At 46.0% G+C, this 69649-nt stretch overlaps 2 protein-coding genes across 4 annotated transcripts; one reads left to right on the forward strand and one right to left on the reverse strand.

The window, feature by feature from the left end:
• Window positions 1-39063: 39063 nt before the first annotated feature.
• Window positions 39064-48562, forward strand: LOC142775585 (uncharacterized). Of its 3 annotated transcripts, none has more exons than XR_012886801.1 (4): window positions 39064-40773; window positions 41625-41779; window positions 41863-42309; window positions 43200-48562. XR_012886801.1 is itself a non-coding variant. In XM_075877050.1 (3 exons), exons 2-3 carry the CDS (start codon window positions 42040-42042, stop codon window positions 43317-43319), a joined length of 390 nt encoding a protein of 129 aa, XP_075733165.1. In that variant the 5' UTR covers window positions 39068-40773; window positions 41625-42039; the 3' UTR covers window positions 43320-48562. The 3 variants fall into 3 exon arrangements, 1 of the variants encoding a protein (XP_075733165.1); XR_012886800.1 differs by having other exon boundaries at window positions 39068-40773; window positions 41625-42309; window positions 43200-43401; window positions 44698-48562; XM_075877050.1 differs by having other exon boundaries at window positions 39068-40773; window positions 41625-42309.
• Window positions 48428-58202, reverse strand: LOC119175908 (uncharacterized). Its single transcript, XM_075877049.1, has 2 exons — window positions 57982-58202; window positions 48428-57419 (listed from the first exon to the last, which is right to left on the reverse strand). Exon 2 carries the CDS (start codon window positions 56449-56451, stop codon window positions 55891-55893), a length of 561 nt encoding a protein of 186 aa, XP_075733164.1. The 5' UTR covers window positions 56452-57419; window positions 57982-58202; the 3' UTR covers window positions 48428-55890.
• Between the last annotated feature and the right edge of the window lie 11447 nt (window positions 58203-69649).

Raw genomic sequence — 69649 nt, forward strand, 5'->3', positions numbered from 1 at the left:
GATCGATACAAAGAATTTGGCACGAAAACCCATAATCATTCAAGTGATTAATGATTTGGAGGCTGATGATGAGGAGCTCTGTGACGCATGGGACCTCATCAGTCAAAGAAAGAGACAGCAGAAAGAGGAGGAAGAGAGGCGTGAGCGCGAAAGAGAGGAGCGTCGCTTAGAATGCGAACGTGACGCAGAAAGACAGGCGCACGAGATCGAGATCCGCAAACGAGAACTTGAGTTGAGGGAAAGGTTGGGCAGTGGTCCCCAGCGAGTGGTACCTTACCCCAACAAGGAGGCAGAGTTCAAGATGTCCCGGTACATCTAGCCATACGTGGTATCAGGGAATATTGGTCAGTACCTGGTAAATTTCGAACGGATGAGCGAGAAAATGTCATTCGAGCAAGACACTTGGTCACAAAGGCTACTCACGGTTCTGCCCTGCGAGGCAGCGGAGGTTGTTGCGCGACTCAGCAAGGAGGATACAGACAACTATGAAAAGGTCAAGGCTTGCCTTCTAAGAAAGTATAGACTTTGCGCAGATGCTTTTAGACAAAGATTTCGAGGCGCTAAAAAGTCTAAGAGCGATAGCTATCCTGACTTTTTGTACAAAATGAGAGCAAATTTGACAGAATGGCTAAAGAGCACCGAGTCATACAGTGACAGGAACGCTGTAGTGGAGAGGATTCTATTAGAACAGTTTTTGAACTGTCTCCCAGAGCAGGATAAAAACTGGTTACTTGACCGGGGTGATATAAGTTCTGCGACGAAAGCGGCTGAACTTGTCGAAGAGTACGCATCACGCAGATATTATAGCAGCAACCTGGGAGCCGATAGAACCTCTAATTCCAAATCAAACTTGAATAAAGGTTATAGGAATCATTTTTCGAGTTTTCGAAATGAGAAAAGGAAAAGAAAGGTCCCGTCTGGCAAATTTCAAAAGAAGGAGGATAGTGAACCAAGTGAGGAGGGGCAAAACGTGGGACAAGCGAAGAATGCTTTTAAAGTTAAGAAGCCGTTCACTTGCTTCAAATGCAATGAGACTGGTCACATAGCAGCGAACTGCCAAACAGAAAAGATGGCGTTTTTATATACCAGTGACTGCGAAGAAAACATGAGCTCATTGGAGCCTTACATGCATGACCTGGTTGTGAATGGAAAGCCATGTAAAGTGCTGCGTGACTCGGCGGCAACAATAGATGTTGTCCACTCGTCGTAAGTGTCCCCCCCAACCAAGTGACTTTGAAAGATGAAAAAGGAAGAAAAAGCGCAGTCCCGTTACTGCCTCTCTTAAACGAGGGCACCTCCACAGTTAAGCGCAGGGAAGGGGGGGATGCGAATTAAAGAGACAGAAGAGAAGAGGTAAGAGTAGAGTGGTGAAAAGCATTCGATCACTAGTATCGCGCACGCGCGTAAGAAACAAACGCGGGAAGCGAGATATACAGAAAGGCCCGCCGAGAAGCCAGGGGTGTGGAGATGTGCCCGTCAAGGGTAAAGGGAGAGAATAGAAAGAGAGAGAGAGAGAGAAAAAAGAAACCACTGGACAAGTGGAAAGAAGGTAGGGCGCTCCCGAACTGATAGTGAAGGGGAGAGAGTGTCCGCTGCAAAGGCTGAATGCACCCACGTAGAATAGGAAGGAAAAAAAAAGATAAGGAAAAATCAAGAAGGAAGGAAAAAAAAAGTCGTCAGGCAGCTCCGAGCAGCCCCCGTAAGCAAGAACACGTGGAACTCGGAGTAGGAAGAAGGCGTGGTGCACAGCGCGATGTAGCAGTAAGGGGAAGAAAAGAAAAAAAACGAGCGGAGTAAGTAAGATACGCGCAAAGAGGGTATGCCACACGCAGTTGACTGGGACTTACCACCAAGAAGGCCAGCGGCACAGTGATGTCCACGATTTATAACGGACGGGAGCCGGCTTCTTGATAACCAGGTGAGTCCTCCAGGTTGATGCCAAACTATTGGGCACGAGCCTCGACGGTGAAGAGGGCCCAAGAAGCGACATTGCGATCATAGCAATCTGGTAGGGCCCTGAGCGCCACTCGAAGTGCTGTAGCAAGGGCGGTGAGGAGCTCGTTCCTTTTTTGGATCTCAGGTTGCTGCGAGGTTGCAGTAGCGGGCTCCGTCGTCGTGCTTCTGTTGACGGTGACGGGAACCGGCGGTTGCGAAAAAGCGCGCGGTGTCTGCATCACTGTCGAGCGCTTTTCGACGACAGTAGGAGCCGGCTGAGCTGTGGCCGAGAGCGGGGCAGTCGTCGTGGTGGTGGGGACGACGGGCGCACTCGTTGCAGGATAAGGGGCAGCCTCCGAGGTCGTGTCGCCGGTACCGGCGAGCGCATCCCGGAAGGAGCGACCCTTGATGATGGAGGCGTTGCTGCCAGGGGTCCTAGCATGCTGCAGGGCTTGGCGGCGAGTCAAGGTGCCATCAGTTGAGGCCATGATGACCGCGGCTTTGCCATGGAGTTGCCAGGCTGGACAGCGGGGCTCGGTTGCAGAGTCTTTCCCGCTGCAGTTTAGGCAACGGGGGTGTGCTGCACACGATCCTGGGGCGTGCTTGAGGCCGCAGCGCAGGCACCGTTCGTCCCGATAGCAGGTGGCGGTTGCGTGCCCGAAGCGGCCGCAACGGGAGCATTGCCGAGGCCGGGGCTGACGGGGTCGAACTGGGCGCCTTTGCCTATAGAGCAGGATATCCGGTTGGACGGTAGTCCCAGCGAAGGTGAGGGTGAGGCAGTTGCCTCTGCGTTCGCCGGACACGATGGGCACAGGTGAATCAAGGTTGTCGGCGAGGTCCTCGAAGGGGATCATTGGGTCCACTTCAAAAACCATGCCAACACAAGTGTTCAGGTCGAATTTTTGGCTCGAATCTTGGTTGCACAGATCGTTCCGACCTGGAGCAGGGCAGTCAGATCGGTGGTGGGGTAGCTGTCCACAGCAACAAGGTTGCGCCGGAAATTCACTCGCACTCGCTGGGTCGCTGGGAAACCCGAAAGGAAGGCGGCGATCGCATCCCTCGAAGCAGCCAGGAAGTTAGCCTTCTTCCCTACTGGCCGAAAGATGATGGTGGTCGCACATCCAATCGGAGGAAGGTCGCCAACAACATGGTGACCGTCAGAACACGGGAGCGTGCTTGGGGGCACGCCGCTCTCACTGGAGGCGGACGCCGTTTGCTCGGCGGCCGCAGCAACAGTTCAAGATAATTTTCGAGAAAGCTACGAAACTCGCGGAAGGTAGGCCTCTAATCATATTAGGGGACTTCAACGCTGCTCATGAACTCTGGGGATATACTGCGGCAAACCCCAAAGGCAGAAATCTATGGCATCATGCTGACGAGCAAGACCTGGTATTGATTACGGATAAAGGGTATCCCACAAGAATCGGCAATTTTGTCTGTAGAAACACCTGTTACGACCGGCCCTAGGGAACCAAGCAAGAAGAGTTTGGGGGAGAACCGGTTCTTGACCGACGGGGTCGTCCACCGCCACCTCCCCATTCAGGCTCCTCCTCTCGCCGGGAGAACTCCGGAATCTGCTGTGCGTTCGTGACCATGTTTGGTAACATTTTAGGGCGCCGTGACCATATACGGACATCGTGTTAGGTTGTGCCACTCCATGTGTTGTGAGAGGTGTTTCCCCCTCCCTCGTGGCCGAGGTGCCGGGGGCACCGTATTGGCAGACGATGCGGATAAGGCGCCCAGTGTCAACAACGTGGCGCTATAAAATGCCGAAGACGTTTTGTATCACTCTCACTCTTCTCTCTTTGGATCAGTTGATCACTTCTCCACATGTAAATAAATCTCTGTCGTTTGTTCGGGCGCTTCTTTCTCGCTGAATTGTTGGACGATGGATCCTGCGACGGGGCCAGCTACCGAAAACGAGACCGGCAGGACCCGGAGTCCCAACAACTGGATGGCAGCGGTGGGATGCCGATAACCCCGAAAGCGACCACTGGACGGAGTGAGCCCGAAGTTCAACAACGGGACGACAGGAGAAGGAGGACACGAGCTCATCGACTTCCAAAGGGAATCGAACGGCACTTCTGAGAGGCACGACGCCGGAGACATGACTGCGAACTGGGTGAGTGCCGGCTTTCTTTGTTAAATTTTACCAGGCATTTACTCTATGTGTTAAGTAAAAGCTGGAAGAGAGGGGCTGTCTTGGTCATTGGGTTAACAGGTAACTTGCGTCAGGCAGAAATTGTGTAATAGCTTGGTTAAGCTCTTTCAAGGTTAACAAGGCCAAGGTCAAGGCTAACAGTGGCAGGGCAGGATTCCGTATAAGAGCTTTTTGAAGCTTTATTTGTAGACTAAGTTAACGGAAAACTTGAGGCAAGGCAGGAACCTAGAGCTGTCGTTGCCGTCAAGGTTAATTAGTTGCAGGACAAGAATCTTTGTGGAACAGAGACTGCGGTACTGGAGGCAGCCATGAATCTGAAATCCCTGCGAAAGTCCATGTTGTTGCTACTTGCAAGGGAGTTGAATCTGGAGGTGTCGGACTCTCAAAGAAAGCCAGAGCTGATAGAGGCGATTCTCGCATTGGGGGGCGGAGCATGACGAGCTGTCAGAATGTGTCGAGGAGATTCAGGAGAGGCAAGCGGCAGAGGCCGAAAGAAAGGCGGCCGCGGCCGAGGCCGCAGAAGCCGAGGCAGATAAGATGCGAAAGCACGAGCTTGAAATGAAGCGCCTCGAGCTAGAGATTAGCCATAATAGTAGAGCAGTAGGCAGCGAGGCATCTGGTACAGCAGAGCGGGTCAGGTTCAAAATGACGGACCTAATGAGATCGTACAAGCTAGGGGAGGACATTGGGCTGTTCCTCGTCAACTTTGAGAGAACTTGTGAAAGGCAAGGTTTCAGCCAGGATACATGGCCTCAACGCTTGTTGTCCCTACTTCCGGGGGAGGCCTCAGAAGTAATCGCGCGCCTCACGAAAGAGGAGGCTGACGAGTACAGTGAGGTAAAGTCGAGCCTTCTCAAGAAATACAGGTTGTCACCGGAAGGTTTCAGACAAAAATTTTGCAACGCCGTAAAAGAGAACAATGATTCATACCCGGAGTTTGCTTACAAGTTAATGGCCAACATGGGGGAGTGGCTGAAAGAGGCAAAGGCGAATGGGAATCACGACAAGGTGCTCGAGTGTATCGGTCTGGAACAATTCTACCAAAGGTTACCAGAAAAGGTGAGGTTCTGGGTGCAGGATAGACCGGACGTGAACACCGTAACGACAGCCGCAGAGCTCGCTGAAGAATTCGTTACGCGCCGCGCCCTCGGGGCAAGCAGCGAGCCAAAAAAGGAAAAATTCCTACGACCGAATAAGGCGCCGTTTAGAAAACAACCGACAAGTCTCGCACAAAAGGGTGAGGAAAACAAGGCATCTAACCATGAGGCGTAGGCAGAGGCAAGCAAAAGGAAATTTGAGGCAAAAAAACCGGCGGCTTGTTTCAATTGCCAAGAAACAGGGCACTTCGCGAAACATTGCTCGAAAGAAAAGGTGGCCTTTTTATCTATAAATGAAGCCGACGAGAACATGAAGTTGTTAGAGCCCTATATGTACGACCTTACCGTGAACGGCAAGCAGTGTCGGGTTCTTAGAGACTCCGCAGCCACTATGGACGTAGTTCATCCGTCCTTTGTTCAGCCCGGACAGTATTCAGGAGACTGTGCCTGGATTAGACAAGCCGTAGAAGCAAACAGTCAGTGCCTTCCCGTAGCTAAAGTTGTCCTTAAAGGCGCATTTGGAACGTTGGAAACGGAAGCCACGGTATCGCCATATCTACCCCCTCATTATCCTTACTTATTTTCAAATAAATCAGATCAAATGCTGAAGGAGAAAGGTCTAACATTGGGAGAAGGCATAGTGCAGGCACTGACTAGATCGAAGGCACGTGCGCTGGCTGCGAGGGCAACATTCACTGAGGCAAACAAGCCTCAAATCGACAACGGGCCTGGTTGCGAGTTGTACACCACGGTAACAAATCGACTTGTGCGAGAACAGGCTGCAGAAGCCGTAGTCGCGGAGGCAACCATTTCTAAAGGCGACGTTGAACCTCCTCCCGAATTGGAAGGGGTCAATTACGCCTCGTTCACCGAGCAAATAAAAAATGCCATTGCTCCCAAGCCGATTCCTGGTAGTACAGAGGATAGCACAGAGGGTGACACATTCCAGGTACTAGGAAATACAAAAGAGTTGTGTGTCATGCCAACTTCGGATAATTTCAGTCGGCGGCTGCAGGTGAGCCCCGCTTCATTAATAACCGAACAAAAGGGGGACCCGACGCTTAAGCAATTCCAGGACAGTTAGAAAGAGGGAATCGCCAAACGAAATGTGAGATTCCAAGAGAGGAGCGGCATACTCTATCGAAAATATCTAGATAGGCGAGGAGTAGAGTTTGACCCTGCAGGTAGTCGTACCTCAGGCGTATCGTCAGGATTTGCTTATTTTGGTGCATGGAGAATCATGGTCAGGCCACTTAGGCGTAAAGAAGACGAAAAATTGTCTTTTACAGGAATACTACTGGCCTGGATGCTTTAAAGATGTAGAGAGGTTTGTAAAATCTTGCGATGTGTGTCAGCGAGTGGGTAAGCCGGGAGATAAGGCGAAATTTCCAATGAAGCTGGTACCCGTAATCACTGAGCCCTTTCGTCGGTTGGTAATTGACACAGTAGGTCCTTTGCCCAAGACATCTTCAGGCTACCGTCACATCCTGACCTTAATCTGCCCAGCTACTAAATTTCCAGAGGCGGTCCCGCTAAAAGAGCTAAGTTCCGTCGAAGTAGTGAACGCACTTCTGTCCGTGTTTGCCCGGGTAGGCTTTCCTGCCGAGATACAATCAAACCAGGGCACCATTTTCACGAGTGCTTTAACTACAACCTTTCTAGAGCGGTGTGGCGTGAAATTATTGCATAGTTCAGTCTACCATCCGCAGTCGAACTCGATAGAAAAGCTTCACTTCGTGATGAAGCGAGTGTTAAGAGCCTTATGTTTTGAACGAAAAACTGACTGGGAAATGTGCTTACCTGCAACGATGTTTGCACTAAGAACTGCAGCACATGAGACAACAGGGTTTACGCCAGCGGAACTTGTTTACGGCCGCAGACTGCGGTCTCCTCTTCGTATGCTGAGAGAGTCGTGGGAAGGTCAGGGTGATTATCCTGTAGTAGTGGAATATGTCCTCACTTTATTGGATCGTCTAACAAAAGCCCAAGAACTGACCGAGAGTGCGATGACCAAAGCACAGCAGAAGGCTAAGCTTTACTACGATCGGACAGCTAAAGCACGACACTTTGCTGTAGGAGACAGGGTCATGTTGTTGAGGCCCTCCCAAAAGAATAAGCTTGAAGTGCAATGGGTCGGCCCGGCCGAGATTACTCGAAGATTGTCTGACACCAACTATGTGGTAAAATTACCAGGAGGTCATAAGGCACACCAGGTGTATCATAGCAACTTACTCAAACCCTACAAAGAGAGGGAAGCCATCGTGAACATGACTTTAAATGTTCCGGAAGAGGTTCCGGCAGAAATCCCTGAATTAGCTCCCGAATCGGACGAAGTCCCGATCGAGAAAAGAGTTGAGGATTTAGTATCAAAGTCACAACTGACAACGAAGCAGAAGCAGGAATTGCGTGGTCTTTTGACCGAGTTTCAGGACAGATTTGTAAGCGAGCCAGGCCGGACATCCGTCCTCACTCATGACATAGAGCTTACCTCGTCGGAACCGGTAAGATCTAAGACGTATCGGGTGTCACCTCGCCGGCTTGAGCTAATAAAAGCAGAGGTTAACAGGATGCTGGAATTGGGCGTGATTGAGCCGTGTGAAAGTGATTACACTTCCCCGTTAATTCTTGTGGAGGTACCCGGCAAAGATCCGCGTCCTTGCGTAGACTATCGTAAGTTAAACCTCATAACCAAGGATCAGACATACCCAATTCCCCACATTGAGGAACGCGTCGAGAGGGTAAGCAGCGCGCAATTTATCTCAACGCTAGACCTAGTGAGAGGTTACTGGCAGGTGCCGCTCACCGAGAGGGCGAGCCGGTATGCTGCATTTATTTCACCATTGGGGACATTCCTCCCTAAAGTGTTGAGTTTCGGCCTAAAAACGCGCCTTACTGTTTTTCAAACTTAATGGATAAGGTTTTTCGGGGTCAAGAGGACTTCGCATTGCCTTACTTGGACGACGTCGCCGTGTTTTCCTCGTTCTGGCCAGAACACTTGGCGCATTTGAGAGCAGTACTGACACGCCTACGCGAAGCAGGTTTAACGGTAAAGGCGCCCAAGTGTCAGCTAGCACAAGCAGAGGTACTCTATCTCGGGCATGTTATCGGTCGAGGGCATCGCCGTCCCTCTGAAATGAAAGTGGCAGCTATCCGAGACTTTCCCCAGCCCCGAACGAAAACCGATATTCGGGCTTTTCTTGGAATAGCTGGTTACTATCGTAAGTACATCCCTAGATATTCCGACATTGCCAGCACTCTTACTGACGCGTTGCGCAAGACCGAGCCCCAAATGGTCGACTGGGATGAGGAGAAAGAAAAGGCTTTCCGCGTTTTGAAAGCGGCCTTGTCGAGCCAACCTTTGCTTAGTTCAGCGGACTACTCGAGGCCTTTCTTAGTCCAATGCGACGCTAGTGATAGAGGCATGGGGGCAGTTCTTAGTCAAAGGGATGAGGGGGATCAAGAGCATCCCGTCCTCTATGTTAGCCGGAAACTCACCCTTCGCGAGCAGGTTTACAGCGCTAGCGAAAAGGAATGTGCGTGCTTGGTTTGGGCAGTCCAGAAACTGGCTTGTTATATTGCCGGAAGCAAGTTCATTGTGGAAGTGGACCACTGTCCTCTCACCTGGCTACAGACCATGACCTCTAAGAACGGCCGCCTGCTGCGTTGGAGCCTCGTTTTGCAACAATATACGTTTGAAATACGCTACAAAAAGGGTGTACTCCATGGCAACGCTGATGGCTTAAGTCGATGCCCCTGACGCGAGAGGATGTCTCGAGAACTCTGGCATTTTTTTTCCTGACCTAGACAAGAGCTAGTGATTGTTTTTTTACTCTCATAGGTGTACTTGTTTGAAAACGTTGAAGACACGGCTATCCAGGGTTTCGGGTTCGGTGTGCTTCCAGTGTTGTTGTTTTGTGTCACCTTAAAGTGTGAGTAACATTTTGAATAAATTGTGTATTTCCTTTAATATCAGTTAAAAGGGAAAATTGCCTGGTGGAGTTTGGCGGAATGGTCCGGCGCTCACCGGCTGAGTAGTTGTGTTTTCATGTGCGTATGGGATGTCTGTTGAGCCCACAATGAAGCAGGTGTTGCCCTCTACTTCATCAAAGATGGTCGTCACCAAACCGACTGCCGGCGCTGATCTCTCCGGACAGTGGCTGCAAACCTCAGCCCATCGAGATCTTCACCCCCCCGCGCGAGAGACTGTTACGATCGGCCCTAGGGAACCAAGCAAGAAGAGTTTGGGGGAGAACCGGTTCTTGACCGACGGGGTCGTCCACCCCCACCTCCCCATTCAGGCTCCTCCTCTCGCCGGGAGAACTCCGGAATCTGCTGTGCGTTCGTGACCATGTTTGGTAACATTTTAGGGCGCCGTGACCATATATGGACATCGTGTTAGGTTGTGCCACTCCATGTGTTGTGAGAGGTGTTTCCCCCTCCCTCGTGGCCGAGGTGCCGGGGACACCGTATTGGCTGACGATGCGGACAAGGCGCCCAGTGTCAACAACGTGGCGCTATAAAATGCCGAAGACGTTTTGTATCACTCTCACTCTTCTCTCTTTGGATCAGTTGATCACTTCTCCATATGTAAATAAATCTCTGTCGTTTGTTCGGGCGCTTCTTTCTCGCTGAATTGTTGGACGATGGATCCTGCGATGGGGCCAGCTACCGAAAACGAGACCGGCAGGACCCGGAGTTCCAACACACCACACCCGACCTAACCTTTCTCAAGAACATAGAGCATCCCATATGGACCAATACCGGTCATAACTTCGGCAGTGATCCCTATGTTCTCGAGGTTTCGCTGGAGGTCGAGAAAGGCCGCACTCGAGAATTTGATGCTGTTGATTGGGATGTCTTTCGCAGAATTAGAACGCAAAGCGAACCAAATGCTACCAAACCAAGCGTCAAAGAGTGGTGCGAATCAATCAGGAATGATATCAAATCGGCCTCCAGAAAGCTTCTCACTGACGCTAACGTCGAGGCCATGGAATCTAAACTAGCCCACTTAATTGAAGCAAAGCAGGCTGTTACAAGCTGCCACTCTAGCGTCGCCAGCGCGAAGTCGGCGACGGGAATGACAGCAGGTTAGTTCGTTCCGTACGCAAGCAGATACAGTGAAGAGATCAGAGACGTGAGAAAACGAAACAAACTTTACTCTAGTGATATTGCAGTACACGGGATCTAATACAACACTTCAATACAACTAACAAAATACATCAACATTTGATACAACTAAAAATACATATAAAAAACCATAAATCAGCTTACGCGAGAGAACTATTACAAACTACACAAACTAACAACAATAGACTACGGAGTAGAAAGTGCGAAGATATAAACAGGTGAAGGCATACGTGTGATGACCGGCAGCGTTGCGTCCCCGATGATCGGATGCGAGAAGTCGAAGAGAGTTCTGGCACGACTGCGATGTCGGCGGTGTTGCTACGCTGGTGGCTCTGGGAGGCTAGTGCTTGCAGGTGACTTCGGGCAGGTTGAGCTAACTCGAGGCGAAGTCCCGATGTCTACGTTGCAGACGTTAATATCGCGTCACAACTAGATGAACGGCTAAGTTTAGGTGGCCAGCCGATACAAAGCCACACTAAAAACTTCTAGAAGAGATGATTGTTGATCTGTTTCTACACCATGTTGGTCAGCGACTAGTCTGCCTAGCAGGGCAAAATCCGGCGCTTAAATCCCCCTCGTGTCTCCTCGCTCTCATCCTTCGGGACAAGAGACCTCTACATGGGTCCAATCATGCGCGTTTTATTGATGAAAACTCCACCCCAAAAATATATTGACCCCACCCCTTTTTAATTAGGAGAGGGCCCTCAACTAGCGAGAGTGACAACCTCTTGGGGTGTTGTCATACGGCTTGGCCACCAGAGGTTTTCCCATGGTTTTCCCCGTGGGAGCTGTGACGTCACCGCAAACACGGACTGAACCCCGCTCCTTTAGAGATTTGTGCGCTCGTTTCTCAAACCCACGCATAAAGGGCATTCCCGAGTGAAGTCCCAGAAGGATTATCGACACGAGGACTGGGCGGCGCCTTGTTGTCTGCAGACCGTGTGACAGCGTACGGTGGAGATAATCGGCGGACTCCCTTAAGATCTGTGGCATGGGGGAGCAGCAGAACACCTTTTGTTGGTTCGGGGAATGCGACCTTTGCGGCAAGCGCCTGTGCCGTGTCCAGTATGTCTCTCCGTCAGACTCCGTGGCTCCATAGCTCATTACTGCGTTCTGCGCGGATGGCCGCCCGCGGCGGTGAATGACAAAGAAGCGGCGGCTACGGAGAATTTCGCGAGAGACACCGAGCTGCGTGGAGACGTTGAGACTTGGTCTGGACATCGGCTCACCAAGTACCGGAAGCATCGAGACCATTGTTCGCCCGTAATTAAAGTGTCTTCAGACGGCGCGCCCATCACTCTCCCTGAAGCTTGAGTTTATACATTTTACTTGCTCGGCTTTGTTCAAGAGAGGGTTTTCTACTGGTGTAGGCCGCGGGGGCGGCCGCCGAAGAGGATGCACTCGGACTGAGAAGAAAAGATATGCCGCGTGGAGTGGCGGACTGGTTTGGTGTCCCGGTAGGGCGGAGTCGGGTCCTAGAAAAAGGGGACTACGAGACGAGCTTGGAAGGGTCAGAGATACGATGTGAAGAGTCGGAGAGAGACGGAGCGTTGAGATCGAGATGGTAGAAAGACGGAACGGAAAAGGAAGATAACAGAGTCGAAGAGATAGTGATGACGAGCGATGAGATGATGACTAGGGCAAAGACGGTACGATGAGGAATGAAAGTTGGGGATAGGAGGCGAGTGAATGCAGCATTCTGAGAGGCACGACGAAGGCGACGATGACGAAGACGACGATGGCGCCGACGAATCGGACAATGACACCAGGAAGAAGCCCTGAACCCCAACTCGAACAGCCAGCTCCGAGGCCCCGTCAACATGGACAGTGTGTGAGACGAACTTCATCTCCCTTACTTAAATGAGCTTTGCGAGTAGGGATGCGGCAAATTGGGACATTGCGCGGTTTTGTTAATTAATGACTTTATCATCTCTGTCGTCGCGTGTTTGCTTTATATATGCATAACCTTGTGTTGTTAGAGTTACTTCCTTTATGTGCCTGCCCTGTGTCAAATGTCGCGAGTGTTTAATTCATGTGTTATAATTTTGTGTAGTGGTTGATGTTCGCGGTTCTACGATGTTTGCAGTTAGTATTAAATTAAATGAACCAGTAAACAGAAACAGGTCATAGCGTCTCTTACTTCCCGGCCCCAGCACGAATCCCTGTATGTGGAAAGTGATTGAGACACGTAGCCAAGAGGGAACCGGATAAAAAGGGTTGAGTGTTCTTCCCTCTCTTTGGCGATCGGTGGCATAGTGGGGGACGTCTCAGAACGGTCAGACTGTTTAGCTCTCAGCGGGTGCGTCCCGTAGTCTAATCTTTGTTCGGGGTACATCGCGGCCTTCCACGACCCTGCTGACGCCGCCGCAGTTACAAAGGATCAAACGTCAGCGGCGACGTTCGAAAAAGAGCACCCCATTCTGCACTTCTCGGCTCTCTTTCATGGGCCCGCCGTTCCCATGGTCAGTGGGCGAGTACGGCGCCCGTTAATTGCCGTGACGCGGGGTCACCAAAATTGGCCGTTCGTGACATTGCCCCCCACTTTCAGAATGTTATTCATAACATTTGCTCACACGGAGGGGAATTTTTCGACAACAAAGAACAAAACACCACCAACAAGGGAGACATGAGGACTGTCCCTCTCATACACAACATAAATAGACGGAGTGCATCAAAGTAACAACAAAAGGGAAAAAAGAATTGTTAGAGTACCAGCTTCAGTTACACGCAACAATATCAATGCGCCATACAAACAAGAAAAAGAAATAGCCGTGTATGGCAGCCATCAGTACAGAATACACTGCACGAATGTATACTACGAAACAAAACGGAACAGGTGCGCTCCTCTACTGTAGTGAAATCCTTCAATGTGCATTACAACATGTAAAAACAACCAATGCACCAAGCAAAAAGAAAATAACTCAAAATACACTTCTTGTACAATGAAATATGCACATACAAACAGAAAACCAACGACGAAAGGAAAAAAAATAACATGCTCATAGACCTCGAGAACTATATCCGGCTCAAGTAATCGGCTCCCACGTTTTCGCTACCCTTAATATGCGTAATGGTGAACTGGTACTCTTGGAGTAGTAACTTCATCGAAGTACTCGAGCGTTCAGCTGTTTTGCCTGTTGGATATAACTCAGAGGCTGGTGGTTTGTCTGGACACAAAAATGTACTCCATATAAGTACATGGAGAATTTCTGAATTCCCCATACCAACGCGAGACATTCGCGTTCGATGGTACTAGAGGAAGCCTCCCGTGGAAGCAGCTTTAGGCTGGCATAAGCTGTGGGGTGGAGCCTGACTTCGTGGGCCTGCATGAGCACGGCTCCGAGACTTGTGTCCGATGCGTCCGTTCGAAGTACGAATGGTTGGTGCAAATTTGGTAGCCGTAGTATCGGCTCCGTAGAGACATGTTGTTTGAGACTTCGAAAAGCTTCCTCGTGGGCTGCTATCCCTCTCCTCGTATCTTTTCAGTAAGTTGGCATGGAAGATTTTTCTGCCACCAGCCGTGTCTATGACGTAGTCGGCTTCACCTTTCTTTTCCCGGACTTCAAAAGGGCCCTTCCATTGCAGCAGCAGCTTGTTCGTCTCGGTGGGAAGTAAAATCAGTACCTTGTTTCCGGGGTTGAAACTCCGCTCCTTCGCCTTTCGATTGTACAGCTTCGGGTACCGTGCTCCGGCTTTTTCCAACTCCTCGTGTGCCAGGCGGCACGTTTCCTCCAAACGGTTCCGAAGGTCGAAGACATGCTGGTACATCGTCTTAGCTTCTTCAGTCAAGTCGGCGTTCGTCCACAGCTCATTCAGTATTGCTAAGGGTACCCTCACATGGCGGCCGTAGAGAAGCTCGAAGGGTGAAAACCCCATACTGGCCTGCGGAACCTCCCTATAGGCAAAGAGGAGAGGTGCCAGGTAGCGGTCCCAATCTCCCGGTTTTTCTGCGCACATGCGCTTCAACATTAATTTTAAGGTGCCGCTGAATTTTTCCACCAAGCCATTCGCCATGGGGTGATATGGGGTGGTGTGGAGCTGGCGCACGGAAAGGAGCCGCGCTACTTCCTTCATCAGGTCCGATGTGAAGTTCGTGCCACGGTCGCTCAGTACCTCGCGGGGGACGCCAAATCGGGAGAACATCTCGACCAGGGCTTCGGCCACTCACTCAGTTTCGATACTCGGGAGCGCCACTGCGTCTGGATACCGGGTGGCATATCTTATATATATCTTATATATATCTTTTTATTCATCAAGCGTGAACATGGAAAAATGCATGAGTACAGATTCACTGGGAGGTCCCAAGGTAAGAACCGCAGGCGGGACCTCCCATGATGAAAAAAAAGTAATCATCAAGCAACACTGAAATACATTGTCAGCAAATAAACACAGCATAAACACAGCATAAAAAGAGAAAGATGAAAAAACAAAAGAAAACAAAAAAAACCATTAGAATAATAAGCAGGAACACTAAAAAACAAGGAATACATCGTCAATCTATTTAAAAAAATCCATTAAAGTCAAAATGTATCGGTTCCCATGCTTTGAGGGCGGGTGAATCGGTCCCACTATATTGATCGCCACTCGCTTGAACGGGGTGTCGATTATGGGTGCCCTCCCCAGTGGAACATGTGGTACACGGCCCTTTGGTACGGTGCGCTGGCAAATGTCACATGAGGCGACGAACCTTTTTACGTCAGCTGTGATGCCTGGCCAAAAGAACTCCTTCGAGATCCGGTCCTTGGTTTTCTGCGTGCCCAAGTGTCCTGCCATTATACCATCGTGGGCTGTTTTAAGCACAGCTTCTCGGTGGCAGTGCGGAACGACTAATTGGCGTACAAGCCGTCCGTTGGCCTCTGTGTACTGTCGGTACAGCAGTCCCTGTTCTTGTTTAAACTCGACGCTTCCCTTCTCATTTCGGCATGTTTGCTTCCTGCCGATCTTCTCAAAACACTGTTTGAGTGTCGCATCTCTCCTCTGTTCGCAGCCATAGTTAACTCCCGGCAATCCCGCCGTGGTCCCAGGCGTACGAAGCTTGGCAAATTTTTCCGGCTGTGCATGTGCTTGGGAACGGGTGATAGCTGCTGCTACAGGCTCTTTCCTTAACTCCTTTGTCGAGACAGGTTTTTCAGTCTCCTTTCTGGGATCATTAGGAGGTCTTACGCCATCGATATTGCCCAGAATGAGGTCATACAGTGGATCTTGCAGGCATAGTGCTGTCAGATTGCCAGTAAAGTAGGGGGTGTCAACCTCAATCCGTGCTTCGGGCAGCATCCTCGATGTTCCGTCAACCAAGTAGACGAGTCTGCTTGTACCTGTCGGCTCGTCTTCCTTTACCAACTTCCTCCGCACGATTACTGTGTTGCACCCCGTATCCCGCAACACTGATACGTCTGTGCCTCGGAGGGTCCCTGTGGCCACTGGTAGGTTCTCGGCCAGATTTTTCGGCGGTGTCACCCTTACGGCGTTGACGACGGGGACTTTTTCGCCATTCCTAAGCTCGATATACCCGTCGCTTATGGGATCCTCACGCGTTTCCCTTGGTGCGTAGAGGCAGGATGCCTGGAGTGAGTTATTTGCTCCTGACCGGCAGTCCTTTGCCCTACCTTTTTTCCCACACTTGAAGCAGACGATGGCTACATTAGCGGCAGGTCTGTTGCGACACAAGTGCGGCGGGTGATTCCCACGATTGCAAATATAGCACCGTGGTAGTGGTGAGTGGCTGTTGCCTCCTTTCTCGTATTTCTCCTTCTACTCCGTTATGGGACCATCTTTCTTTGTTTTCGCTAGGCTTGATCCACCCTGAGCTTCCAAAAACTGGTCTGCCAGCTCAAGAATGTCTCCCAGGGATTCCGCGCTCCTTTCTTTCAAATATAACGCCAGGTTCGAACCACATCCATGCAAAAACCTCTCTCTAATCAACAATGCGCGGATGGACTCGAATTCTGTCTCAGTTTTGGACAGCTCAACCCATCTATCGAAGTAATGTCTTAAGCGAGCCGCGTACTGTGTTGCTGTTTCACCCCCTACTGGCCTCTCCTTATTAAACTTGTCTCGGAACCCATCCGCCGTGAAGCAAAAGCGCTTCAGGAGGGCAGTTTTAACCTTGGTGTAGTCCGCTGCATCTGTAGGTGGTAGCCTGCCATAAACACATAGCGCCTCTCCTGTAAGACATGTCGAAAGCGCCGTCGCCCATTGGCTTTCAGGCCACTTTTGCGCTCTGGCGATGCTGTCAAACCGGCGTATAAACGCATCTAAGTCGTCCCTTCCTTCGTCAAAGGTGACGAGTAGTCTACCTGCGTGTATTCTCAAACTCGGCTCCTCCCCAGCATCGCCGTGCTAACTGCTGGATCGGCTCACCCTGCTACTCTCACTGAGGCGAATCTTTAATTGTAGTAACTGCACTTCCCGTTCTCCGGCTTCCCTTGCCGCTTCCCTTGCCGCTTCTCGTTCTTTCTCCCTTTCTTTGCGTTCTCTCTCCTTTTCTTTGCACTCTCTCTCCTTTTCTTCGTGTTCTCTCTTCTTTTCTTCGCGTTCTCTCTCCCTTTCTTTTTCCTTTTCCTCCCGGGCCAGTGCCCGCTCTTCTCTGGCTAACGCCTGCGCCTGTTCCTGCTGATCCTTAACCCATTGTCTCAGTTCGGCGCCCTCGAGGCCTAACTGTTTACCGTGCGCGATCCACTTATCAAAATCCATACACTCCATACTGCAAACTGTCACTATAATGCCACTATAAAAGCAGCGCAATCATATGCACGATGCAACCGCTTCAACTGTGCGGCTCTATCACCACGCTGTCCACACGGTTCTCGTTCACCCCTCACTGTCTTACTCTTGTACGGGACGTCCTGTCGCGGACGCCAGTTTTGTTACAAGCTGCCACTCTAGCGTCGCCAGCGCGAAGTCGGCGACGGGAATGACAGCAGGTTAGTTCGTTCCGTACGCAAGCAGATACAGTGAAGAGATCAGAGACGTGAGAAAACGAAACAAACTTTACTCTAGTGATATTGCAGTACACGGGATCTAATACAACACTTCAATACTACTAACAAAATACATCAACACTTGATACAACTAAAAATACATATAAAAACAATAAATCAGCTTACGCGAGAGAACTATTACAAACTACACAAACTAACAACAATAGACTACGGAGGAGAAAGTTCGGAGATATAAACAGGTGAAGGCATACGTGTGATGACCGGCAGCGTTGCGTCCCCGACGATCGGATGCGAGAAGTCGAAGAGAGTTCTGGCACGACTGCGATGTCGGTGGTGTTGCTACGCTGGTGGCTCCGGGAGGCTAGTGCTTGCAGGTGACTTCGGGCAGGTTGAGCTAACTCGAGGCGAAGTCCCGATGTCTACGTTGCAGACGTTAATATCGCGTCACAACTAGACGAACGGCTAAGTTTAGGTGGCCAGCCGATACAGAGCCACACTAAAAACTTCTGGAAGAGATGCTTGTTGATCTGTTTCTACACCACGTTGGTCGCGACTAGCCTGCCTAGCAGGGCAAAATCCAGCACCTAAATCCCCTTCGTGTCGCCTCGCTCTCTTCCTTGGGGAGAAGAGACCTCTACATGGGTCCAGTCATGCACGTTTCATTGATGGAAACTCCGCCCCAAAAAATATATTGACCCCACCCCCTTTTTAATTAGGAGAGGGCCCTCAACTAGCGAGAGTTACAACCTGTTGGGGTGTTGTCATACGGCTTGGCCACCAGAGGTTTTCCCACGGTTTTCCCCGTGAGAACGGTCAGAGTGTTTGGCTCTCAGCCGGTGCGTCCCGTAGTCTAATCCTTGTTCGGGGTACATCGCGGCCTTCCACGACCCTGCAGACGCCGCCGCAGTTACAAAGGATCAAACGTCGGCGGCGACGTTCGAAGAAGAGCACCCCATTCTGCACTTCTCGGCTCTCTTTCATGCGCCCGCCATTCCCACGGTCAGTGGGGGAGTACGGCGCCCGTTAATTGCCGTGACGCGGGGTCACCGAAATTGGCCGTCCATGACACAGGCCATTACTAAAAAATGGCGGACTCAACGACTGAATCGTAAACTAAGAAAGAAAATAGCAGAACTGAATAAACAAATCTAACTGCACTGCACCAACCTATTAAGCAGCAGTGGGATGAATTTTGTGAAACGATCGATGGGCAGATCAGCAACGGCAAAGCATGGAAACTTATTAAGCACCTCCTAGACGAGCAAGGCACCAGGTCCAACCAGAGACACTGTCTTGCCCGGGCCATACACACAGCCCTTAAAAATCATGACATTGAAACAGTTACTAAACAACTCATAGACAAATACCTACCAGTCGCTAATGAGGCACAACAATTTCCACGATCGGAATACCGGGAAGCCCCTCAGCCGGAACTGGATCGACCCTTCACTTTATCTGAAATCAGAAGGGTGTTGAGTGAGTTAAACAGAAAGTCTGCCCCTGGCCCAGATGGCGTCACCAACAAGTCACTCGGGAATCTCGACGAGCCCTCTATTGAATCACTGACTGATTTTATTAACGAAGCATGGAATTCGGGTGAAGTTCCAGATGAATGGAAACTTTCTCAAGTCATACTAATACCGAAACCGGGTAAACCTCCAAGTCTGGAGAACTTGCGACCAATATCGCTAACATCATGCGTAGAAAAAGTTGCCGAGCATGCAATCCTCAACAGGCTTAAGGATTTCTTGGAGGACAACATATACACCTACAATATGTTAGGCTTCAGATCCTCACTATCTACTCAGGATCCTATTAAGCAGATTAAACACGACATTCTAGACGGATACTCTAGAGATACCAAAGCTATCCTCGGACTAGACATGGAGAAAGCATTCGACAACTTTAGGCACAAATACATCCTTCAAACAATAGAGGAAATTGGACTTGGATCGAAAATGTATAATTACATAAAACTTTCTTAGGGGCACGTACGGCGAGGTTAAGGGTAGGAGACACCAACTCAGACGTGGTTCAAATCGGTGATCGTGGAACCCCTCAAGGCTCGGTGATCTCTCCCGTCCTCTTCAACTTGTGCATGATCGGCCTGTCCAGGAAACTGAGCAATATCAGCAATATTCACCACACCATCTATGCTGATGACCTTACTATATGGTGTGCTGGTGGTAGTGAAGGACAGGTACAAGATGCACTCACAGAAGCGGTGCAGACAGTGGAGGAATACTTGAGGCCCACTGGTCTCAGGTGCTCCCCACAGAAATCGGAGTTACTACTTTACAGAAAAGAGAAGGGGGGGGGGGGGGAGACCTAAGGGCTGGAAGCCACTATCCGAAAGGGAAATACATATATTGACCGAAAACGGGGTAAATATACCCAGAGTTGACACGATGAGGGTACTGGGCTTTTTTATAGATGCAAATGGCACGAATCACATGGCGCTCAAGAAAATTATCTTCAAGACAGGGAATGCATACCGGATGAACAGACGACTTGCAGGGAGACAAAAAGGCATGAAAGAGGACAATCTTATAAGGTTGATCAACTCTTTCGTGCTATGTCATATTTCATATGCAGCTTCTATGTATAACTGGACACAAACCCAACTAAAAAAGCTCGACGCAGTGATCAAGAAAGTCATCAAGAGTGCACTGGGTCACCCGCTTCGCACCAGCACTCAAAAATTGCTCAAGTTAGGGGTACACAACACGACTAGAGAAATTGCGGAGGCTCAAGAAAGGTCACAAATAGCAAGACTCTCTACCACTAGTACGGGGAGATCGATCCTTGATAGAATCATGATCAACCCTGTAATAGACCAGGAGACGTACACCAAGATACCACAGGACTTTGCTGAGAGCATCGTCGTTGCCCCGTTGCCAAGAAATATGCACCCAACCTTCAACGTCACCAGAAGGGTAGCCCGGGCTAAGGCTTTATTAAAGAAGTTGGATAAAGGAGGCAGCGGGCTTGCTTTGTCGACTCAGCCTCATATAAAGACCGAAATAAGTTCGCCGCGGTAGTAGTTGACCACCAGGGCACGTGTACCAACTGCGCCACAGTTTACACTTCCAAACCGGAAGTCGCTGAACAGGTTGCGATCGCGTTGGCCCTGACGGATGATCGATACACCGAGATATACAGTGACTCAAAACCAGTCATCAGAGCCTTCAGCAGGGGCAGGATCACACCACAAGCAGTTCGAATTATTAATAGTAAACAGGCCATTGATACACAATACATATATTGGTTCCCAGCGCACCTTGGATCACTCGATGACATTCCCATGAATCCAAATGAATCGGCCAACAGCGTTGCCCGCGAACTTACGGACCGGGACGCTTTTACACGTGGCTTTGATTCTGGTGGATTCGAAAATCTACAACGGGATACGCCCATGGAATACAATGAAATTACTAAACATTACTACCTGGGGAGGAGAGAGTTTGCACCCCCTCACAGTAGACTAAACAGAGCACAAGCGGTCACACTTAGACAATTACAGACACAGTCTTATTACTCACCGGCACAGGTGAAAAAATGGTATGATATAAAAGATATGGATGTTGTTTGCAAGGCATGTAAAAAAGAAGTATGCACGCTTGATCATATGCTCTGGGAATGTGGGTCGCTTGGCCGTGGCATTTCCCGGGAACGGTTTACAGGAATGATAAAGTCTCACGACCATATCCCCCAAGTCCTGGCTGTCCAGTACGCCCATCACAGGGCTAGGAGGCTTGACCTCCCAGTCCCAACGTGGGATTAGCCAGGCATGTGGCTACACCCTGTACAGGACGTATAAATAAAGTTGTTTCCGTCTATCCATCCATCCGCAGTAGTTGAATGAGACGAGTAGGAGGTGTTACTGCCAGGGGGGTATCCCTCGCAGATAGCCACGGCCGTGGCAGGAGACGAGCAAGATCCGGTGTACGCCTTCCCTTTGCTCGAAGCCGGGGAGACAGCAGCAGTGTGATTGCTGCTGACTTTCTGCGGCTGGGTTTTTTTTTTTTTTTTTTTTTTGAGCACGCTGGCTTGGCTTGGGCCTGCTGCTGCTGCTGTGTTGGCACCGAAGATGATGCCGAGGCTGCCAGAACGGCATCCTGCTACGTTGATTTTTTTTTTCGGGTGCCTCGCTGAGGCGCCATATGTAGCCCTTAAAAGGGCTGTGCGCGAAGAGCGCGGAGCGAAGTTCGGGGTGAGGACGGGAGCGCAAAAACACACGTCCTTCTTGCTTGAAATTTCATCCCCGAGTAAGTGTCGCCATCTGACTACACAGGACAATGCTCGTGGATCCGCCAAGTGGTGGGAGAGCAGAGAGTATGCTTGCCCGTTGCAGCTGTGGAAATCGAGGGCCCTTTCGGTAAATTAACAACTGAGGCTGCAGTTTCAGGAAAGCTCCCTAAATCTTATCCGTACTTGTTCTCAAACAAGTCGAATATGTTATTGCGAGAGAAGGGCATTCTTTTCGATGACAGGGTAGTAAAAGCGTTAACCCATTCAAAGACACGAAAATTGGCAACTCACTTAACGTCTAAGAAAAATGCTATAGAGGAAGTGCGTGATACAAAAGTAGTGAAAACGAAGGAAAGCAGTTCAGACAACCGTGATAGCAAGACACTTGAGATCCGTCACTCAGAGAAGGAATCTCGCGAGTATACGTTACTTCCGCCAGCATCGGACAGGTTAACTTTACTTCTGAATGGGAACAAGGGTAGCTTGGCTACTGAGCAGTTAGAGGAGGATACCGCCATTCAGGAAATCAGAGAGCATGTCGAGAGCGAGGCCTTGGCCGGTCTGGAGGTAGAGACCGTTTCAAAAGACGGTACTTGCGAGGATGAGGCGGGTGCCAGCAGCCCTATTGGGCTCAGTGCTGCATCACGTAACTCACAAAACTAAAATGACTCAAATATGCATCTCCAATGCAACACTGAGTAACAATATTTAACATGCCCGGGCAACAGTTTACTCAAACCAACCGTGAACCCTCTCCTCGTGGTGTTTTAATCGCACACGATGGGGTCGCGGTCCCGGCGGTTTTCGAGCACGCCAGAGGCTGCACAACGCACAAACACTACGCGGTGTCCTGCTGTCATACCTCATTCGGCTCTTCTGCCGGCTCCACTTAGGAATGTGCAATGGACGCCAGAAGCAGGGGGAAGCCTGTGGCATTTTCTCTTTGTGTTCACCCCCCCCCCCCCCCCTACGTGGTGTTTAGCCACACTACCCTTTCGACTTTCAGGCACTGCGCCGTGCTCCCGACTGGGTTGCAGAAATCAGGTGCCTTTTCTCATCTTCTAACCACTACCACCACCACCTTTCGACTTTGATCCTTCAGGCAAGTCAAAGTGGAAAGGGAAAGTGGAGTTGCGGTAACGCACCTTGTTTCCCCCCTCTACACCTGGCTCGCCGCTTGTGCCTCCATGAATGCCACCATTGGCGTTTCTTGAAACGGATTAACGGCCTACCCTCTCTTATTTCTTGCGACTGAGTGGGACCTATCCTAGGCTTACGCAGTGACGAACGCTTCCGCTTCTTCTTCCCTTTTCTGCGATGTTTGCGAACCACCTTGATGGTATCGCTGCACTGCTGAAGCATGGCGTTATTACTCTCACCAGCCACTGCGCTAACCATGCCTACATTTGACGATGTTGAAGCGTCCTTTCGAGGCATGAGGATGGTTTCCAGCTCCTTAAAATTTTTCAAAAGGAAAACCGCCGAACTAAAGGCTGAAAAATGAAGTTCGTGTAATCATGAGTGCAAAAATTTGCATAAGGCAAAAACCGAAAAAATGTGTGATTTTTCTAGTTTGTTTTCAAAGGTTTAGTGTAATATCGTTTGCCTTCGCTGTCATGGGGATGTGGCGTGAATGAGGATTTGAGAAAGATGTTAGCATAAACCGAATGATTTTGTCAAATGATTAAGTTTGGCGCGACATTGTGGAGTTTTCGTTGTGCGCATTGAGAATTGAGAGTCGTTGAGGCAAGGTTTTAGCATAAAGTCTATGCAATTGCTGTTGAGGTGTTTTTACCTAGGATTATTTTTGTGTTGTACACGGTGTGTTACAACGTAATGCAAGAATGTTAGACAAACTGTGAAAGATTAAGCGTTTGGTTAGTAGTGCCGTGCATTTTGCAGCGCTGTAAGAATGAAAATAATTGAAAACGCTCAGAAGATCTCAGTGTTTTTTTTAAATCAAAGGCGTTAGCAAAGGCAGGTAACTAACCAAACAAACCTGCTAGAAGGCAGTGTTTGTTACTTTTTTGTTGTTGTCTTCTTTGAATAATGAATGTTCGAGTGATCATGAGCAGATCATCAAGCTTTCTCTAACCGTTGAGGTAGATCGTTAGGTCACAGCTTAGGTTAAGCTTTCGGGAGGCTGGTGAGCTTCATGTCTCAGTAGTAGACGGTTATTGGCGGCCGTAGACGAAGACGGACGTTAGGACAATTGTAGCGCTCGCTGAATTCGAGTTTATTTATCGTTCGCGTACTTGACCGATGCTCTCCGCAGGACAAAATTGATGAAAGTAGTCAGTGATTAAAAGAAGGAGGCAGTCTTCTTAAGTGAAGAGGTAATACTGATCGTCATCCAGTTTTGAGAGCTTCTGTTTACTACCGAGAATTAACGGTTCAGTGTTATGCGAGAGATCGAGGCCTAGGTGCACGCCGTTCTATGTCGGGACGACAGTGGCAACGAGTATGATGCGCTCTACTTGAGCCAGAATTTGGGCTCTCGTGAGATAACGTACTGCGCTTCAGGAAATGGAGTGCGTTTGCACATTGTAGGCCATTCATCAGTTGCAGTGTTATCTCGGAGGTGCTAAATTTAAAGTATATAGAGACAGACCATTGTCCCCTTGGCTGCAAACCGTGACATCGAAGAACAGTCGCCTTGTGATGTGGAGCTTGATTCTCCAAAAATATCATTTTGACATTAGGTATAAGGGCGAATTGAAGGGAAACGCTGAAGCGCTCAGCCGTTCTTTCTAAGTCATTCTGCGGTGCCCTTGATGTATGAAAATTGATATTTTAGTTTTTTTCGTGCAACTTATTATGTAAAATATGTAAAGTAGCACGTCTGGTTTCTCAGCGCAAGTGAGTCCTGAGTGTTCGGAATCTTAGCTTTTTGTTAAAGCTAGTAATGAAAATTGGTCTGCCATCCTTCTTTTGGCTTGGTTTGTTCGAAGGGTGCCGAGTGCTTGCTTGTGCATGTGGTCGAGTTTCAGAGGCGCTGTCAGTTTTCGGCAATTGCCCAGACCATCCGACAAACAAGGCGAGTTCCTGGCATTCAACTACGGACCCTTTCGTCGTCCCTTCGAGCAGCAGTGGTGACTGCTACTCTCCGTTACTCATCTGGTGAGGGGGAAGCTGTTATGACCGTAGTCCGTAGGCGCCATGCTGTCGCTGAGAAACGTAGCCGGGCAGCGCTCCCACACCCGGAACCCCAGTTTCTCGGATCCAGCCGCGGGGAGTGACAAAGGGATTAGAAGATGGTGCGAGAGCCAATGTCCCTACAAGCAATTCTTCGGGCCAGCTTGTTTAGCGAGACGGCGAAGCAGACTGATCGCACAGGTCGTGTCTCCACGATTCAAGTGTCTACTCCTTGGCTACCCTTCCAAGAAAAGACGGAAGAAGCAACCTAACCGCCAAATTGCCCCGGGAGAGAACCCCATTTCCCCACTTCTCAGAGAATTGAGTTGAGAGAGGCAATAACTATTCGGCGGACTGTGCGTTACTGACTGATGCCCTGTGGGTGGTGTTTTGTGTGTGTGATTGGTGTTCCACTCAAGAAGGAGGAGCCCGAGAGGGCTTAAAACGGCGCCGCAGAGTGCTGGACGTCGCCCTGAACCATGTAACGGTTCAACCACCACGTTCGTGGTTTGTGAACTCCTAGCCTCAAGCTGTAAATAATTGTAGATAGTGCCATAAACCTGTTTGTTTGTTTGTTTTTTTGTATCCCCATCTTGTGAGCGTTCGTTTCCTCAATCCGAAGCTACACCACGCTACCACAAAAGACCGAACAGACCCCGGTCCGCAACAACTCGTGATCAGCGCTGGGATTCGGAGCGACTACTGAGGTGAACAGTGCCGAGATTCGCAACAACTGGTGGCAGCGGTGGGATCCGAAGCGACAACGCTTCGAACAGCGCGGGGATCCACAACAGCAGGGCTGATTCAATCAAGATTTAAAGTCTTGCTTTCTTGGTTTATTTAGAACAATAGTGAAATTTGTCCGAAAAATATGGCTAAAGGCAAACATGGCCGAACTAGGCTGCTCCACCCATACTGCAGTAGCAGCAGACAAACTACATTTACAAACATAAAATCAAACATGGAAATCAATTACTGTACTTGTTTTACACAGATGAAAGTAATGAGGGATTTGGATGATCATTCTAAGCCGATTTCTGTAAATGTGGACGAAAGCTGGGGGGCTCCCAGTTTGAATTAACCGTTGTTATATTGTCATGTTCAAATTATTTAAGTTTTCCTCTATTGAAATACATAAGGCTGTGCAGAGACCAGGGCGCCAGTTTTAATTAACCAAGTTTGAATGAATGAGCTTTTACTGTACTATGTCCCAGACCAAATTTCAGTGACATAGCATGCTGGGAGAACTAGATGTGGCATCAGGCACAGTCCTTTGCCAAACTTTGTTTACAGATGCCGGCTGGGCATCCTGTTTCACCATCTTCCTTAAAAAATTATTTGAATGGTTATGTATTTCTTGCAATGTTTATATTAAAATACCACTGGCGTAAGCAGCCAGCACCACCTAAAAAGCAGCCCAAGAACACTGCAAGAGAGGTGAATGACGATATCCTTCATCATGGACCCTGCAAATGCATCTGTCATAGATGCCTGCTATATACTCGTACAACAGGTGAATCGTAACATTGGGCCTGAGCAGCCACTAAATTCATCTTACTGCTAATGAGTTCACAAGGAATCACCGATTCAGGCACTTGTGTTTTGTGTTCACTGTGAAACCATATTTAAATGTGTTTGAGATTACATTCACCACTAATAAATGGTATGAGATTCCTATGTGTAATATTAAAAGCTCAACATACGATAGCTATAGCACGAGAACAAAACGAAGACAAAGAGACAAGAAGGACATGAGCGCTCATGTCCATCTTGTCGTTTTGTCGTCTTTCTGTTCTCGCGCTATAACCATCATCATGTCATACCAACTAGCCCAAACTGCTACACTCAACATACAGTCTGAATATCTTAAAATAAAAAAACCAAAGCAAATTTTTGCATTGTAATTTTATTGGCATTTCAGGAACAACATAGCCAAATGACTAAAGCACGTACCACTTCTGGATGGAAATTGCGTGTTCAAGAATGGTTGCAAAATGTAAAAGGAAGATATTGGCATTCTCCTTGTACCATCAGCTGTCCAAACATCTGCAAGTTGCAAAGGTAAACACACTGTCATGTAAACAGAGCCATGTGGATGCACGGATACAAGTTAGTTCGGCTGTTGTAGAAAGGACCAAAAACATTTTGGTTCGCATGCACCAACAACAGAAATGAAGGCCAAAGATCAGTTCCACCAGTTTAAGCAAGTTCCTAAGAGGCTGCATGTCAGCATTTAGTCTGTTTTACTCGATCATAATTGCTTATTCCTTTGCTCTATTTTTGTGAGCATTTACCTTCCAGGAAATCATAATCTAAACAGATTGTAATACTCTGGTGTTCTAGCACTATCAAAAAATGAAGAATTAGGCGGGTAACTAGTGAGGGCAGGGTTCTAGCTTGTCTAGCTTTAGCTCTAGCTGTCTACGGTTCCCTGCTCAAAAAACAAAAATGGCCTAGTTGGTACCTTGCATATGTGCTTGTAATAGTTGCAATAACCTTTAAAAAGGCCATCCTTCCAGCTTTCGCTGTGACAGCCTGCTGGGTGTTCCACAGAGGCATCCCAATTTTTTGTTACAGTGGAGCGGAGCTCCTCCAGCGGAAAGTTCTGCAAAACGGGTATGTGCCAAGCAGCTCTCAGCATAGCTTCGCATAGACTAAGGGTGGGAAAGGTAAGCGAGAGTGAAGAGTGATCTTAGGAGGAATAGAGGGCATAAAGCATAGCATGGTCTATCATAGTATTGGGGGCGAAAAGTTACGGAGTCACCCCCTAATGAATGCACCTCGTTCGTGTACTTGGTAGGAAAGCGTCCGCACATTCTTCATAATTTCGACTATCAGTGCTTAATAAAAACATCACGTGGAAGTCCTGATGGTCATTTCTATGAATAATTTCAAATGAAAGAAGTTTTTACAGCCAAAATATTAATTTTGGGGGAAAAAAAGCAGAAAGTTATTTACAGGCACTTTCTGTTTACAGATATTGTACAGAGTGTGCACATTGCGCGCAATTGCTGCTAGAGAATACTATTCCCGAACAAGGTCATTTCATAAAATGCCAGCAATCCCTGAAAAGTGCGCTCTTACACTGGTTTGCCTCAACTAAGAGATGGAGTGGCGCAGCATAAATAAGCATCTATAACTGTATACACACAGAGCTGTTTTTGCATAGATATTGTCAAAGCTTTTTGGAAATATATTTTTGGTTACAGTGCAAAAAAAAAACGAAAGCGTAAGACAGAAGGGGCACAAACAAGTGCTGTAGGTGTCCCCCATCACCAGTTTGTACTCTTTCTGTCTTCCGTCTTCATCTTTCTTTCACTGTAATTAAAAATTCATCCGTACCAACTAGCCGAACTTTCAATACTACTGTAATACACTTGTTAGAAATAATTTCCCTGAAAAATTTAAACAAACTGGAACCTTCTTGTACCCGCTTTTGGCAAGATTCTCTTTTGGATGGGAATACATACGGCTCCATAGAAAGCAAATGAGGTTGGGATGGGATAATCAATTTGAATTTGGAAGTGAATATCAACCTATAATTTTGGGGACGATAAGAAAGTAGGAAACATATGGGCCAGCTTATGCTAGAAAGGCATCAGGAGTCAGCCAGCAGGCTTTGGGACGCGTCTCATTGAGCGCTTTCTGCTTCGCACTGAACATCGCAGCCCCACGCAGATGCAGAGATCATCCTCATGGAAGCATTGACTGCAACCACATGTTGTAGCCACAAGTCGATAAAAAAATTCAAGCCCACTCACGGCTTTACCTGAGCCTGGGTGAGCCAACTCATGAGTCTGTTAGTGTAAAACGAGCTTTTTAGTTCTGGTATCAATGCTCTCTGCCGCAGAATCTCTTATAATTGAGGCTTTGTGATATGCTTTTTGGTCTTGCACGTATACATACGAGTTAACAGTGATTTAAATATGAAACTGACGAGATATATTTTTGCCAAGAGCTCCTAGTGAAATAGTTTGTGGTGAAAGGTCCCGGCACCTTTCCTCTAACTCATGCCTCTGATCAATAAATATTGAGGTGGCGCATGAATGCTAATGCGTAATGTGTGTGAATATACTTGGAGTCCTAAGCAAACATAATACTGAAGTTCAGTTGATAGAACCATAGGCCAGCGATAAAAGGTGGAGCTCACTCAGACTCGGCAATACTTTTCTCAACAAGACTCGCTCGAACTTATACTCGCCTAAATATTACTCAGCCGGTCTGTCTAGGCAAGTTGACTCTTGAGTGCGTTCTTCAACTTACGGTTGTAGCCAGTGTTAAGTTTCAGAATCCAGCCTTCACTCATACCCTTGCCACACAGCCTTCCTCTTAAAAGAGATTTGCCCTCACACACGAGACGGAGAGCGATCTCTTGTCTAGAAGTAGTCTTTTTTGGAAACAGGGCTTGTTGCTCTCTTTCATGACCATAATAGAGTAGCTGCAAACCAGTAGGCAACACCAGTTATGAACTTATGAATAAATTAGCAAATTTTTATTATTCTGTTGCCTAGGCTTATAAAAAATATCTTGAAGGCGTAAAGAACCCTTTATATGGTATTTCCTCGTGAACTCTTTAAGCAGGTCGAATGCATCGGGTATATTACATGAAGATGCAGAGCACATCATATGCTCGGTTCAAGAAACGTGGCATTGCCCCAGTAAGCAACGCCGGTAACCAAAGAGACCTGGATGCATGCAAAAAGCAACAGTTTTTGGCAAGAATTGGCATATTAAGCATATCGCTCATTTGGCTGTTTTTTTTTTTCAGCTAGACATGCAGGCTAGTGTGGTGAAATATGAAAATGAGCACGATTGCTTTCATTTCATACTGATTATCTACTTATTTTTTGGCAGCAGTTGTATGGTATTGTGGTTACTTTTAAAATGTGGTGCTCAGCCCTTTCTGGTTTGATTTGATTTCTGCCACAAATACTGCTATAATAAATAGTAGCTCAATTCACAGCTCATTTTTGACAACCTGCCATTGTTTTATGAAATTTGCATTTATTGTTGTCTGTTAAATATATTTCGTAAGGAATATTGACATTTGTGAGATGCTTTGACGACGCTCTGAACTCCAAGTAATGTATGGCAAATTTAATATCTACTCCTAAAACATCAATAGCTGCTCTAAGCTAGCATTATTTTCTGCTCCCAAAATGCTTATGGCTGCTCCAAAGCGGTACTTTTCTTGCTCCAAAGTATGCTACAGAAAGTGAAAAGGCGATTCCATCACTGCACTTCGTGCAACTGTTTAAATCTCATAATAATTAAAACAATTTATTTCAGCAAAGAAAATCAGAAAATTATCAGTATACTTGGTACCTTTCTTTTGTGTGGTAGCAGGCATGCACTTCATTTCTGTAGTTTCCACAATCCTGTCAAGTTACTGAGCATAGATGTGTTACCCAGTAGCTACAGATAGTAGCTAGTAGTACCTGTAACACAGTAGCTACAACAGCCTAGAGAATATGACGCTGCACCTTCAGAAGTGCTTGGAACTGTTTTTTTTTTTTTTTAAGATTTGTTGAGCTTGGAGACATAAGAGCACATTGACCCTTTGTGTGACTTATTTATTTATTTTATTTATTTATTTATTGTACCCTCAGGGCTTTACAGCATTGCAGAGGGGAGCGGGCACTGACGAACAATGTTAAAGAAAAGAATACATAGACAAGACACTAGAACATTATTAAACACTGGAAGCAACTATTATCAACTGCAACTATGTTATACAGCCAGTAGATTATACAAGAAAACTAACAACGAAATCAAACATTTACATTTCCAACACCAAGTATGTTGTCAAGTGATGTTTTAAAACTGCAAGGCGAGGTGATGGATGCAACTGATTGTGGGAGGTAGTTCCGATCCTTGCAAGTTTTAGGTAGGAATGAGTGGGAATATGTTGATGTCTTGAAGCGAGGAACAGCAACTTTCTGCGCATGGTCAGTACGAGTTGAAATGTATGACGGTGGGGTTATTAAAAGTGAACGCAGAAGGGAGTTGTTGTAAATTTAGTGGAAGAGTACGAGATGGGATATCTTACGGCGTGTAGCGAGTAAAGAAATGTTAATAATTGATTTCATGTTACTTACACTAGCGGTACGGCGATAATCTGATAATATAAATCTAACAGCGCAATTCTGAATGCTCTCAAGTTCATTAAATAAAGTGATATTACCAGGGTCCCATATCGATGACGCGTACTCCAAATGCGGACGAACGTACGTAATGTAAAGAAGCTTTTTTAAATCAACAGGGGCCATGTAAAAGTTTCTTCACATGAATCCTAGAACCCGGTTTGCCTTACCTGTGACAGAGTTGATATGATGTTTCCAAGATAAGTTTTTTGTAATATGGACACCAAGGTATTTATAAGAGGGTACGGGATCGAGTACGGTGCTGTTAAGGAAATAATTTGGACATGCGGTAGTATTACGTGATATTCACATAGACTTGCACTTCGAAACATTTAATTCCATTTGCCATAATTTATACCAGTTAAGCACGTTAGTCAAATCTGTTTGGAGGGTAGTGATGTCATTATTATTAGATATTTGGTGATAAATTACACAATCATCCGCGAATAGGTGCATTGTTGAAGAAATATTGTTAGGCAAGTCGTTAATGTAAATTAGGAACAGCAATGGCCCAAGGACAGACCCCTGTGGCACTCCAGAGCGAACTGGTATTGTAGACGAGTCGAAATTATTAGCCGATACGTATTGGGAGCGGTTAGTAAGAAAGCTACGGATCCAAGCGAGCACATATGAGTCAATGTTTAATAGGCTTAGTTTATGTAGTAGGGAGTGTGTTACTTTATCAAAGGCTTTGCTGAAATCCAGAAAGATGCAGTCAGTTATTGTTCCAGAGTCAAGGGATATGTGTAAGTCATTAGTAAAAAGTAGAAGCTGTGTTTCACACGAATACTGTTTTCGGAAGCCATGCTGAGCGGGTGTAAAGAAATCATTGTCTTGAAGAAACTTGATAAGGTGAGAGTAAATGACATGTTCTAAAATTTTACATGGTACTGATGTGAGAGAGATGGGACGAAAGTTACCTGGATCCTGGGTTGTTCCGGACTTATGTAAAGGTACCACCCTATTAATTAACCAGTCGTTAGGAAGCACTGCCGTAAGAAGAGACTGTGTGAATATTCGTTCAAGGATTAGAGAAGAATACTCTGCCGTGTTTTTCAAGAATTTTGTGGTGATACCATCGCAGCCGCATGAAGATGAAATCTTTAGTTTATTGATGATGGACCGTATCCCTTCAGAGCTAATGACAATGATGTCCATTGAGGGAAAATTAAACGGCTTTGCAGGAAGTATGTCATTACTACTGGATGGTTCAGAGAAAGTTTCAGCAAAAGTACGGTTAAGTAAACATGCACACTGATGATCCGGAATGACATTACCTTGGGATATTAAAGACAGGTTGCTATGCTTGTTACCTCGTACAATGTTCCAAAATTGTTTGGGATTTTTTTGCAGCACTGATGGTAGGGTTCTGTTAAAAAAGGTAAATTTAGCTACTTTTAGTTCACTTAAGTAGGTAGCAGCTGCAGATTTGTAAGCTAGCCATCGAGCCGAAGACTGCGATGTCCTCGCAGCTCTAAACAGTCTTTTCTTGCGGTTAGAGAGTCTATCTAAGTGTCGGTTGTACCGGGGAGAATCAGTATTGCAGTACACCTTTCTTACCGGAATATATTTATTTGTTAGTTCCAAACTTTCACTTTTAAATAGGTTCCAGTTATATTCTGCAGTGCGTTCAAAACTTGCAGGGAAAAAAGTATCTAAGAAAGAGCATAATTTAGTATTTATGGTGTTAAAGTCAGCTCTGTTATAATCTCTGATCTTTTTAAAATGGTTGGATGAGCGCAAGCGTGGAAACGATAGAGAAAAATGAATTATGTCCTGATCACTTAACCCAGGCAGCAGTGTTATCGGGGACACAAGATCTCGAGATGACGTCAACACGAGATCTAGAAGTGATGATGTAGTCGAGGTGACACGTGTGGAATGCTGAACTAATTGTGATAGCCCAAAGTCGTTACAAATCGAAAGAAATTCGGTAGATTAAGATGACGTTGCCATAGAGCACTGGTAAGTGTCTGACCACTGAATGTCCGGGAAGTTAAAATCGCCTAAAAGAATAATAGTCGCACCTGGGAAACGAACAGCAATCTGGTTTAAGCAGTCATGAAAAGAATCGCAAAAGTTCGATGGGCTGGATGGGGGTCGGTAACAAACTGCAATTATTAGGTTTTTAAAGCCAGTACGAATACAACACCATACTGATTCTAAGTCGGTGAGAACAGGAACAAGGAAACATTCAATGTCATCTTTAATCGCAAGTAGAACACCACCACCTCGTCGCTCATATCTGTCACAGCGAAAGACCTTGTAACGTTGTTCACATTTCAATAATTCGGCATCAGAGACTGTATTCGACAACCATGTTTCAGTTAGAGCGACAATACCAGCGTCACAATCATTCATCAGGGCACACAAGTCATCGCTTTTTGACAAAAGGCTACGTATGTTAGTACTTAGTACAGAGGGTGCACCACCCCCTGCGTGACCCTAACTTAGATCACTTTGCGGCATACGGCCAGACCGGAGTCGACACGGGGAGGCAGCATGACTATTTGCGGTTCTATATGTGGAATTACTGATGTTTTCGTTGTTACTTACAGCGTCGCTAACACTTGCGCTATCTCCTACGTTATTACTAGCCGGGGAACTTTTTCTTGTGGAAGGACCGATGACGTACACTGCTTTAGTGGTTTTATCATAGCCGTAGCATTTTCCGTTGGCGAAAAGTTTCATGTGTTGAAGATTGAACGGAACATGATGATTGAACGGACTGTGGAACACTTATGTCCCACTTTTCCGTCTGTAGCAACATTTGTCATCCACATCACCCATTGCAATTAGCACAATGCTCAAACACTCATATCCTACCCAAGTCTTCGTAATCTTAAGAAAAACTCCTTTAACATGCTTTCAAAGGGTCAATGTAGTGTTACAGTGGCGTTGGATTTCGGTCAGTTTTTTTTAATTTTTCTCTTTCTGCAGACATCAGGGCACATTAACCCTTTGTGCAACTGCGCAACACATTCTTCTGACTTTCCTGTCTGCAGGAAACCTATCAATAAAAATGCTGGATAAGTTCCTCTTTTTTTTGTTTTAGAGAGGTGATGTTAGCTTCCTGTAATCATGAATTTTTGTAAAGTTGCATAATAACTTGACTGATTAATGCATCTGAACGATCTCCTACAAAACTGTCTCGCTCATTTCTCAGTGCGATTGCAGATATTGATGCTTCAAGATATTTTCTTGATATCTTAGGCCTTTTAAAAAGTAGGCATATGTTCAGGGACATCTGTAATCAACAATGTAAACACCATTAGCAAAGACAGCCAAATGGATAAAATAAGTGGTTGATGTATGCAGTGAAGTAAAAGTAAGCCTTATAGGAACAGACCAGAGGACTTTAAGGCAAGGTTGATAAGAGATAGAGGAAAACAACATTTATAAAAAAAGTGTTTATCATGGGTGGGGACCTTCTTCTAAGGCTCCAGTGAAAATAGCGGCTCAGGGGGCCTGACCAAAGGTCGCTGGTTGGCTTCCCAGGGTCCGTTCAGCGAGACGCACCTCCCACGACCACGTATGTATTGGGATCGTATGTCCTATGTCGACTGTGACAGGTCGCTTTGAACAGCTGCAGGTGATATGTGTTAGTGTACGAGTAGTTTATGCAATCCAATCTCTGCACCATGGGCGTTGAGATATCTTGCCGGGTACATCATGTGAAGCTTATGCAGATTTGGGAATGTATTATTCTGCAGGCGGCGCCAGTCCCAAGCTTGGTGTCTATTGAGGTCTTTATGGGGAGGTGCCCTGATGCGGCGATTTAATCTTTGTTTAAGGTTGATAAGAGGCACAACTGTAGGTGGTGTTCTGTTGAAATGACCACACAACTTTCCTCTTCACAACTTGAGAAGTGATACTCTTTGCCACTTGCTTTGGCCTTTTTATCCCAAAATACCAGTTGACACAACCGCGAGATGGTGTCTTCATGAGACAGTGTTTCCCCACTTTTTGAAAACACTCTCAAAAGTCATTGGGACATATATGTCCCACTTTTCTTTTCTGTAAGCTACAGGCCTGATTTTGATGAATTTTTTTATGTTCAATGAAGCAAATCAACGTCGTTCTAAAAGGCAGAGGGTACCACTCTCGGGCAGAATAGACACCAACGATAATTTCCTTGTAATTTCTACTTTATATCAATATACCACATCGTGTCAGAACTATAGGAGTACTTATGTAGAGTTAAATTGACTGGGTGTAAGAGTAGATTTGTTGGTGGTGATACATCATTATAACGTGTGGTGCACAAAAAAGACAATAAGAAAGATGATGGGACGATGCGCTGTCCCACGCACTGTCCTGTTGTCTTTCTTAGTCCACGTCTTTGTTATGCGCCACTTGATTTTTACAATTAAAGGGTTAAAGATTTTATTTTTCTTCGCCCTTTTGGTTATCTATCGGTGTTTTTTTGTTTTTCCAGGCTCTCTATGTAATGTATGAAGAAAAAGCATTATGCTTAGCATTCACAATGTTTATGTTCTGCAAGACCTTCAAGGAATGTGGCCAAAGGAGAACCTGCAGAAGCTATGCACTCAATCGGTGCGGTGATCTCCAAAGCAAAAAGTTCACCTTTGCTGAAGTGTAAGAAACTGAAGCAGCAGACAGCTCCAAGACAAGATCTATGCAAGTCACGTATAGAGGAGCTGCAAATAACAAAAGAAAAAAAAACATAAAAAGTGTTTCCTCAGTATTTATGTACTTCTATTATACTATAACAGTATATAGCTGAATGAACCATCTAAAACTTGGTGAATCGGTGGCACTGCAGAAAGCCGATGAATGCTTGTCGAACTGTGAAAACATAAGAAAAAGCATATGATCTTGCCACACGCATGACCGCTGCTTTTTTCATTTGCCCCAAGAAAGTGAGTGGTACAGCTAAGCGGGCTTAGGAGCTGACGTCTCAGGACGTAGCAGATGTTGAACATAGAAAATTTTCTTGCTTGAAACAAGTCACTCTAATTAAACTTCGCTCCATAAATTTTCTTTGTATGCCCTTCCACACACGTACACGCATGAAAATATAATTTGCGTCACCGAAGTGCCTAAACATAAATCGTTTTGTGAAGAGGTTTATTAGCCATTAACGACAACAGCAAGACAGCGTGAAGAACCGTCCAGCAGAGATCGGCACAGCAGCGAACCGAAGCTTGAGCCGAGAAAGCCGGGCGTTGGCGATGCTGCTCGCTGCAGGCACATCATCTTCACAATCGCCTTGCTGAAAAAGGAGCCATCCTGGCGACCAAAGAAGTTTCAGGCAGAAGCTCATGGTACGGTTTCAGTCGGGAAACATGGACGATGTCACGTGCATGTCGGCGCATGTCGTCCGATCGGGACACTGGCTAAATTAGGTAATTAACCGGAGAGGTTTTCTCCAAAACGGTGTAAGGCCCCTCGTACCGGAGGAAAAGTTTTGAGGAGAGTCCCGGAGTTTGGTATGGGATGGCGAGCCACACAAGAGATCCTGGGGCATAGCTAAGATCTGAAAGGGCGGTGCTACGGTGTTCTTTCTGGCGTTGCTGCTTTTCCGAGGTGAACGTACGGGCGAGCTGGCAGCACTCATTGGCTTGTCGAGCAGCATCGGAGATAGGTGGACACTCGGAAGCAACAGGACAGTAGGGAAGTAGGGTATCGATTGTATGGGAAGGCTTGCGTTCGTAAAGAAGAAAGAAAGGTGAAAATCCCGTGGTGGTTTGTATTGCGGTGTAATATGCGAATGTTACATATGAGAAAACACGGTCCCAGTTGCTATGATCAGATGCCACGTACATTGAGAGCATATCACCCAGCGTGCGGTTAAACTGTTCCGTCAGCCCGTTAGTCTGCGGGTGGTATGCTGTCGTTTTCCGATGATTGATGTGGCATTCCGAAAGCAGAGTTTCGACGACCTCGGAGAGGAAAGCGCGTTCTCTGACACTAAGGAGCTCTCAAGGTGTGCCATGTCGAAGGATAAAGCAACGTAAAATGAAGGAGGCGACATCCTGAGCTGTAGCGCTCGGCAAAGCAGCTGTTTCGGCGTAGCGTGTCAGGTGGTCAACCGCCACTATAATCCATAGATTACCATCTGGTGTCAATGGCAGGGGGTCGTAGAGGTCAACGCCGACGCGATCGAATGGCTTGGCAGGGCATGGAAGTGGCTGCAATGCGCCAGTCGCACGTGGCGGTGTTGATTTACGTCGCTGGCAGTAAGGACAGCACTGGACGAATTTGCATACAAAATTGTACATGCTGCGCCAGTAATAGCGATGGCGAAGGCGTTCATATGTTTTGAACATATGATCGCAATCTTTTTTGCCACATCTGCATGATTGACGTGCATGCCGATGTCATCTTCCTCGATTTTTCTAAGGCGTTCAATCACGTTCCTCATCAAAGACTTATGCTTAAACTTTCCTCCCTTAATCTAGACCCGCTCATACTGTCATGGACTGACCATATCGCACAGCTTACTGCAGATGCATCAAAAACATTAGGTTTCATCACAAGATCCCTGTCCTGCTCTGCTGCCTCAGTTCGTAAACTCGCCTACGAAACCTATGTCCGTAGTAAACTCGAGTATGCCTCTCCAATTTAGAATCCACACCAATCTTATTTAGTAGACGCCCTCGAAGCCTTTCAAAATTGTGCGGCTCGTTTTATAACCTCCCAATACAATTTACGCACAAGTGTTACTAACATAAAATCATCACTGTCTCTCACCTCTCTGTATCTTAGACGAAAAATAGCATGCATTTGTTTATTTCACAAACTGTATTTCAATTATTCTTACTTACATGGCTCCTGCTTCTCCCACCAATTCGAACTTTGTGCCGTCTCTTCAATTCTTTGAGTGTCCAAAATTTAGAAGGTTCAACCAGCGCTTTTAACAAATCTTTTCTCCCGTTAACTGAGGATTGGAATCGGCTTCCAAATGCAATAAATAGCCAATGATCGTAATACTCTGAAGTTTAAAACCTTACTCGAAACTCATTTTACAACCGCACCATCATAGTTTCTGTGTGTAGCCAGTTGTCTTTCTCTCATTTTTATGCCACTTTGAATCATACCATTAGTTGTACGAGTTCTGTTATTATTATATGTTATTATCGGCTGGCATTGCAATTAAATTCTTGCATTGTATCCTACTTTATGTTCTTGGTTTGTAATTGCCTTTGCGTATATCGGCTGGCATTGCAATTAAATTCTTGCATTGTATCCTATTTTATGTTCTTGGTCTGTAATTGCCTTTGCGTATCCTTGTTCGATCCCCCCCCCCCCCACCTTATGCTATACCCCGTCAGGGGTCGTTAAGGGCAAATAAATGATGATGACGGTATGGGGATGCATCTGGCAAACGGTCAGTGGAATGCTCAGCCCCTTTGCAGAGCCTTACATCATCATCATTTGTGGCGAACAGGTCAATAGATCATTTGTGGCGAACAGGTCAATAGGCTTATTCAAGACGTTAACTGCAAAAACTTCTTGTTTCTGGGGGCCATATGGGCCCAACGTAACCATGGCATGTCCAGCATAACATCCCTCATGCAAAGTGCTGCGTCCTTCGGTTCTCGTGGCTTCTGCTCAGGCCTCTATTCTGGTCGACAGGTAAGCATGCGGTTTGGGCGTTGTCCGGCAACGGCGAAAGCGGCGAACAGGCTGTAGAAGACGTTGCTTGTGTAAAGAAAAGTGTGAAGCTATTGGACTTGTCTCTAAAGTGGCCCTCGAACGCAGCTTCGAAATTCTCCCACGTGTCCAACTGGTTTCCTGCCACGCTTTTCCAATCTGCAGCAGGGCCACGGAGCCTACCATGCGCTACGGCGAGGAGAGTAGACGGTGTCCATGACGCAAAGCCTTGAGTACGCTCGAGTTCTTCAAGCCACTGGTGAGCTGATATGCTACTGTCACCACTAAAAGTTGGCAGCGACGCCAAAAAGGTCGGACAACGTAGTGACATAAACTGGAAACGTCGGTCGTTGTTATAACATCCTAAACTGCTGTAGTAAGTCACTCGGCACTTTCGTATTTAAAACCGACTGCTCAGCTGTCCAGACGGTTCCGGGCGATGTGATGAAGCAACCGTTGAATCATGTCTTCCTTCGAGCCAGTCGTCTCCAGGCTACGGCGCGAAAGTTCGTGGCGAACAAAGTCCACTGTGAACCCGTGAAACTCTTCCACAGTGGATTCATTCCAGTTAATCAGCGGCATTGCGGTTGATTGACGGGCGGGCAAGCTTGAATAAAGCTTGAACGCAGGTAAATGGCAGAGATGCAGACCAACAACTCACACAAAATAAACGAGTGGCTCGGGCTTCCGCCGCATGGTTTTTCGATGACTGCGCCAATTGTCAGGACTCAGCAACGTAGACAAGGCGGCGATAAGGCAAAAGCGATTTCTATAAGCAGGAGCTACAGCACCAATGCATTTACGAAACACGCGCGCCTAGGAACGACTACTAAACGATGTCACGGCTAGATCAACAAGTAGCACAGTGCTGCCAGATTACTTGCTGACTCACCTCCTCTTTGTTGTAAGATACTCGGTTGGCTTTCAACAAAGGTTTTCTACCTGAAGAACAATGCCAAGCACACCTAACCGAAATGTCTCCCCTCAGGCAGGAATCGACGTATATCGGTTTCACATTGCCCTGTCGGTATCAATTTCTTATCGACAATACCGCAGAATCTCGCCGAGGACCTCAGCAATGCTGATGCATATACTCGATCAAGCCAACAGGGGCTTCCTGTATCAGCAGGAATTTATGTTGTTGTATCGAGCCGTGCAGATATTGTGGGCGTCCTTCCGCTCTTATGATCGGAACAACTCTGGTTGGATCAGGCGCATCGAGGTCCGCGCTGCGCTCGGCCGCCTTGGGCTCTCGGATGTCCACCTGAACGTGGTGCTGGGCCCCGGCGAGCCCCGTAGATGGGTGTCTCTGGACCAGTATCTTCAGATTGGTGCTTTGGCACTTCTGAACGTGGTGCGGGGCCCCGGCGAGCACCGCAGATTGGAGTTACTGAACCAGTCTGTTCGGCGTTTTGCTTTTTGTTTTAGAAGGCAGTAAAATTTAGTCGGATAGACAGAAGCCCTGGAAGCCGAGAAATAATGAATTTTTTCCACTGAATTTTGTATATTAAGTTAATAAAAGCCAAGTGAAGCTGCTGTTCCTACCGTGTTTTCATCTTTTTTCGTGCCGGCCACGGCATTATGCATTAAACAAACAAACGCACACACGCACATTCTCGACACCACTGTGTATGCGATGGTATAACCCTGCTCTTAATTATAGCGTACATGATCCCTTTTTGGTGTCCTTAACGAGCGGACACTGCAGTCCAAACTGGCACGATGCTGATCTAGATCCTATTGTTTGATATGTGGGGTTTAACGTCCCAAAACCACCACATCATTATGAGAGACGCAATCTAGATCCCATTGTCATGCGACTATAAGCGACCCAGTTGCGAGCTTCCGCAAACATGCGGGCGTGCGCCACCGCTGCAACAAGTGTGCGCTATTTCGCCCGATCCTAAAAAGACCGATCCTGCGTGCGTCAGCGGGTGATTTATGGCGCATACCCCTTTTCCTTTCAACCCGCGTCGTCATGGCTTCTAATAGTCCCCTGGCAAAAACGACGGCAACGCTATGGTGGCTGGATAGCCACCATAGCAACGCTGGGTCTGCTGTGCGCTGCCGGCAACAGTGGTCGGCGGCGTCCATGGTGAAGGAAGAAACAACTAAAAAAGCGTGCGCCGCCGGGCTCCGTTCTTGTCTGTTTTCGTTATGGCAGTGGCGTCCCACGCGATTGTTTTTCCCACGACCGGGTGGGAAAGTGATCTTTCTTGCCTTCTGCATCTAAACGAAGACAGGCTAGTTGAGTTCTATCGAAGTAAATCGACGACAGAGCGCTCCTACGACCGCAGCTACAACTTCAGCGTAGAATCGTACTTGGTTGCGTCGACGGTGAAGACGAAGAGCTCCATGCAAAGGTAATGCATTTTCTTTGTCTCAAGGGTGCACGGCTGCAGGAATGCTTTTACCTGAATAACCTAGTGCCAGTTTGTTGTTTGACATCGTTGCGAGCAACCGGCATTGCAGAGTGAAACGCAGCTGATCGCATGGCACTGTGACCGTTGTGGTTTCCGTACCCAGTATTTTAACTTTGTTGCACGTTGTATGAGGCCGTAGACCCTGAGCAGCAGATAGCAGATGGAGAAAGGTTGCGATTCCGTTGTTTTTGCAAGCGATGTGATTAAATTTTCGGCGTCACAGTTGGCAATGCACTTGTTCAGCAAAACGCGCAAACCGCGTATGCCTTACGCAAAAAAAAAAAAAAAAAAAAAAAGACCCGGGAAGCTACACAGCATCCTCAAACATTTTGCGTGTTATGTGCGGTTATGTTCACGAGATGGTTGACCTGTTCTGTTGGTCACCGTGTCTTGAATGGTTGCTGTCCTAGTAGAGAGCTAGCTGTTGCCAAGGGCTTTGCCCTCAACACTTAATCTTGCAGCGGCAAATACTTGAGAGGAGCGTGTGTTGATATGCCAAGTTAGTGAGGGACAAGGATTGAACACGAATAAATTAATGGGGTGAAATCTGAAAAGGCAACTTTATAAACACGCCCTCGTTTAAAACATTGTGAGGGAGTGCAGGTTATGTTATGACAAAATTAGTCTTCCGTACAGTCAGTGAAAATGCCTAGCTGTCCTTTTTATAGCGTTTGTAAGTTGCTAGAAATCTCAAGTCATCACTAAAAGCGAATGTACCTATGCATAGTCATGTTCATGTGTACTACCTCTGAAAGCAGATGAGATTCTGATTCTTGAACACTTGGTTTCAGTGATGGGCTTGTCTTCATAAAGGCACAGTGCTACCGAAGCAAGAAGAAGAATGCATGGCCCTATATAGTCCATGCAGCCATTGGACGGGATGCGAAAGTTGCTGTTGGTAACTGCGAATGCCCTGCTGGCCAGATTGCATGCAATCACTTGATAAGTATGCTCCACACGGTTGTTCTGCTCCAATGTAAGGGCTTTTCAGAAGCACCTTAAGAATTAGCATGTACTGATTTGCCGCAGCAATGGAGAGTGCCACGTGGAAATGCAATCAAGGGAAGCTCTGTTCAAGGTATTGGTTGGAGGAACGTCAGAGAAGGTGGGCAGAGTGTACCTAAACAAGCAAGGCCAGCAGAGCGCCAACTGAATCCGCGGACAAAAGCCGAGTAAGCAGCTGCACAAGAGAGGCTTTGCCGCAGGATGCCCACCAGAGATGCCAACAATGCATTTGCCCAAGGCCTTTCACTGACACCTGGGCAACCGTATAAGGAAACAAAATATGGCTTGGCCCCAGCCTCGTCACCACTGTCTTACCAGCAGGTGCTGCTGCCTCATGGACTTAGTGCCCAGTTGTCCGGCATTGAATCGGTGTCATTTGCCTCCACCCAGCTAGTGCCGACTCCAGGCCTTTTCAAGGACACTGAGCCTTGGCTTCCAGCAGCTCACCCAACAAACTCTGAAATTCTTGAGGTATGCCTATGTAATCTTGTGCAGACAATACCAAGACGTGCAGACACCAAGAGGTGTTTGTTTGTCACACTGTGCCCAAACCCGTGTATGTTGCATGCACTATTTGATAGCCAAGCATCTATCAAGGTGTACGATTGGGCTACTTGGCATACCATACTTACAACTACTCAGTGCAAAGGTAGACAGTGCTTGTCTTCACCCCAGTGGTGTTTCTGTGTCTACTCTTTCACACGGAACAGTTTCCCGCTTGTAAATAGACAATATCTTTAAATGGACACTGAAGAGAAACAATGAATTGGTTTAGATTGATAAATTGTGCTCTGACAACTGTAGTGTTGTTTAATTCACCATCATAGGTTCATTACTAGAAGAGAAAATCGAGTTAGAAATTTCATTTTTCAATTTCGTGCCAAATCTGCTGCGTGACATTTATGATTTCAGTGCATTTATTATATTTTGGTGTCATTGGCTCAACAAAATTTCTTCGAACATGGTATCTTAAATCTCTGGCACCCTCGGAGGACACTGTACTGCATTTTCACTGTAGGCCCTAGTAAGCATCCTCGAAATTTGTCACGTCAAGGCAAATGATGCAGAAATTTTGAGGTGGCGTCGCACCCGCATTTTGTTTTTTGCATATTTTCTCGCTTATGTCTCGCTGCATGTCTACCTGCTTCAAACATCTTGTTGTTTTTGGTATCGTGGAAAACTAATTTACTAACGCAAGAAAAATTGTTTTTGCTGTTTAGTGTCCCTTTGTAGCTCTAGCTGCAGAAGAGACAAGTTAAACGACATACAATCAGGAATGCTACATTTCAAGGAGCAGTTTCCTGCATTAAGTTTCTTACAAGCATGCTCATTGCCACTTTTGTTTTCTCTGACTTTCTCAGAAGGTGAGAACAACCCTAGAGTCATCGTTGGCACTGGAGCGTGACACACGGCAGCAGTCACACAGCACAACGTGGCAACAGGAGCGGGCCCTGAGGCTGACGGCATCCAACTTTGGGTAGCTCTTGCGAGGCAGCAGTGGTCCATAAAAGGCCTGCAAGCCATCACAGCTAGCAAAGACCTGTAAAGGGTGGCTCCTATCAGGTGCACAGGCTGCTTGGAATATCTTTGTCACTGAAAGAGCATGAACATAGTTCTTTGAGAGACACAAAAACAGAAATATGCTTTTTGAAGCCAGGCAGTAGCTGAGACCCCCCTTGCAGTGAAATTTGGATGAAAAGTTATCTTTTTTTTTTGAAATATAAATAATGAAATTAGGTGCTTTCTTTTGAATGAATAAAGGGGCCTGCAACTCTTTTTCGTCTGCGTTCTGCAGCGTTAGAGTGCGTGCAGTGCTAAATGTTGAGATGAGTGCAAAAATAATGATTGAAATCGATGCTCAGTAACGGAAGTTATTCGCCTGCTAACTTCGAAATGCTAACTTCGAAACCCCAGCAGATGACGACAACAGACATTCTTTTTTGGGTTTTGCTGTTCCACTTATGTTAGCGACCAGTTTCAATCACTGCGCGCCTCTTGCAGAGACTTACTGGAAGAGTTGCGAGGTGGTGGACATTTTGCAGTGCTGCTAGTGTTTTCTAATTGTTTTCAAAATTTCATATTGGAAAATAGAAATTCTTTTATATTTGAGGAAGCATAAATAGTGCTTTTATAATTTTTAGTTCACAAGTGCGTGGTCTATCTGGGACCAATACAATATTAGGTGCAACTTGTCGTGTCGAAGCAGTCAAAACGCGTTTTTAGTGTCACCACTCCCACGTGATGAAGTGTGACTTCAAATCACAAAAAAAAAAAAAAGCCACTGTGTATCGCTCTCTTTCGAAAAAAAATGTTTCTTAGTTCAAATAAAATTATAGTGGCTTTGTTTTTGGTGTTGCCACTCGTGTACGATGTCCGTGCGTTCCACTGTTCGAGAAGAAGCGGTGAAAACTATATGCATAATTTGTGTCGCCCCTTCAAGACCTTCCTCAACTAGCTTCCCCCCTCCCCCTCCCAAAAAAAAAAATCCTGGCTTCAGACCTCAACTAGCCTCCCCCTTCACCCCCCCAAAAAAAATCTTTGCTACAGACCTCCATGAGGCTTTGAGTATCATTTTAGTACCAGACATATTAACTAATGCCCATAATTCTAGGAAAAAGCAGAGTACTGTCAAGCTTAGCAACACAGATACAGTTGGGAAAGGTAGATATTGGTATTCGTGCAATGGGTGCCACACTTGGCTGCTGTCCCAGTATAACAGCAGGGTTCATGTGTGGTGCCAGGGCCGTTAACCACAAATATGCATATTTCCATACATACATTTACGGCTGCCAAAGGTGTACAATCTGTTCAAGTTGGGCATTGGCTTGATTTCATACGTTGTTACCAATTTGTATTCAGGTACCGCATTTCCAATGAGCCCATGGCTGCCAAGCGTTATGAGGAAGTTCTTCATAACATGGGCCATGACGTGACTGTTCTACACTGCAGCCTGTTGGTCAAACCTTCCTTTCCTTGGCTTAGAGCATCACCCGACAGACTCGTCTACAACCCGGCAGAAGGCTCGTATGGAGTGCTCGAAATTAAGTGCCCCTATAGCCTTCGTGAAAAGAAGGGAGAAGACCTTGCCACTGCTACATTCTGTGGCGAGGTGACTGACAGTGGTCCAAGGCTGAAGAGGGAGGACTACTATTATGCACAATTAGTCGGCCAGATGGGAATTTCTGGGCTCAGCTGGGGAGACTTTGTAGTCTACAGAAAAGATTTCATTTTGATTGAAAGGATCCAGCTGAACAAAGTTGAATGGGATGAGATGAAGGATCAACTCAACTACTTTTATTTTAATACTCTGTTACCGTTTATGGAAACTGCTGAGCAATAAGTCTGCTGTTTGGCATGTATGCTTTCAAATGAGTGTATTTTGCTGTTGTTATTTTTTTGCTGCTATTGTTATTTGCGTGCTGTCACATGGGAATGCTTAGTTTCTCTGAAGAAACATGGTTTCTTCTGCGAGGTTCGGGTGTAGCTCATTTTGAGAAGTTTTGTTTTTGAATTTCTTGCCTTGGCTGTGTTCACCTTCAAAGCATCATCCTTCTGCCTCCACCGTGGATTTAATTGCTTTATCGCCACAATAGCCCTGTCTCGGTATACTTAACTGGCAGCGAGGTAGCTTGTATGGTCCTCATTTTTCTCCCCCATTATGTTTGCAACTTACTCGTAGAGCTCTTTGTAACTAATACAGGCAACGGGGTCCTGTGCCCTCGCAGTTTTTCTCTTGCTTATTTTCGCTTGAATGTGTCTTGATTTGCTTCTGTCAGAAATTTATACGCGTGGCCGTGAGGTCTGTACAACATCTGAATCTGTTGGTTTTGGCTTGCACCCATTCGTGATACTCCATGAATGCCCTTTTAAATATTTAAAACTTCCTGCTTTTTGACCATAGAACTTTCTTTTTCCACCATGTGGACTTGAGTTGTTGTAATCGTTGTGCCGTTTGCTTCATTGATAGTGTACACTGACTGGAGTTATAGAGGCGTGGGCCAGTTCTTAGGAAATAGCGGTTTTCTGTGCATGCTTGGATGCTGACTATGGTGGTGAAATCGGTGACTTTTCGGCTTCCAGCACGTTTAGCAATTCATCGTAAGTCTGAGTCGTCTAGCTTCCGTAGAATGAAATTGCTGCTGAAGAAGCAGAGGCTAGATGGTGGCACCACAGACGAAGAGTGCTCGTTAGCTTTCCCTCATGGCCTCCAATAGCGCTTGCTAAGCATTCAATGCGTCCGTGATCTTATATTCCACTCTGACCTTGGCTAGAATGATCTAGTGTTCATAAAGGTCTGCTTCGCTCTTCTCAGATTCCAAGAGATTGATATGAACTGCATCTTCTACTTCCTTGTCAATTTCTTTGAGAAGCTTGTAATGCTCAATCAAAATTTGATGAATATCTTCTAACTCACTTGCTGATGGACGCTCCACGTGCATTAAACGCTCAACGTTGGTGATGGCTTTCATGGCGGCCTTGCGCACTTCATTCAGCCTTGCGAATAGGGCCCCCACAATCCGGTGCACTGTGGGAAACGTGAGATATCACCGGCAGGTCACGTCACAAGGTGAAGTCATGTTGCGATGCATCTGATATGCATCACAACATGACTCAACATGACATCAGCTTCAACCAACGGCAGCGTAACGACAGTCCCCCAGGCTTCAAATGCGGTAGAAAAGTTGTAAAGCCCACTTGGTCTCACTTTTGAAGGTCCTATCTCCCGGGTTTCACGGGACCAAAATGTAGAGTAAAGGACGAGCCGCCATCCACGTGGCGAGGCCCACCCGTTTACCTCTTCTTCATTCTGAGTGCACTGCTCTAATCCTAATGATGATTGCCACTCCTCATTTCCACACAGTTTGCAACTGGGTCGATGAGTTACGGGGACTTGCAGCTCACTTTAATTTTACATGTATGCTGTGATTTTTCATTGTTTAATCAAGGGCAGGAGAAATCGCTCACAGGCACTACCTTGGAGCTCAAAATCTAGTGACATATATACGGGGTGGTCAGTGAACGGTTGTGTAGCGGGAGTGGTCGGTTTTTTCAGTCAAGAGACTCGCTAGCAGACGCTACCTGCATTGGCATCGCGAGGCGAGAGATCGGGGGTATTGTTGTACGGTTGCTAGGAAGAGGGGAGGCAATAAAGGGTAAGGGAGAGGGGAAGCCTGCTGCCAGCACGAGATGAGCCGAGCATGCGTAATGGGGTTGTGAACAACGCTGCCGCCGACGCCAAAGCGCGACATCGTGTGACTAAGGAATGTGCTCTGCATTTAAAACCACTAAAGAGTAAATAATGCCTTGTTGACCCGACAATGCATTGAACTGCCCACATTAGCAGACTGCCTGCATGTGCCCCCCATTTCTGACAACAAAAAAAAAGAGGCAGTCAGCTATTTAGTTAAATGCCAGATAAGCCTTAAAGTAAGTTTCTCATTGACTTAGTCATGTTTAAACTTAAAACATATTCCACCAAGTTGTTGGTTTTAATTTGTCCACACCTCGCCTAGTTGGACGTCAAAAGTTGTACGCCACTTGTTAGTGTCAGGGGCGGTATGTCTTTCACTGCTTTTCATTCCAGCTTTTACGGCCAAGACTGATTGACCTTGGCATGAGCTACAAAGTAATGAAGTAAACTGCCTTGTTGGGGCAGTTAAAGTGATAATGAATGGTTGCTGCCTCTAGTGAAATTGGTACATAAGTGCTGTTGTCTGTACTGTTCTTTATTTGGGTGCGGCATGCATACCCGTCCAAGTGAAACTGGTTTGGATGATGAATTTTCCTGGGATAGCGTTAGACTCATGTTTAAAAAAAAAAAAACAAAAAAACCTCGTGTCGAAATCTCGAGAAAATTGTACTCTCTTTGTTATTTTCAGGTAAGAGTCAGCTTTAGTGCCATGCTAGTTTCATTTATTCACATTAACGACATTAACACCTATTCATTCTTGCAAGGAAATAAACATTTCTCAAGTCATATCCAGAACTTCTTGAAATCGAAGTTTTGTTAGATCAACTTGTAACCGTGTACTAACAATGTTACTTTACTATCTTCACTTTCATGATGCTCTTGGTAGGCAAGGGCTCGCTAATGCATGTGCCGTACTGTGGCTGTGCCTATCACATTTGTACCTACAGTTTATGTGCAGCAGTTGCTGTAAGTTGCCAAATATTTGTTGTGCTACTGACTCGGCCATTGCTATTACCACTATTCCCAAAGTACACCTCTCTTTCTCTTGTACAGTAGAGCGACATTCGGTGTGCCTGCATTCCCTCAGTGTCGATTAGGTTTGCTTGTGACAGCAGTACAAGACTGTGACACATCAATCAGCTGTGTTCATTGGCTTGTTGTTTACTTCAAAATAAAATGCAAACTACCATTTGTGCTTTCACAGTCCTGTATGAAGCACAAGTTCTATGTGGATGCAGCCACCATCAAAGCACTGCATAAGTGAAATTCTCTGCTTGGAAGCTTGGATCTCGAGTGGTCTTGTCATGCTTGACGTCGTTCAGCGGCCATGTTCCGAGATGAAAACTTTTGAAGATATTGCCAAATTATAATTATTGTTATTGATGCAAACACATTGGCTGATAAGCAAAATGAGAAATATTTATTGTGCAATGTATTTCTGGTGACGTGTATGTTAGGTCAGTGTTCTTGACCGAAATTGGCACACCTTCTCATCAGTTGGATAAGTGTAGCATTAAAGTGGCATAAATGATAGTTTCTTGTACTGTTCCTAGCAGATATACACAACATTTTTACTGAATTATTTGAGTGTACAGCTTTAAATTTTCAATAGAAACACATTTCTTGTATGTGTGGACTCCTTAGTTATTCTACGGCACCTAAACAATGAACGGTTCAAACTAGTTCACAAGTTTTATATTTGAAGTTGGAAGTGACAAGTCTAGACTCTGCTTAGAAACCAGTACCCTAAAAAATGCCGCGCTCTAGCAGCGCTGCACTTGCACAGTGCATTAGGATGAATAATAGAAGTGTTGGTTCAGCATGTTTAGAGGCTAAAGGCGTGATGACTACAAAAATGCACAATCATTGAGCACACAGGGTGCTAACAATGTTTTAAGGCATTCGAAAATGTAAATGGCCTGTGCAAGCTATGAAGTTGTTGACAAGTAGATGATTTAGTAATCTAACATGTCAGACACTATGCAACTCAAACTGATGCTGTCGCTAAAAAGAATAATCTCGAGGTATAGCTTCACATGCGTTTTAGGCAGCAAAACTTGTTCATTTACTTGTACAAGTACCTCACGTGTTCCATAAGGGAACATTGCCTGAGCGGCGGGAGGGAAGGGGGACCATTTTGTTTTACAAGGAGCGATGAAAGAAGTATAAACAACATACTTATACATATGCAAAGACTTGCCTGTGAAAATAAAAATGGATGAAAGAAACTGCAAACAATAATATACAATTCGAAAAATTTGAAAAAACGTTATACAGATCAAACGATAATACACAAATAATAACAGTATACAATTCAAACACTATTACACAAACAATAACATTATACAATTATACACAAGTATATGATACAAAATTATGAAATAATGTCACGGAGGTGAGAGAATGAATGCAATAAATATATTTACAAAATATACAGGGAGAGTCAGAGGCAGCTGCAGCCAAGATGGAAGAACAGCAGCAACAACAACACGAGCACGGTCGCTTTCATCGTCTTTGTCGTCTATGATGCTCTTTCGTTGCCGATGTCGTGTAACATATAACCCCCCGCCGCTGGCAGCACCGTCTCGGCGCCTAAAGGAGAGTAGGATCATATGCGGATATGTACGGTTTGAGGCGGGTCACGTGGACGACGTCAGTAACGGGTGCGGACGACGATGACTGACTGTCCAATGGAGCAATCTGGTATGTGACATCGGTAAGCCGGCGTAAAACCTTGTAAGGCCCCGAGTAGCGAGACAGAAGCTTCGAAGAGAGGCCAACGTGGCGGCATGGTGTCCAGAGGGGGACCAATGAACCTGGAGAGTAGAAAACTACTCTGTGATGACTATCGTAGCGGGCCTTCTGAGAGAGCTGCGAACCAAGAAGACGTTCCCGTGCGATTTGGCGGGCCACTTGAGCTCGAGCAGTGGCATCTCGGGCGTACTTGGTAACCGTTTGCGTAGTTGATCGGAGAAGAGTCTCGAAGGGTAACGCTGGATGGCGGCCGAACGATAGATAGAAGGGGGAGAAGCCAGCGGTGTCGTGGCGTGGCGAATTGTATGCGAATCTCACATAAGGCAAAGTACTATCCCAATCAAGGTGATCTTTGTAAACGTACATGGAGAGCATTGTTGTCATTGTTCGATTTAGGCGCTCGGTAAGACCATTTGTTTGTGGGTGATAGGCCGTAGTGAGCTTGTGACGCGTCGAACACGAGCGAAGGATGTCACTTACTACTTTTGAAAGAAATGAGCGACCACGATCAGTCAGCAGCTGTCGAGGAGCGCCATGGTGAAGAATTACGTCATGAACAAGAAGTCCGCGACGTCAGTGGCACAGCTTGTCGGTAGCGCTCGTGTGATAGCGTATCTCGTGGCGTAATCAGTGGCTACGGCTATCCACTTGTTTCCAGTGAGAGAAGTAGGAAATGGTCCAACGAGATCAAGACCGACGCGGTAGAAGGAAACGGTGGGTGTGTCTATTGGTTGGAGCGGACCAGCCGGTGGCAAGGTGGAATGTTTGGAGCGCTGGCAGGACTCACATGCAGTAACGTATCGGCGCACAGAACGGCAAAGGCCTGGCCAGAAGAATCTACGCCGCACGCGATCGTACGTGCGCGTGACCCCGTCATGTCCCGCGGTTGGGGCATCGTGAAGCTGTTCAAGTACAGCGGAACGGAGTGTCGCAGGAACTACGAGTAGTAGCTCTGGTCCCTCGGCACTGGTGTTGCGTCGGTAAAGAATGCCATCGCGTAGAACGAACAAGTGTAGCGATGGGTCTACGTGGGGCAAACGTAGACTCTGCATGATAGACCGCAAGTGAACATCGCTGAGCTGTTCCTTGCGTATGTCGGTGAAAGCCGACATGGCAAAGACACAAGGGTCAGAATCATGTGCTGAAAGGTCAGGTGGGTCCACGGGGTGCCGGGATAGACAGTCGGCATCCTGGTGCATTCGGCCAGATTTGTATGCCACATCGAAGCTGTATTCTTGTAGTTTCAAGGCCCAACGGCCAAGTCATCCAGTTGAATCGTTAAGGGACGACAGCCAGCACAAGGCATGGTGATCTGTAATTACCAAAAAGGTGCGGCCAAACAAGTATGGTCGAAATTTTCCGACTGCCCAGACTAGTGCAAGGCACTCACGCTCTGTAATGGAAAACTTGCTCTCCGAAGGAGAAAGGAGGCGACTGGCATAAGCAATGACGCGATCCTGTCCTCGTTGCCGCTGAGCGAGAACAGCACCAATTCCATGTCCGCTGGCATCGGTACGAACTTCAGTATGGGCTGACGGGTCGAAATGGGCCAAGATTGGTGGGGAAGTAAGTAATGTTGTAAGGGTGCTGAAGGCAGTTGCTTGGTCAGTACCCCAATAAAAAGGCATGTCCTTCTTCAGTAGCTCCATAAGTGGTCGGGCAATGTCAGCAAAATTCTTCATGAAACGTCGAAAGTAAGAACAAAAGCCGATAAAACTCCGTACATCTTTTGCGGAATGTGGTATGGGAAAATCTTTAACAACTCGAATTTTGTCAGGATCAGGTTGCACGCCTCGAGCAGTGACAAGGTGGCCCAGCAGAGTGATTTCCCGACGGCCAAAGCGACATTTGGAAGAGTTGAGCTGAAGTCCTGCTTTCCCGAAAACCTCAAGAACAGCCGTTAGGTGGCTAAGGTGACTTTCGAATGTAGGTGAAAATACGATCACGTCATCGAGATAGCATAGGCACGTGGTCCATTTGTATCCACGCAGGAGAGAGTCCATCATCCCTTCAAATGTAGCTGGCGCATTACACAATCTGAATGGCATAATCTTGAACTGGAAAAGTCCATCCGGTGTGATGAATGCGGTTTTCTCACGGTCTCGATGATCGACAGAAATCTGCCAGTATCCTGATCGCAAGTCGATAGATGAAAAGTAGGCAGACCCATGTAGGCAGTCGAGAGCATCGTCAATCCGCGGCAGTGGATACACGTCCTTACGTGTTACTTTGTTTAAGTGACGGTAGTCTACGCAGAAGCGCCAGCTGCCATCCTTCTTCTTGACTAGCACGACCGGCGATGCCCATGGACTGCAGGAATGTTCGATGATGTCTTTTGTGAGCATTTCTTCAACTTCGTGCTGGATAACTTGTCGCTCAGCATTAGACACGCGATAAGGGCGTCGTCGGATGGGGCTGGCGTCTCCAGTGTTAATTTTATGAGTTACAAAGGATGTTTGACCCAACGGGCGGTCATCAAAATCAAAGATGTCGCGGTAGGATTTCAGCAGGTGCCGGATGTCAGCTTTCTGTACTGGAAGAAGGTCCGGAGCGATCATCTTGTCGATGGTGGCATCCGCTGCGCTCTTCGAGGATGAGAACGAAGCAGAGGACGAAGAAGAATCGGCAACGAACGCCGAAATGGCAGCATCTATAGAAGAAACGTTTGCCAAAGTCATATCATCTGGGATAACTTGAGCGCGCCAGCTGAAGTTTAGGATCGGAAGAGATGCTATATTTCCCGTGACTTTCAAAAGTGTGTGAGGCACGGCGACATTTTTGGCCAGCAGAACGTCAGCATTAGGTGTCAACATGTAGTCACCATCGGGAACAGGAGGGACAGATCTCAGGTTCACATAAGTAACAGCTTGAGGTGCTAGGCGAACGTGATCTGCAGAACACACACGGGGCTGAGCTGGTGTTGGGTCGTCATGGTAACACGGTAAATCAAGTTGAAGCATGCCGGTTCCACAATCAATAAGGGCAGAGTGGGCGGATAAAAAGTCCATGCCGAGGATAAGTTCATGGGAACATTTCTCGAGCACAGCAAATAGCACTGTCGTGGAGCGATCAGCCACACTTATACGTGCGGAGCACATTCCAAGCACGGGAAACGTGTTGCCGTCGGCAACCTAGATGAGTGGCACTGTGGGTGGCGTTAAAACTTTCCTAAGGCGGCAACGAAGTTCTGAATTCATCACTGATATGTGAGCCCCTGTGTCCAAAAGTGCAACAACGGGTGTGTCTTCTACTTCAACGTCAATAAGGTTGCGTCGAGTCGGCAGCATGGTCAGAGGATTTGGCGGGCAAGTGGTCGATTCAGCATCACCTCCGGGAGCTGCATCATCTAGTTTTCCCGCGGCAGGTGGTCAGTCGGCGACGTTGGTCGGCGAAATAGGGGTAAGCGAGACGACGGGCGACGGGAGAGCAGTGAAGGGGACTGGTGAGCATGCGGAGATGGAGAGCGACGACGATACGGCGGCATAGAAGGAACGTCTTCACTGGTGGCCAGAGGTGACTCCCGGTAAGTTTGAAAGCGTCCATGATCCCTCTCTGGCCGATGGGTGTACCCATAGGATGCCTGATGCCAATACCACCGAGTGTTACAATGGCGGGCCACGTGTTCGATACAGTGGCAGTTAAAACAAATAGAGCGATCGTCAGCAGTCCTCCACTCGGCTGGATTGCGAGGGCGCGCCGGAAGGTTTTGGCTTTGGGCATACGAAACAGGGGGTCGACGACGGTTGATCGGCTGAGAGGGAGCGGTAGTGCACTCGGAGGCCAGTCCAGCATTGGAAAGCTCTTGTCGCACAATGGCATATACCAGTGGCACCATCTGAGGGCTCGAGTCACAGGCATGGGAGCACGTGGACGCAGGAGACAGAGCTTCAAGTTCACGTCTGATGATCTTAGTCACGTGCTCTGCAGTTAACGGCGTCTGTAGTGCAGGCCTGTCTTCGCACGACCAGGTTGCTGCGTGTTTGATAGTCGAGTGAAATTATGGGCGATACGTCGACTTTTATGCGGCCTCAAAACGCTGGCACTCCTTGATGGTGGCATCGACCGTGTTGCAGTCCTTGCATATGAGAAGGTTGAATGCATCATCTGCAATGCCTTTCAATATGTGAGATACTTTTCCCGTTTCTTCCATACCGTTGTCTGCTTTTCGGCAAAGGGCAAGTACGTCCTGTATGTAAGTCACGTAGGACTCTGATGACGTTTGCGCATGAGATGCCAACTCCTTCTTGGCCGCTGCCTTTCTACCCACAGACTTGCCAAAAAGGGCGCGCATCTTTTCTTTGCACACATCCCAGCTTCCAATTTCATCTTCGTGGTTCTCGAACCACACTTTTGCTGTTCCTTTCAAGTAGAACAGGATATTGGCTAACATAAGAGTTTCATCCCAGCGGTAATTCTTGTACGTTCGTACAACGGCAGCCATTCTTCGATGTCGACATCATCCGTGCCACAGAACGTGCCAGGATCTTTTAGCTGCGGAAGGACAACAGTTGTTGTTGTAGTCGCCTCTGCGGGAGCCGGTCCCTGGTTTGCCATGCCATGGTTGAAAAATCCAACCGTCGGCCACTGCGGAGCTCCGTTATGTCGTGTTGTACCCCGCACCACCACCAAATGTCAGGGGGTGAGAGAATGAATGCAATAAATATATTTACAAAATATACAGGGAGAGTCAGAGGCAGCTGCAGCCAAGATAGAAGAACAGCAGCAACAACAACACGAGCACAGTCGCTTTCATCGTCTTCGTCGTCTATGATGCTCTTTCGTTGCCCATGTCATGTAACAATATGTTTCTATAAAAACCATAAAGTAAAGGAGATAAAGCATTGCACAGTCTTAAAGGCAACTTGATTAAGGATCAAACTGGACGCAGTACACAGGTAAGGCACGAACTTCTATGAGTTCAAGAAGTTTTTTAGCTGCCTCCTGAAGATCTGTTTTTTGACGTTTGCTATATTTACAGGGATATTGTACCACGGTACAATGGCATGTGGTAATGCAGATAAAGGCGCTACTGTGCCCATATAAAAACTGGGCTTATGCTGTAAACGATGGGAACATCGATGAGGTTTGAGAAAGAAAGAATGGTGCTTGCTGTTGATCATTCTGTGTAACAGGTACAAAAGAGAAATGTTTCTGCGGGAAGCAAGGGAAGAGAGTGACTGCTTCATTTTTGTTACCCTAGAATGCCTGCTGTGGTTACCAATGATAAAGCGAGCAGCGCGGTTTAGAACCGATTCCAGGCTTTAGGATGAATAATCTTAATCAGGTGACCATATAGAAGATGCGTATTCGAGTTAAGGATGCAGGAGTGTTTGGCAAGGGTGCTTGCTCGTAGAAGGAGGGGCATCACCAAGATTGTGTTTTATATAAGCAAGCGTATGTGAAGAGTCAGCTGTAATCTTGTTGACGACTAGACCAAGAAAGGTTCAATTTCAGATGGGTGCCTAGATACTTATAAGATCAAGTAGGTTTTAGGGGGCTACCACGAAGGAAATACTGAAATGTTGAGAGAGTGCTGTTGAGTGAAATTCATTTGATTACACTTATCTTTGTTTAATGTCTCTAGCCAATCTGAGCACCACGTGGTTACACATTCAAGACTTTGCTGCAAAGCTCTATGATCTCATGGTGAAGTGATTTTGTGGTAGATTATGCAGTCATCTGCAAAAACTCGAATTGATGACGAGATTTCTGAGGGAAGATAATTTATAGAATTCAAAAATAACAAAGGGCCGATTACATTATACTCCCCTGAGGGACACCAGATGTCATCTCTGAGAGAGGGGAAGGCAGCAGCAAAATATTGCAGTTGCTGTTTTCAAGATAAAAGCACAACTCTGTATGCTTTGGAATAATACTATGTATGTTAGTGCATCATAATAAACTGAAGTTTTTGGACTAAATAAGATCAGCATGTCACAGTAAATTGTATGCAAGTGTGCGCAGAGTCGTCCACTTAGGATCTATGACATTCCAGCCAGTACGAAATAGCACAGTGTTCATTATGCATTACAAGCACACTGGACCTAGCTGGCTTCGGTATCTTGAATTATAGGCGACTGAAAGTTGCTCAAGATGGCACAGATCGTTCACATCTGATTAGCCATTGATACCAATGAAATTGGTATGGGACGATCAAGTATATGAAAGCATTTAATTCTTTGAATTCTTTTTTCCATATGGATTCGAAGGGCAGCGATCTCCCGAGTCTCTTGTGTCTCCTCAACAGTAAATCTGTCACGTCGAAGGAAAGGTGGAATGTTCAGCTCTACACCAATCTCCTCCAAAAAGTCACCAATTCGAAGCCCCTTGTCTGCCATGACAGAGTCTCCTATGTCGAAGGCTAGGTCCAAAAACCCACTCCTTCTCACGCATTCTCTGTCTGAGGTGCTCCCGGTGAAAACCTCAGAGACAAATGTGATGAGCCCATCTGGTGACACACCGATCAGTCCTTTAAGTGAGTGTGTAGAATTATAATGGGAGTAGAGGCCAGACTGTGTCACAAATGACGATAGCACTTCGCAATGTATTTCCGTTGCATCGAGGAACACACGGGTCGACTGGTACTTTTCGACAAATGCCAGAGGCATCGCCTCATCAATAGCTTGCCGTGACAGCCATAACGTCAATCCTGTCAACTGTAGGTACATGAAGTCCACCCAAATGGAAAATATTCTCGACAGATACCGAAAACAAATGTCCAAGATGCTGGTGGAACACTCCGAGACAAAGCTTTATGAGGACCATGAATAGTTGGTTTTGTACACTAACTTTCTGTGGCCGGCCCCTGTAGTCCATATTTTTATGGATCCTGGTTGTGTGATGTCGCATAATATTGCATCCATTTTCACCAGGTTCAAGATAGTCCAACAGATCTTGAAAGCCTCCATAGTCTGGTAATCCGGTGTAAAATTGAATTTCTTCATCACAGTCCAGAAATCGTTCTATGCTGAAAGGTGCATACTGGGTCTTTAATTTTTCTATGGAATGCTGGGAAGTGAGCAACTCACTTCGGAGTACATCGAGCTCTTTGCTCTGTGCTTCAATCGTATTCTTTGCAGTTTCCAGCTCTGGCTGACAAATAGCGAGTGCAGCACGAGCCTTGCTCAGTTGCACCGCCTGCTCGGTTAGTTCTGTCTGCTGCTTCAACGCTTGGTTGTTTGCTGTGGCAAGCTGTGACTCTAGCGCAGCAAATGCTCTCATGAGCTCGCTGTGGCTAGTAGGAGCATGCTCCTGAAGCATGTTTTGGTCAGCAACGATCTCCGGCAGTGGGGCTTCGTTCTCATCCGATGCACTTGCCAATTCCATGGGAGTCTCGGCTGGTGGGTGGATCTTGGTGAATTTCTTCTGGGAAGCAGGCATAGGTGAGGACGTTCACCGTCGAGGTGGTTTTCTTGGGGGCTTATTTTTCCGAAATGGGAAAATGGATGGGACAGCCGAGTCTTTGAGAAGGCGATGCCCACTAGCAACATTTTCAAAGTAGTCTGCCTCTAGGAAATGCAGTGAGCATACTTTTTTCGCCTTTGACATCTTAAACAGTGGCCCTTCGTCCCTCTTTATAGCAGCGATCCTTTTTTTTTTTCAGTCCCTCGTCGCTGGGAAACCTGTGGTATGACACCTGAAATAAAGAGCTCTTGTTATGATCTGTCTGTCTCGATGCATGGCGAAGCGCCCGACCAACACATGTTTTGAAACAGAATACTGACCCAGCACCCATGGCACTCCTGTGTAATGTTAGCTTATCATAACACAGCGGCAATGAATGCTCGGCCGAACAACCAAATACTTATCACTGGGCGCGGCAGCGGCTCGCACACAAAGCTCGTTTAGAAAAAGCATTCGCCATGCAATAACACGCCAATCTGACGCTTGTATGCAGAGCAGCGCTGTAGTGAAGCTCGCGGTGAAGCCATATAAACGAGCGTTACGAAGCAAACTTGCATGGCACTTTGGAACACCGTGCACGTTTTGCCTATCGGTGTTGAATGCACCGCGCGGATATTACTGGTAAGCCCCGCTGAGAGCGTCAATTCTGACAAGATACAAGGAAGCGAACGAACAACTAAAACACCACAAACCATTACAGTGCCGAATCCATACACCATACAATAGACCTATGCAAAAACAAGACGTAAAATCGGAGATGATGATGTCCTGATGCGCGTGCGCTGCATACTTACCTTCTGTTCAGACTTGTCAACGTATCTGTATTGCTTGCACACGGGGACACAGCAGTGCGTAGGCATGTTCGCTCTCGCCGCGCAAGCGCTTGACTTCTGAATTCAGCCGCTGGAAAAAAATGTCGCAAGGTCGCATGCCATACTGCCAGAACGTGGGTTAAATAGGCCAAAAGCGCCGTGTTTTCCTTTACTATGTCGCTCCAGTCGTGACGGCCTCAATGTTGCCAGTGAGGCACACACTGTTGCTAGGCTTTCTGCAAGGGGTCTATTAAGTTGACTCTCTGCGCATGCTCTTTGCCATCTTTTTGCCTTGTCGCATACTTCCCGGCCGCCTCGCCTTTTATTCCCCTTAGCTTCCTATTCTGCTTCTAGCTTTTGTTCTTTGATCGTACAGCCGTTCTTTCTTTCTTTCAAAAAAACACTCAAGATCGTTCAATTAGCGAGTCTTGATTGCTTGACAGGAGTCGTCGGCACTCTAAAAGTGTGTGTAAGTTTATTCTTTCTGCGCACAGCTCTCGTTTTTGTTGTGTTTATTATTACATCACAGGTGGCGTGTTAAGACATGATTAGAAAAAGCGTGCATCATCCTTCCTGTCGCTGTATTGCTGTGAAAAGCAATTAGGTGTCTGGGAATATTTGGCTTCCGTGGTCACTAATGCTAGAGCTTTACCTCCAAGAGACATTTATAAGCTATATTATCTGAAACGAAAAAAAAATATGGCAGAGGCACTTATAGAAAAAGTACGCACATTAGTGGAAGCAAGATATGTCTTACGTACATTTTTGCTCTCAAAAGGGAGTGAAAATGAATATAAAAGTGGCCAACTCGTGGTCTAAGCAGCTGCGGAACCATATTGGCAAATGTGATATGTCACTCCACTTGTAATTTCATCGTAATTGCTTCCCAGACGTTTCGACTCTCAGCAGGTGGGTCCAACAACTGTCATAGCACGCCTTGCCGCTGTTGTTGACAGGAGGGTGCAAAAATGAAGCCTCTTGAAAATAACGCGTCCCTATCTCTGCTTGGGATGGCGCTCGTTGGAAATCACAGCCCGAGCTTCACGAAATTCTATAAATTATCGCAACTTAGTGTTAAACCAAACAGGGGGTGAAACTCAAACATAGAGGTTTGGCATCTAACTCTCGCGACTCTCACGAGATCTTTTCGCATTCGGCCGAAAATATTCACAAGTCGTCTGTGAATTGCTTTGTATGAAGCAAACTTACGCCACGAGTGGGGCAACAGTAATCTCTCTTTACTAGCAAAGTACAGCGGTGTAGGCCGGCCGAATGAAATCGCTGTTTATGGTGCAGCAGAACCACAACGCGTCATACGTAAAGCACTGACTCGGCAGGTTATTGCAGATGTGATGACTTTTCTTCTGTGAAGAGCGTGAACATTCTCTTGTAATGGAAAGTGGAGGTCATGCACAATTCTATGCGGCCTTCGATGAATGACTCCGAAGGCTCGACATTCACCCTCTCAGTCTCGCATCCATCAGCCACATCAATATGTGGTTTAGCTACGTAAAACCCCAACATAATTATTAACCTCGGCAGACATCCTCGAAAGACATCGCGGTTGAGCGAATTTTTCCCATAACAAACTTTAGCCCTCAGATCCTATCACGATGCTGAATGGTTTTGCCCTTCGTCGAACAATCTGCTTGTGTCGATCGACAGTCAATGCCAGCTCAATGTTTTGAAAGGCGCGCGCGCCTTTCTTTCGTTGCGAGCGCCACGTGCTGCGATCTTGCCAGGTCTTGGTCAGGTGCACGCCACCATCCTCCCCCCACATGTCAGATGGGGGCCCCCCACCCCCGCCGTATTCACCGACCCCTCTAGGCTGAGCGGCAGATGTGCCCGCCGGCCCGGAATTACCCGGAATATCTTCGCGATTATGCACCGTCTTCAGGTGGTCGACGGGGAAGCCGCACATCGGTTGATCTCCTCAACATTTTACAGCATCCGGCAGCCCAAGAAGCGCGTGACGCACCCGCGCCCCAGTTACCCCAGGCGATCAGCGAGGATGGACTCTGGGCCCGATGGTGTCCAGATGTAGTTCGTGGTGTTTTGTGGAGTTCAGCTAGGTTTTGGTGCTCACTAATGGCGAATTCCATTGGAAGAGCAGGAACACACCGGCTCTGAAGACCCGGTGTGTTCAGTGGTTGAACAGATAAAGGTGCACTGTCATCCATTGGTAGAGCGAGAGGGCTTTTGCTGGGGCGGTGGTAGTGGTAAGAAGAGGAGAAAGGCACCTAATTTCTGCAGCCCGGTTGGGAGCACGGCGCAGTGCCTATGTTTTTGCTGCGCCGATAGCAACCAGGAGCAGTTTGCAGTGTTCTCGCCTGAAAAGCAGAGTAGGCGCAGTACGACGAGTCATGTGGTCCTTGGAACATCACAGCCTCCAAATTTTTGTTCAGCCAACGAGCGCGGCGGCGATGTCACGACCTCTATATAAATTTATATAGCAGGTTGTGGGCAATGGTAGCAACCATGTATAGTTGACACCGCCGTTTTGTACGGATGGCTACGATGAGAGCTGGACGTTTGCCGAATGAGTCATTGCACAAGCATATATTAGGTATTGGGATATTGAAGAAAACGTGGCTGACCGATTTCACGCGTATTTTGCTGCTGCCCCTTAAAGAATATGCCGAGGCTTGGAATGTTTCAGTCACATGGTCTCCTATCGTCACCTTCTCACCTGCCCTCCGGGAACGCGGCGCATTCCAGTGGCAAGTTGAGTGGGCCTGCTCTCAGTGCTCTGCCCCCCACTCCTCAGTGCCCTGCTCCGCTACTCCTTTTCTCTCAATAGAATTCGCCATATGTTACATTGGGAGCGCGATCCTTGACATTTTGTGAAATTTGTCAGAGCTCGCGTGACATTTTTTTCACATTCAGAAACGTTGTGCAAACATGCGTACACGAGCAATGTTAAATTGTATATTTGTGTTTAAACAACAATCTCAAGTGTTAACAGATGTTGGTAATGATCACAAAAGCATTTTTCATGATACGTAGCTTCAGGGTAACGAATCATGTCATGGAGGAGAAAAAATATATGTATGTACTGCTTTCGGATGTTTCGACAATTGCATCTACGAAAAGTACTGTGAAAATGTAGCTTTTAAATGTTGCAAGAGTGCTTGCAGAAATGCACTTTCTTAATGTTTAGCAATTTCGTGATGGTACCGAGAAGACGCTCTACTTGCAAATGAATTCCATTAATGCACGAAAAATCACTTGGACGTCTGCAGCACACGAGTAAAAACTAGTATGCCTGCGATTCCCGTGTTTCTTTCATCTGTATAGATAATGAGAAATTCTCCACTCTTCATCCTAGATAAATCACACCAAATAGCCAAACGGTTCACACTTCTGCATGCTACCAGGGTACCTTCCACATCCATCAATCACAGCTGGTGCTTTCAAGCATTCTCCAGTTACTTTCCGATTTACTGGTTAGGTGGTACAATGTGTCTGCAGCAATTCGGTCCTAATGAAGGAGTGAAATTGTGGTTAACCTGGCCTTTGGCAAAACGCACGGCTTCCAACACCTATGTTGAAAGCTACTTGAAAGATGTGGCACAACGTTACAAACGAGAAAAAAAAAAAGAATATATTTTTGTTGTTCTTTTGCTGTCCCCATAGACAGAGAGTTTTCACATTCCCAGATAAGGCCGGGTGCCCAACTTGCTCCTTCACATTCTCTTTCTCTAGAGGGAAAGACTTACCAAAAGTATACACAAGAAATGAACAAAAGTCTGTGATATAAAAAAAGCTCATTTTCTTGATGCATACATGCTGTACTTTTTTTGCACAAGCGTCATGCGAATGCCACAATTTTCGTCATCCTGAGACTTCGTTCTCAATGCGACCATGGCACCAGATACCCCACCTGTCTCTGTCCCTTTATCCAGATATTTAAACCTTGAAAGGAAAAGGAGCGAGCATAAACAATCCACTGCGAAATAGCTGCAAGACAGGATGTATCACATCTTATCTGTCACCACTCACTTTCCTCTAGACATTACAAGCCTTAGCAGCTATATTTACCAGCAGCATTTTGTTGCATACATAGAAGATACTGCTGCAATGAACCTTGCCTAATTAAACTTTCTAATTTAATTACAACAGCAGATATATTTTGCATGCCTGCATCACTGCACTACCAGTTATATAGTTTGGCTCCCCATCCCTTGGAACACGGTAAAGCTATACCTCTGAGTGCAATCAAACTTAAGTACATTTCAGTAGGAATATTTAAAGGACAGGGCAAAATTTTTGATAAACTTCATATTTATTGAGAAAGACAAATGAAACCATAGAAAAATAATATTACCCTTCCCCCTCGTACCACACGAAGTCCGTTCCAGAGGCTGCTGTGTCATATGTGCAGTGCTGTGCCAATGGAGCTAATGTTAATAGAAGTTTATAAACACTTTCTCTGAACTGGACAAAGAATAATTACAGTAGATGAAAAGCAATGCACAAAAGCGTCCAAAATACACAATATTTTTTTTCAATTAGCAACATCGCACAGCTATACCAAAGTTACTGTTTGTGAACAAGATTGAAAAAAAAGGCACTTCTTTTCTATGCTTGCCATCGCTTGTAATTAATTTTATCAATTGTGCCATGTGTCATTTATATTAAAGGTAACGACAACATATTCTTCGGCTTCAGCATAAAAAAAAGTTCTCATTTAAGCATATGTCGGCGAACTCATTCATGAGACGACTCACTCAGACTGAGACCGGGCCGTGAGTCAGAGTTTGAGCCTGAGTAATGATTTGCAGAGTACGAGTCTAAGTGAGTACAGTTAAGAAAAGTTTTTGTGAGTGTGAGTCTGAGTGAGTCTGTCTGAGGAAAATTTTGGTGAGCCTGGGTCAGTCCAAACAAAGAGGCAAATTTAAAATATTTATCCTAAAGCATAGTTGCCCACTGGCACCAGTTGCATTCACCAAATGTACCATTATGAGGGCTCCTAGAAGCACTTACAAGCCGAACGTGTCGCGTGGACTTATCATTGTGTGTGTGTGTGGTGCCGAGAATCATCAGGGTCTGTCAATTCAAGCTGACACTATGTGGTGAGTGAAGCAAGCACGGCATTACTTTTGTACAAAGTTTCTTGCCTTTTGCTACTCTCTATAATACGAAATAATTCACTCCTAACGCTTTAATCTACTATTCTGCGTTATTAGGCTAGCCGTGTATGTAATTACTAGTGGGTATATCCGACTCCCTACTGAGGACCACCACTATATCTATTTACCAGAGTTTTAATTACTACTCCAAAATGCCAACGAAATCGGATACAGCTCCAGTCTATTCTTTAGCAGTTAAAAACTTTTGGTGTTTACTTTTTATGCACTCCAACCACCTGTGACGTATACGCTCAACATAACAGTCGCATAGACGCAGCCGATTAGTTCGCAAAACAGGAGTGAGTAACTCATCAATGAATAAGAAACGTCAAAGTGGTAGTGCGACCACTCAAAGTCAGCAAAACTCTGACATTGCAGATATTTTGAAGCCAACAATGTCAAAATTGAGCGAAACAGGAAAAATTCAGAAAAAAATAAATGGGTAAAAAGGAGAGTCATCTAGGGCACTAAGCCAGCTTTCGCTTGCAAGACTACAAGTTAGAAACCACGCCGTTTTTTTATATTAGAAATTTGGATTTTCAAACAGTTAAGAAAAGGCCAGGCAAGCTACGAGTCATGTGAAGTTTAGAGTTGCTAGGCTCACGAAAGATGGGATGTGGGCTAGTTGGCAGCTCATCTTCATTAAGTTTTCTTGTTGTGTACGTACAAGACAAAAAGAAATGAAGGCACATGTAGACAGACAGAGTTCTAACTACTAACCCATTTTATTATTGGAAACCAGGGAACATTTATGCATTTAGTATGACTGCCAGTTGGGCATGCCAATTGGCAAGAATGTTAGGGAATCAAAACAAGAGCTTACGACTTTGCAACAATATAAAAGACAGAATAACCTAGAAATAAAAGGAGCTTCTGTGACGGAAGGAGAATGCAACAGCTTTCCTGCCTAAAAATTGAAGTCAAGCAAACAGATATAGACGTTGTGCACCGCGTGCCATCAAGGGACGTGCTAACACCTAACTTTATCGTTAGGTTTTTCTATCGCGCTGCCAAAGATAACGTTCTGAGGTCAGCTAAAAAGCAACGACTAAACACGTCAGCCTTAGTCTTTCAGGGCAAAAATGTTATTTCATTGCTTAGTCGCAATACAGACCATTCGGAGTCGATTATTGATCACATGTTGTGCAGCGCTGGCTTTGATGTATCGGCAGGTGTATACGCTGTTCTTATTGCGGATCCCCATCATACTTTTCTGTTTTTACCCCAAATATACATTTGTGTTTCTTACGTACCTGCCATCAAATGGACAACACGTGTGAATTATAATTTCATGCTAAGACTACGTAAAGCTATGAATTTTGATGCCCTCTATGATGAAGATGTAGACGTCGTGTGTGATAACATTGTTCAATGCATTGTGGATGCCATCGAACAATCCACGCGCAGCTGTTCGCACCAAAATTATGAGCATGTCATATGTCTATAGATGAATAGAAATATACTTGAGGTTCTGAAGCTGAAAGATTCTTACTACGATAAATGGCAAAACAACAGGAGCGGTGAATACTACCGTCATCATTTTAAATTGTACAGAAACAAGTCAGTAGCAATGATAGAAAATCCAAAAAACTTCACTATACTAACTTAGTGAAAAAAGTGAAGGTAACACAAGATATGGCAAATTATTAAAGACGTCACTGGCATGGGTATCAAAAAACGCATTACACTGAATAACGCAACATGCGAAGTGGCCAACAACTTAAACGATCACTTTACAAATATTGGTCTCAGCCTTGCAAGTAAATTTCCTGCTCATATGCCCAACTTAAGTGCACTATTGCTAGTAATTTTTATCTGTGTGACGTGACAGAAAATGACATCTGACAAGTTATTAAGAAGTTACCGGGGAACAAGGCAGCTAGACATGACGCCATATCATCAAGGATTTTGAAGGAAAATATTGATGTCTTGTATGGTTCTTTGTGTCACATACTTAATCATGAAGATTCTTTTAAAACTTATCCTAACATATTTAAGACTGCCAAGGTAATTCAAGTTCACAGATGTAGTGATCGTAATCTTTCGGACAGCTACTGACCAATATCTGTCCTGAGTAGTGTTAATACTACGCTTCAAAAGTTAATTTCGTCGCAATGAAGGCGCTTCCTGTGTGATCAGAATGTACTTTGGACCCAGCAACATGGCTTTGTTGCTAGCAGATCCACTTCAAATGCTGTATCGATGTTTATGCAACATATTAATTCCACCCTACATGAAAACAACATAGCAATAACAGTATTCTTAGACATATGGGAGGGATTTGATGCTATTATTCACTCTATTTTATTGAAAAAAATGCATTCCTATGTAATTGCAGGTAACTTACTTAATTTATTTTCCAGTTATTTATCGGCACGCAAACAAAAGACAGTGATCGGTAACATCATATTCATCTTATCGTTATATTAAATGCAGGGTTATGTATTAGGCCCTATATTGTTCTCTCTCTATATCAATGATGTACCGCGATCCCTACAGAGGTCAAGGGCATTGATGTACGCGGACGACAGTGTTTTAGTTTCTTATAGGACACTCCTTAGCAGCACTACAAAATTACGTGATTACCTATTTGTCGAACACTTCGGAATGGTTTGCCAAGAATGGGATCAATATTATCTGTACTAAAACAAAATACGTAGTGTTTCACTCTCGCAAGGAATACCTTAATACTGAATTTTCGAACCTAACTATAAACAATGTTCCTATTCAACAATTTGCTTCTTTTAAATATTTGGGCATCATTTTTGACGAGAATTTACACTGGCATGAGCAAGTACAGAGTGTGTTTGCAAAGGTAGTCCAGGGCTGCTATACTCTAATAAAAGCTCGCTAATATTTTCCACGAGCCATATGCTTCGTACACTGTACTTTTCACTGTGCCACTGTCATATGAGTTACTACTTGAAATCATAGAGTATTAGGTACAAGAGTTATCTAAAAACTCTTGAATTAATTCAAAAGTGTACATTTAAAATCATTAGCCAAGGTGAGCCAGTAGGTAACATTTTCTAATCGCAATGTATTCTCTCAGCTGTGGTGTTGCGCGACTTCAAAAATGCCGTTTCAATAAATAACATAATTATTGGAAATTCCCCTATGCCTGCTGATATTTTCTCATGCTGTGTGAATGTCTGTTTTATTTGAGGAAATCTATACGAGTATTGCCTGTATTCATATAGTTCGTTTGTTTTTTTTGCTTCGAAGCTGACCAGTACATTTTCTATGCACATTGTATTGGACCGGTCACTAGCCGTTTAAGGCTATCGGTCCAAATATTCTTTGTATTTTTATTCTTTTCATAAAAATAAAGTTCTCTTGATTGATTGATTGATGTTGCTATAAGTTCATGATGAAACAAGTGCCAACAAGTACAAACACTCAGAAAGGACACAGAATGAGCCCTTTCTCCTGTGTCCTTTCTTAGTGTTTGTACTTTTTGGTGCTTGTTTCATCATGAACATTTATGCACTTGTCTGACGTGTCACAGTCATGTGAGCGTGGTGAATAAAGCAACAACATAAATATAAATATATACGTAAGTACATATATATACACATACACTGATAATCTCAAGGCTTGTGCACATACGTATATTATTTTTCTGAAAGTGCTATCGATGGCTGGCTGACACATATATCTCCAAGTGCAGCGATCTGTCCAGCTTCTAATATAAGACGAGTCATTTCACATCTGCTTCTAGCTATTATTCTGGTGTTTTCGAAAATAGAGGAACATTGGTGCTGATTACAATGTTGCACGAGAAAACCATAACAAATATTTTTTACAACTTTATTTTTGTGTTCACGCAACCTATCAGCGCTCTGTCTGTCTATATGTGCCTTGATTTGTTCCTGTCTTTTATGTAGGCTACTAGAAAATTTACTGAAGCTGCTAGGCTGTCGGGTGGTAGTCTACAGTGCTAAAAACGTGCAACAGAACTCTCTACTTATAGATAGCGCAGCAGCCTAGCATAAAATGGCAGCTTTCAGTTCGAATGCAGATGCCGGACCATTCCCAATCGTATTTGTACTTGAAACACAAGACTCAGAAATTGTTAAAAAAAAAAAAAAGATGAGTCTGGGGTGCAGCCTCACTGGCGACCATCTGCAGGTAATGCACTTCTTCACCAGAACAGCATTGGCCACCCTGGTGCAGTACTTGGCCACTACCTCCCTCATGAAAGTACTGATCAACACTTGACCCTCAGTCACCAGCGGCTGTGAAGCAACTGTCCTAGGCGGGGGTCAGACCTGCGACACAGTGGAGGGTGCTAAGAATCTCCGAGTTCGGACAGGCCGCCATTGGAATCTAAACTTGGCTGCGTTCAACGCTAGAGTGTCATCTACTGAGGCTGGTCTAGCTGTGCTATTCGAGGAATTAGATTGAGTTAAATGGGATGTAATAGAGCTCAGTGAAATTAGAAGGACAAGTGAGACTTGTACAGTGCTGAAGAACAGACACGTCCTATGTTACCATGAATTAGTTAACAGAAAAGAACGAGGGGTGGGGCTTCTTAGACACAATAATAACGCTGGCAACATAAATACTATAGCATCAGTTAGAGGGTGGCAAGTATCATAATTAAGTTTAACAAAAGGTACACAATGAAAGTGGTACAGGCCTATGCACCTACACTGAGCCATCATGATCCTTTGTTTGAACGCTTCAGCCATTAATAAAATAAAGAGACAGTATACTATTCTGATAGATGATTTCAATGCCAAAGTAGGCAAGAAACAGGCCAGAAACCATGGAGGGGGAGATTATTGCATTGGCTCTACAAATGTCAGAGGGTAGTTTGCAGAACATAATAATTTACAGATCTTCAATATCTTTTTCAGAAAACAGGCTAATCATACTAAGTGGACGTGGTGAAGTCTTAATGGCAAAACTAAAAATGAAATAGACTTCATTCTATGTGCACACTCAGGCATTGTACAGGATGTAGAAGTAGTTGGCAAGATCCAATGCAGTGACCGTAGAATGGTAAGAGCTCGTATTCACCTAGATTTAAAAAAGCAAAGGCATAAACTGATACGCATGAAGCCAACTAATGAGCTATTAGTGAGCTGGAAAGTACAGGATTTCAGAGTTACACTTCAGAATAGGTTCGAGGCTCTAAACAAGATAACCGATATTAGCGTTGACACAATGAATTCTAATCTTACTAGTATCATCAAAGAGTGTGCAATGGAAGTTGGAGGTAAAGTAACTTGACAGGATACTGGCAAACTATCTTAGAGACGAAAAATCTCATTAAAAGACATCAAATCATGAAAGCCTCGAATGGAACCAACAATAGTGGAGCTTTCGAAGTTAATCGATTGGTGCAAAGTAGCCGACATCAGAAGATATAACATCGAGAGAATAGATCAGGTTGTAAAAAGTGGCAGAAGCCAAAAAGCTGCGAAGGCAAACTAGTACATAGGCAAAATTGTATGTATGCATTAAGGGAAGGCAATGTCATAAATAATATGAGTAGAATAGTTGAGGTGGCAGAGAAGTTCTACAGAGAACTGTAGAAAAGCCAAAACAGCCAGGATGATATCGTGAAAAACAATAATAGTTCACGGGAATTAGACATCCTACCAGTAACAACAGGGGAAGTAAGGAAAACCCTAGAAGGAAAGCAAAGAGGCAAAGCCAGACCTGCTGAAAGATGGCGGAGAAATTGTGTTAGAAAAGCTGGCCACCTCATATACGAAGTGCCTTTTGATGGGAAGGGTACTCGAATCTTGGCAGAACGCCAACATCATATTAATCCAAAAGAAAGAAGGAATCAAGGACTTCAAAAATTACAGGCCGATCAGCTTACTGTCAGCTAGTTATCTACAAACTATTTACAAAAGTAATAGCTAATAGATTTAAGGCAACATTAGAGTTCAATCAACCAAAGGACCAAGTGGGATTTTATACAGGCTACTCCTCAATAGACCATATTCATACTATCGATCAGGTAATAGAGAAATGCGCGGAATACAACCAACCCCTATACATATAGCTTTCATAGATTATGAGAAGGCATTTGACTCGGTCAAGACATCAGCAGTAGTTCAAGCACTACAGAGTCAGGGCATTGAAAAACCTTAAAAAACATACCGGAAGAAATCTACAGCGAATCCACAGCCATCATAGTTCTCTATAAAGAAAGCGACAGAATCTCAATAAAGAAAGGTGTAAAGCAGGGAGAAGCGATCTCTCCATTGCTATTCACTGTGTGTTTACAGGAGGTTTTCATGACCCTAGATTGGGAGGAGTTAGGGATTAGAGTGAACGGAAAGTATCTTAGTAGCCTGTGATTCGCTGATGACATTGCCTTGATGAGTAACTCAGGTGGCAAACTACAGCTCATGATTACTGAACTGGACACGGGAAGCAGAAAAGTATGTCTAAAAATTAATATGCACAAAACTAAAGTAATGTGCAACAGTCTCGGCAGAAAACAGCACTTTGCGATAGGTGGACAGACGCTGGAAGTTGTAAGGGAATATGTCTAC

This window comes from Rhipicephalus microplus, chromosome X (assembly GCF_043290135.1).
Source record: "Rhipicephalus microplus isolate Deutch F79 chromosome X, USDA_Rmic, whole genome shotgun sequence".
Taxonomy (NCBI): Eukaryota; Metazoa; Arthropoda; class Arachnida; order Ixodida; family Ixodidae; genus Rhipicephalus; species Rhipicephalus microplus.

Excerpts from the sequence above, each read along its gene's own strand:
- LOC119175908 (XM_075877049.1), bottom strand. The coding sequence starts at position 56,451 with ATGTACCTACAGTTGACAGGATTGACGTTATGGCTGTCACGGCAAGCT.
- LOC142775585 (XM_075877050.1), top strand. The coding sequence starts at position 42,040 with ATGCCCACCAGAGATGCCAACAATGCATTTGCCCAAGGCCTTTCACTG. Across the intron at positions 42,310-43,199 it reads CAAACTCTGAAATTCTTGAG|AAGGTGAGAACAACCCTAGA; the intron begins GTATGCCTATGT and ends TGACTTTCTCAG.